The 72,089-nt window shown below is 43.5% G+C and overlaps 1 long non-coding RNA gene across 1 annotated transcript; it reads left to right on the top strand.

Moving 5' to 3' along the window:
* The first annotated feature begins 32,110 nt into the window (after nucleotides 1–32,110).
* Nucleotides 32,111–70,829, top strand: LOC129057683 (uncharacterized). Its single transcript, XR_008522394.2, has 3 exons — nucleotides 32,111–32,221; nucleotides 65,646–65,794; nucleotides 70,499–70,829. It is a non-coding gene; the product is annotated as an uncharacterized LOC129057683 (long non-coding RNA).
* The last annotated feature ends 1,260 nt before the right edge of the window (nucleotides 70,830–72,089 follow it).

Below are 72,089 nucleotides of genomic sequence, written 5' to 3'. Positions count from 1 at the left end.
TTGAGCCTGGGATGTTGGATGAGTTCTTCACGTGGATATTAAAATCTCTTAAGATGATGGTGGGTGCCAAAGTTCTCAATGGAGGTAAAGCATAGTCTGGAAAGAGGAATGTCAGAAGAGAAAAAGCCAAGGTGGAAAATAACGTCCTGGAAGCAACTGGGAGCAGGAAGCATATCTTCTCTGTCTTCTTGCCTTGGGTCCTGGGCATGTGGGACAATAAGCAGCCTCTCCTTGTGGAAGCAGGAGGTGGATGGTGCATTCAGCAGAAAGGCTGAGAAGCAGAGGGGGTTGTCTTCACGGGAACAAGGTCTCCAGGGTGTTCCAGGTGGGGGAAGGGCCTTGGGGAAGTGAGGTGGCTATCAGTGGCCCAAGGAACCAGCTGGGGGAGGCAGCCAGCAGGAAGGAGAAGATGTGGGATGGGGTGGATAGGATGTGTGGGAGGACTATGGATGAAGTAATGGGCCTCAGTGCTCCCATCTTTTTTTTTTTTAGTGCTCCCATCTTTGATGCTTATAGTTTTGGCAGCTGCTGAGCTCTCTCGGCCAGGTGGCATGACAGTCAGCCCAGAACCCATGGGTGGAAGCAGTTGCATCTGGTTTGAATAAGGGTTGGGTGTTGCATTCGTTTGCTAGGGCTGCCAATAACAAGGTACCACAGACTGAGGGGCTTCAGCAGGAGAAACTTGTTGTCTCACAGTTCTGGAGCTAGGAGTCAAATCAAGGTGCTTGTCAGGTCGCTTCGTTTTGAGGACCATGAGGGACAGATCTGTTCCAGGCCTCTCTTCTTGGCTCATAGATGGCCATCTTCTCCTTGTGTCTCCTCTCTCCTCCCCTCCCCTCCTTTTCCCTCCGCTTCTTTCCTCTCCTCCTCTTCTCTTTTATCTTCTTTTCTAGACAGTCTCACTCTGCCCCCCAGGCTGGAGTGCAGTGGTGCAATCACGGTTCACTGCACCCTCAACCTCCCTGGGCTCAGTTGATCCTCCCTCTTCAGCCTCTCTAGTGGGTGGGACTACAGGCACTTGTCACCATGCCAAGCTAATTTTTGTAATTTTTGTAGAGATGCAGTTTTGCCATGTTGCCCAGGCTAGTCTCCAGCTCCCAGGCTCATGCCTTGGCTTCCCACAGTGCTGGGATTACAGACATGAGCCACTGTGCCTGGGCCCTACTATGTCTTTTCATATCATTTCCCCTTTATATTAATACATGTCTGTCTCCCAATTTCCCGCTTTTATAAGGACAACAGTCAGATTAGATTTGGGCTCACCCTAGTGACCTCATTTTAACTTAATTACCTCTGTAAAGACCCTATCTCTCGGAATAACAGTACATTCTGAGCTGCTGGAGATAGGATTTCAACATATGAATTTTGGGGGAGGGGTGCACAATTCAGCCCATGGCAGGTGTCCTTGGGCAAGATACATAATCATTCTTAGCTCCAGCTGCCCTGGCTGTTAACTGGTGATCATAGCAGCCTTAATCCACTGCGTTGTTGTAAGGATGAAATAAGAACAGTGCCTGGCACATTTTAAGTGTTTGATACAAATTCTCATCATCATCATCATCGTCATCATCATTATCATCATCATCATCATCACCATCTGGACCTTCTCCCTGGGTTTGGAGACTAGGGAACAGCAAAGGCAGTGAGCTTCTCTATCATCCTCCTGAGCTCATCATCTCAGGTTGGGAGCTCACAGAGAGACCCAGGTCAGGTCTATAGGGAATAGCTGCAGGCAAAGCTAATTTTCTCCATCATTCTCATGCAGATGAAATTAGCTTTAAAATGAGCATCAGGTTCAGCTTGAAATCACAAAAGGACAATATACTGCCTGAGTGGGTAGCAAAAAGGAGAGGGGCAATCCTAACACTTTCTTTTACTTTTTATGGGGGGAGGAGAAAAGAGGGAGTGTTGGTTTTGTTATCTGTATGTAAATCACCGAGCTTTAGGTACTGCTGGTGGGGAAGGTTGTTTCTTTTGTCTTGTCACTCTGAACCATTGTCTTACTACCTGTGCCTCCAGGAGGTATTATGTAACCCACCCCAAACCAGAGGTCTGGCGTGATTTCAGAATTTGTGAGAAAGGCAGATTCTCTTGGCAGTATCTGGAGCCGACTTCTGTAGTGCTGTGAACCCTCTGGAAAAGGGTTTTGGAAACCTAGGAAGCCCAGAATCTTCCTGCAGATTGATAGGAATTCCTTATACTGATTGTTCTCAAATGGAGTCCCTTGAATCAGGTTGATATGAATTCTTTATACTAATTGTTCTCAAAATGTAGTCCTTGAATCAGCAACATCAGCATCAACGGTGGACTTGTTGGAAATAAAAATTCTTGGGCTCTACCTTAGACTTCGTGTTATGGTTTGAATGTATCTTCTCCAAAAATCAGGTGTTGAAACTTAACGGACAATGTGATGGTGTTAAGAGGTGGAGCCTTTAAGAGGTGATTAGGCCATGAGGGTCCTCCCTCATAGAGGACTTCATGCTGGTTCGCCCTTCCGCCTTCCACTGTGTGAGGACATAACATTCCTCCCCTCTGGAGGATGCAGCAACAAGGCACCATCTTGGAAACAGACAGCGTCTCTCATCTGGCAATTGAACTTGTTGGTGCCTTAATCTTGGACTTCTCAGCCTCCGGAACTGGGATGAAAGTAAGAGAAAGTAAGTTTCAGTTCTTTGCAAATCACTTAGTTTCAGGTATTTTAGTTAAAGCAACACAAAATGCACTAAGACACTCGCTGAACCAGAAAACTGGGTATAGGGCTTGGCTATGTGTTTGAAAAAGCTCATGCTAAGGTTTGAGAAGCGCCACAGTATATATGTTATACTCTCCCCACCCCCTTTGAGTACAAGCATTTAAGCATTTATAAATTTCATTCATAAATCTCATCTTGTTCACTAGAACATCATGAACCTAACATTGTGAGTGCTTCCTGGGCCTCTGAGTAAGAATGGTTCCTTTTGATCCTATATAGGGCTAGTCAGTCCTCTGCAGTGCCTCTGTAGCTGTGTGGCTATGCCAGGATGTATTCTGGGTCTTGGCTTGGGGTGGGGGGTTCAGGCATCTCAGAGCTAGTGTGGAATGGTGCAAAGCACTGGGTGGCGTTTGCTGGGCCCATTCTAGTCCTGCCTCTTTAGCTAACTAGCTGCATGACAACTTGAAAGCCAGGAACACAGTCAACGTATTTATTGGCATCTTGACTATAGAAAGCATCGTCATCAAGTTATGAATGACACAATCAGGGAGGAAGGGACAGAAATATGCTAGATGACAGAAATCAGAATAAACAAAAGTTTAATTTATAGGCTCAACATAGCAAGATGGAATTTTACTGGGATAAGTGTCAGGTCCTATACATAGTTCTGCTAATACCTAGCTATATCAGGAAGGGATGAAAGAGATGTGTCAAGAGAAATATTTGTGCAACATGTTTTTGGGTTTTTATTGTGATTAGATAAAATACCATAAAATTTACGATTTCCTATTTTTATTTTTTAAATAATTTTTATTTTATTGTTTATTTATTTATTTATTTATTTACTTACTTATTTTGAGATGGAGTCTCACTCTTGCCCAGGCTGGAGTGCAGTGGCATGATCTTGGCTCACTGCAAGCTCCGCCTCCTGGGTTCACACCATTCTCCTGCCTCAGCCTCCCAAGTAGCTGGGACTACAGGTGCTCTCCACCATGCCCAGCTAAGTTTTTGTATTTTTAGTAGAGACGGGGTTTCACCGCGTTAGCCAGGATGGTCTCGATCTGCTGACCTCGTGATCCGCCCACCTCGGCCTCCCAAAGTGCTGGGATTACAGGTGTGAGCCACCACACCCAGCCATTTATTTTTATTTTTTGAGACAGAGTCCCACTCTGTCACCCAGGCTGGAGTGCAGTGGCATGATCTTGGCTCACTGCAGCCTCCACTTCCCGTGTTCAAGCGATTCTCCTGCCTCAGCCTCTCAAGTAGCTGGGATTACAGGCTCCTACCACTACCCCCGAGTAATTTTTGTATTTTTAGTAGAGGTGGGGTTTTGCTATGTTGGCCAGGCTGGTCTTGAACTCCTGACCTCAAATGATCCAGCCACCTTGGCCTCCCAAAGTGCTGGGATTATGCCTGGCCCCATTTCCCATTTTTAAATGTACAATTCAATGGCATTAATTACACGACATTGTCGTGCAACATCAACACTATCTATTCTGAAATGCACGTATTTTAAAAGTAAGTCTAGGCCGGGCGCGGTGGCTCATGCCTGTAATCCCAGCACCTTGGGAGGCTGAGGTGGGCGGATCACAAGGTCAAGAGATCGGGACCATCCTGGCTGAGGCAGGATGCTGAGGCAGGAGAATCGCTTGAACCTGGCCAGGTGGAGGTTGCAGTGAGCCGAGATCGCGCCACTGCACTCTAGCCTGGCGACAGATTGAGACTCCATCTCAAAAAAAGAAAAGAAAAAAAAAAAGTGAGTCTACAGAAAGTTCAATGTGTACTAAACACTCATTCTACCTATTCATTTAATTAAGAATCATTTATTGGCTAGGAGTGGTGGGAGGCCGAGGCGGGTGGATCACAAGGTCAGGAGTTCAAGACCAGCCTGGCCAAGACGGTGAAACCCCGTCTTTACTAAAAATACAAAAATTAGCCAGGCGTGGTGGCAGGCACCTGTAATTCCAGCTACTCGGGAGGCTGAGGCAGGAGAATTGCTTGAATCCTGGGGGTGGGGAGGTTGCAGTGAGCAGAGATCATGCCACTGCATTCCAGCCTGGGTGACAGAGTAAGACTCCGTCTCAGAATCATTGAGCATCTTCCATACACTAGAGAGTAGGGTTGGTTGGCCGGGCGTGGTGGCTCACGCCTGTAATCCCAGCACTTTGGGAGGCTGAGGCGGGTGGATCACGAGGTCAGGAGTTCGAGACCAGCCTGGCCAACATGGTAAAACCCTGTCTCTGCTAAAAATATAAAAATTAGCTGGGCGTGGTGGTGCACACCTGTAGTCCCAGCTACTGGGGAGGCTGAGGCGGAAGAATCGCTTGAACCCAGGGGGCAGAAGTTGCAGTGAGCCAAGATTGCTCCACTGCACTCCAGCCTGGGCAACAAAGTGAGACTCCATCTCAAAAAAAAAAAAAAAAAAAAAAAAGAAAAGAGAGTAGGGTTGGTAAAATAGATTAAAAGAAAAAAGAATGCCATGAGGCTACCCAAACTGTTAGTAGAATCTTAGGTTTTATATACAGAACTATAGCATCTGGCAAATGGGAGTTGATAGAACTGCGGTATTCACTGATTGAGCAGTGTGTGGAGTCTTTAAGCACCGCATTTTAAAAGATGGCTGCGACTATACTGAATGGGGATGAGGCGTATGAGCAATGGAACCAGGGACATTTGGGTTAGAAAACAGAAACTCAGGGAAGGCGTCAGTGCAGTTTTTAGTTATCTCAAGGTTTCATCCCGTGGAAGAGAGAAAACTTGGTGCTTTGTTATGTTCAGTTCCTGGGGATATACGTTATGTAACAGGGGAATGGATTTCAGATCAATGCAAGGGAAGACCTATCAGTCTTCCCTGCTCAAGGCCCAGGAGACATTTAAGCTTTAAATATATATGTATATATATAGTAACAATTCATACTATGTAGTGTACGTGTGTATATATTGTGTATATATACATGGTGTGTGTATATATAGTGTATATAGAATGAATTGTATATGTTGCATATATATTGTATATATACATTCTATATATATATGACAATAAATTGTATGGTTTCCCCACCTGTGGGCCTGACAGGGCAGGGGTGAGGGTGGAGAGCTGTGTAATGTTGTATTAACCACACTTAGCCCTAAGAAGCAAACTGGTACATCTGTTTGTTTTAGAAGTGGGGAAATAGAATTAAAGCCACGGAGGCTAATCTTCATACTTGATTACTTTCTTTTTTATTGCTCTCTCCTCCCTCTCTGCCTCCCTGTTGTGGATTTGGGACCTTGAAGACTGTCTTTAAAACAGCCGCTACTTTCAGGCAGCTGCTGTCTTGGCTCCTCCTGCCTACTTAGGTCTTCCCTTCTCAGGGAGCAGGAGCCTGAGGTCCCACCAGCACCAGGGCTGGGCCACAGCCAGCTTAGCCATGGTGGAAAATACGGCCTTTTTAGGACATATATGCCTGAGCAATTTAAGAGAATACACATACACATACACATACACACACACACACGTTGTATTAGTCCATTCTCACACTGCTATAAAGAACTACCTGAGACTGGGTAATTTATAAAGAAAAGAGGTTTAATTGGCTCATGGTTTTGCAGGCTGTACAGGAAGCATGGCTGTGGAGGCCTCAGGAAACTTACAATGATGGCAGAAGGTGAAGGGAAAGCAGTTACGTCTTACATGGCTGGAACAGAAGGAAGAGAGAGAGGAGTAAGGTACCACACACTTTTAAACAACCACATCTCATGAGAACTCACTCACTATCATGAGAACAGCAAGGGGGAAGTCTACCTCCATGATCCAATCACCTCCCACCAGACCTCACCCCCAACACTGGAGATCATAATTCAACATGAGATTTGGGTGGGGGCACAAATCCAAACCATATCACACATAGTGTGAAGAGCAAACACTTTTGAAATTAGAGGAAAATGTGTAAGAATTTGTCAATCACTTGTCCCTATACAGTAATCCCAAGAAACTGAAAACGAGAGGACTTACCTTGAAATGACAGTTTCCACTTAAAAGCTCAAAGAACATTAAAAGCATCAATCAACAAACATTTATTGAACATTCTAGGTAATCCTTAAAATCCTTGCAGAGTGACTACCCAGGAGCTTTTATTCAAGTTCACTAAAAATACTCAAAGGGCTCTCTCCACCCTAGAATGCCTCTGGCCTGGAGGCTGCTTTCTATTTTTGCAGCATGAGTGGATTATCTGGGTTACTGTGGTGACCTTCTGTGGTCCCCACACAGCTCTCTTCCCACTGGTGTAACTGGGCCAAGGTGGCAGCCAATGCCTGGGCAAGGTGTGGGCAATAGGCCAGACTGGGATGCTCTGCAGAGCTCCTGGGCATTTGCCTGGTGGCTGGGGAGTAAGTTCAAAAAGGAGCAGGCAGTCATGAGTATGACTTCCACCTCTGACACCTATCTTTGGGAGCCACCCAGCTCACTCTGCAGCAGTGACCCAGGCATGGATAGTGTGACTGCCCTTCCCAGATTGAGTAACTAGATGGGGACAGGTAGTTCAAGCTGGCACCTTGCTCATACCTAAGGTAGTGTTATAGCTGGGTCATTTCCCGAAAGCTACTGGAAAGGATATTCTGTAAGAATTATGTTGTCTGGGCCTGGCACGGTGGCTCACGCCTGTAATCCCAGCACTTTGGGGGGCCGAGGCGGGCGGATCACGAGGTCAGGAGATCGAGACCATCCTGGCTAACACGGTGAAACCCCGTCTCTACTAAAAATACAAAAAATTAGCCGGGCGTGGTGGCGGGCACCTGTAGTCCCAGCTGCTAGGGAGGCTGAGGCAGGAGAATCACTTGAACCCGGGAGGCAGAGGTTGCAGTGAGCCGAGATCACACCACTGTACTCCAGCCTGGGTGACAGACTGAGAAAAAAAAAAAAAAGAAAGAAAGATAAAAAGAAATCCGGGCTCAATCAAGTAAGAATTTAGTTGCCTACAACATTGCTCCATTTCCTTTCCAGGTGATGGCAGCAGCGTGGGGCAGTGGGAAGGGCTGAGTCGGGAGTCAGGGCTCCTGGGTTCTACTTCTGGTTCTGCTGGTCACTAGCTCTGGCCCCCCATATGCGTTTTTTGACCTCTTGGGCTTCATTTCTCTGTTGATGGAAGAGACGCCCATCAGATGATTGCTGAAGGCCCATCCTGCTCTAAGCCCTGATGACACCTAAAGGAATGCTGCCTAATGTCCTGACACTCACAAGTTACAAATAGCACTCCAAACCTGAGGACACAGTAAGAGCTACATTCATGGGTTTAACTGGTCTCTAAGAGCCGTTTAAATACCTGGGTAACCAGTCCCCATTACCCGCTCCCCAGTTACACCCTCTGATGGTTCCATTCACTTCTTTTCAGAGACCCTGACTGAGAAAGTGGGGGGCTTCAGGATGAGAACACCCCGTCCCGTAAGGGAGACCCCTCTGCTGTCCCTGGGCTCCCAACACCACTGAGCCTGGCCATCAATATCATCAACATCAGGCCCTGCTTCTCTGGGGTGCTGCTTCTCCTGCAACCTCGGCGCACTGAGCGTGTGTCTGGAGGTTCTCTGGGCAGCCTCTGCAGCAGAGCTGGCCATGGCAGCCTCCCTTGGATTTGCATGTGCTCTTCCTGACCGGATTGGTGAGGATACAGGCCTGCCAGCCTCCACCAAGGCCAGTATTGGTGTTGACAGACCAACCTGCAGCCTCCTCTTTCTGGGTGGCGGAGCATAGGGTCCTCAGGCAAAATCCTCTCCTAGACACTCACCTGAACTCCCCAGTAGCCTGTGCCTTCCAGTTGGGGGGGTACTGGGGCTGCCATGGCCTCTTTATGCCCCCAGGGTATAGCCTCTGCTCAGATGCATTAGGCTAAGGCCCCAGCCCATTGCTTATGGGACCAGAGGCATCACACACAAGGGAAGCCGGCTGGGAGTGCGTATTAAGGCTATAGCCACAGCTGTGATGAATGGCCTGTAAAAGAGGCTCCAGCGTTGGGAGACAGTGGAGAGTAGGGGACTGTGGAGGGCACATGCCCAGCTGCAAAGGGACAGCCATGACTCGGCTCTGGCCAGAAAGTAAACACAATGGAGCCAGAGAGCTGATTTCTGAAGAGAAGCAATGATCTGGATTTTTTTTTTTTTTTTTTTTTAAGGTGGAATTCTTCTCTTGATCTTTAAATACTGGCAATGATTTCAAACTTTAGAAACTCCGCATGGGCCAATACTGTATCGGACAAACTGAACACATCTGTGAGTCCCATTTGCTGGAGGGCCTCTGTATCTAGCCTCCTTGGCAAGGGCTGCTCGAGCCAAGAGCTAGCTTCTTGTAGACAGACAGACAGACAGACAGACTCACGGATTGACAGATGCTTTTGGGTCTTGTTTCCCCTGGTTTCCCAGCAGAAAGCCATTGTTCCTCATGTGACCTGAGTCAGGGCTCTGGCTAAACCCTTGGAACTAGTGTGTGGACCAGATACTGGGTCCCTGAACTTGGACTAGATTGGAACTTGGCTAAAATGACAACTCTGCTCCACCACCCTCTTCCTTTTCTTTTGAGGCAGGATCTCACTCTGGTCCCCCAGGCTGGAGTGCAGTGCCACGATCATGGCTCACTGCAGCCTCGACTTCCTGGGTTCAGGTGATCTTCCCACCTCAGCCTCCCCAGTAGCTGGGACTACAGGTGAGCAGTACCATGCCCAGCTTATTTTTTTTTTTTCTTTTTTTTTTTTAGTAGAGACAGGATTTCACCCTGTTGCCCAGGCTGGTCTTGAGGCCACTCTTGGGCTTAAGTGATCCACTGCCTTGGCCTCCCAAAGTGCTGGAGTTACAGGTGTGAGCCACCGGTGCCTGGCCTGTCCTCTCTGTTTTCTTGGCCTTTGCTTTGAGTTCCTGCTGGTCCTCATGTAGCCTGTTTCCTACTTCCTCATGGCAACTGGATGTTGGTAACTGATAAAACTGAAGATTTTCCCTTTCTTGGCTGTTTGCTTTATAATGAAGGGTTCGGAAGCCCAGAAATCACTAAAGAAATTTATGGCTAGGGTGTAGCTTTCTGGGCTGGGCCTGCGCCAGGCTGGAGCTGCTGTCCATAGGCACTGCACTTGGTCCACTGTGTGCTTCACTGGCATAGAAGGGCCTGAACCTTGCCAGGCTTTCTCCCTCCTCCTGGATGGTAGCCGAGGGCAGACTTCATCTCTGGGGACCCAGGCTCACAATCTGCCGCCTTGCTAGGGAGGCAACCAAGGCCTGCTCTCAGATCTGGTTGAACTGCTCGAACCGCTCCTTCCTTCCACGCACCCTGAGGGGAGGCCCCTGGGATGCTGGTCAGCATGATTAAACTCACTCCCTCTCCTTGTTGGTCCAGGTGGCCACGGGCTTGTGCGGCTAGTGAACTCTGCGCTGTGAAAGATGCCCACGCTGCTGTCTCTGGCAGAGCTCACTTGGCTGGAGTGGGAGGGCAGTAGACAGGGCACGAAGGAGGAAAAGAGCAGGAAAGAAGGGCAAAAAGGGCAAAAACTTGCTTCTGTATTTCTCAGCTTCTGTGAAACTCACTTGGCTGGTATGAAAATTCAGAAGAAAATTTTCAGAGGAACTTTTCACAGGGTATATTTCATTTGCCATGAAAACACTCAGTTGAGTGTGTGCATGTGTGTGCTTGAGTTGCTGAGAGGAGATATTGTGTGGCTTATATTTTAGATTTCCTGAAAGGTATTTAGCCACACACTCATTATAGCATGTGGCAGCTTGAAGTTCAAGTTAGCTTGCTGTGTTGTTGGGGTTTTTGAACCAGTGGGGGAATTACTGTTACTCTGGGATTTTTTTGGGGGGCAATTTAAATACAGTCCTGCCAGGAGAAGCTCTGGGAAATTTCTCTTTTGCTCAGGGTGTCCTGGGGCTGTTTTGGTTTGTTTTTGGGGTGTGGTGCCCTCTCTTCTCAGCAAATCCTTACCAAAGGGCTCAGCATGACTTTTCTGATAAAGCTGGAGTCCCTGCGGGCCGCTTGCTCAGATGGATTTGGGCACCCCGGGGAAGGTGTTCTTTTGTTCTGCTGGCAGATGAGCGTGTTCAGGGCTGGTCTGGACATGTGATTCCGGCTGTGGTTTGGGGCTGAGGCTGTCTTAGCTGTGACTTCGGAAGAAGATCCTGAGCTTGTCGGGGTCTTGGCACAGGGTCCTGAAAGTCGTATATGGATCAAGACGTGGAAGAGAAGTGTGTTTGGGATTGGTGGGTGGGAGCTCTTCCTCACAGGGGCTCCTTTCTCGTTGGGCTTGCTCGGTTGTACTCACACTCTGGACTCCTGGTGAGGTCCTAAGTGGTTCATCTTCAACAAAAATGCCAGTTAAGATGCGGCAGAAAGATTTTAAAGGAGAGTCCTGGGGGCTGAGTTGACTAGGCACTGTGGTACCTTCTAGTTTCTTTCCATCTGTGCCTCTGGACAGCTGGGATCAACCCCATGTACATAGGGTCGGTGGTAGCCCAGGAATAGTGAGGGGGGTGCAGGAAAGGGGGTGCTAGACTTCACAGTTTAGCTGAATTTTAAATGTTAACTAATTTAGATTTGAATAGCCATATGTGTCTAGTGGCTATTAGAGAGCACAGTTCTAGAGGCTCCTCGTAGGTGGGGTTCCACGAACAGGAATGTGTGATAGCGTGTTGACTGTGAGTCATGCTTCCCAGGCAACATCATAACTTAACCCTACAGAGAGAAGGAGCCTCCGCCGGGCGCGGTGGCTCCCGCCTGTAATTCCAGCACTTTGGGAAGCCGAGGCGGGCGGATCACGAGATCAGGAGATCGAGACCATCCTGGCTAACACGGTGAAACCCCGTCTCTACTAAAAATACAAAAAAATTAGCCGGACGTGGTGGTGGTTGCCTGTGGTCCCAGCTACTCGGGAGGCTGAGGCAGGAGAATGGCGTGAACCCGGGAGGCGGAGCTTGCAGTGAGCCAAGATGGCGCCACTGCACTCCAGCCTGGGCAACAGAGCGAGACTATGTATCAAGAAAAAAACAAAACAAACAAAACAAAACAAAAAACAACAAAAAAAAGAGAGAGGGAGCCTCCCAGAAGGCTCTTAAAGAGTGGCTTTGGGGGTGGGATTTGCAGATACCCTGATGGGCATTTTTTTTCTTTCTTTTGGTGGTAGATGGGGACTTTCGGCAACCCCCAGGTCACGATTCTTCAGCACACAGCTCTCACATGGTGACATGTTCCTAGGATATGGGGATAACTCCTATGGAGTCATCCAATATTCTACAGAACTCTGGGACAGTCCTAGTGCAATATGTTTTGTCTTAGAATGAAGAGTTTGGGGGTTGGGAGTGGGAATGGAGATAAGAAGGGTTTTCCTTTTCATTTATAGCCTGCACTATGGCTTAAAATTTTGATTGCGTACCTGTGTAACTTTTATCTTAAAAAAATACATAAGTACATAAAATTATTATAGGCCTTTTCTCTCTCTCTCTCTCTTTTTTTTTTCCAGCTTTTATTTTAGACTCAAGGGTTACATGCATGGGTTTGTTACATGGGTAAGTTACATGGTCACAGATAATTTTGTCACCCAGGTAATCAGTATAATACTTGATAGGTAGTTCTTCAATCCTCACCATCCTTCCACCCTCCACCCTCAAATAGACCCTTGTGTCTATTGCTCCCTTTTTTTTTTTTTTTTTGAGATAGAGTTTCACTCTTGTTTCCCAGGCTGAAGAGTGCAATGGTGTGATCTCAGCTCACCGCAACCTCTACCTCCTGGGTTCAAGTGATTCTCCTGCCTCAGCCTCCCGAGTAGCTGGGATTACAGGCATGTGCCACCATGCCTGGCTAATTTTGTATTTTTAGTGGAGATGGGATTTCTCCATGTTGGTCAGGCTGGTCTCGAACTTCCGACCTCAGGTGATCTGCCTGCCTTGGCCTCCTGAAGTGCTGGGATTACAGGCATGAGCCACTGTGCCTGGCCTTATTGCTCCTTTCTTTGTGTCCATGTGTACTTGATGTTTAGCTCCCACTTGTATGTGAGAATATGTGGCATTTGGTTTTCTGTTCCTGTGTTAATTTGCTTAGGATAATGGCCTGCAGCTCCACCCATGTGCTGCAAAGGCCATGATCTCATTTTTAAAAAAATAGCTGTATAGCATTCCATGGTGTGTATGTACCACATTCTTTTAATCCAGCCTACCATTGATGGGCATTTATGTTGATTTTATGTCTTTGCTATTGTGAATAGTGCTGTAATGAACATACATGTACTTGTGTCTTTATGGTAGAACCATTTATATTCCTTTGGGTATATACCCAGTAATGAGATTGCTGGATCAAATGGTAGTTCTATTTTAAGTTCTTTGAGAAATCTCCAGACTGCTTTTCACAGTGGCTGAACTAATTTACATTCCCACCAGCAGTGTATAAGCATTCCTTTTTCTCTACAACCTTGCCAGCATCTGTTATTTTTTGACTTTTTACTAATAGCCATTCAACTGGTGTAAGATAGTATCTCGTTGTGGTTTTGATTTGCGTTTCTCTCATGATTAGTGATATTGAGCATTTTTTCTTATATGCTTGTTGGCTGCGTGAGTGTCTTTTTTATAAGTATCTGTTCATGTCCATTTTTTAATGGGGTTGATTTTTGCCTGTTTGAGTTCCTTATAGATTCTTGATATTAGACCTTTGTCAAATGTATAGTTTGCAAATATTTCTCCCATTCTATAGGTTGTCTGTTTACTCTGTTGACAGTTTATTTACTTATTTTTTTGAGACAGAGTTTTGCTCTTTCACCCAGGATGGAGTGAAATGGCGCGATCTCTGCTCACTGCAACCTCCACCTCCCGGGTTCAAGCGATTCTCCTGCCTCAGCCTCCCGAGTAGCTGGGATTACAGGCATCTGCCACCATGCCTGGCTAATTTTTGTATTTTTAGTAGAGACAGGGTTACACCATGTTGGCCAGGCTAGTCTCAAACTCCTGACCTCAGGTGATCCACCCTCCTCGGCCTCCCAAAGTGCTGGGATTACAGGTGTGAGCCACTGTGCCTGGTGATTTCTTTTCTTTTCTGGGATTACAGGTGTGAGCCACTGTGCCTGGTGATTTCTTTTTCTTTTCTTTTCTTTCTTTGTTTGTTTGTTTCTTTCTTTTTTCTTTCCTTCTTTCTTCTTTCCTTCTTTCTTTCTTTCTTTCTTTCTTTCTTTCTTTCTTTCTTTCTTTCTTTCTTTCTTTCTTTCTCTTTCTTTCCTTTCTTTCCCTCCTTCCCTCCTTTTTTTTCTTTTCTTTCTTTTTTCCTTTCTTTTCTCTCTCTCTCTCTCTCTCTCTCACTCTCTCCTATTGAGACGGAGTCTCGCTCTGTTGCCCAGGCTGGAGTGCAGTGGTGCGATCTGTGCTCACTGCAAACTTCGCCTCCCGGGTTCGAGCGATTCTCTTGCCTCAGCTTCCTGAGTAGCTCGGATTACAGGCAGGCACCCCATGCCTGGCCAATTTTTGTATTTTTAGTAGAGATGGGGTTTCACAATGTTGGTCAGGCTGGTCTTGAACTCCTGACCCTGTGATCCGCCCGCCTCGGCTTCCCAAAGTGCTGGGATTACAGGCATGAGCCACTGCGCCCAGCTGATAGTTTCTTTTGCTTTTCAGAGACTTTTTAGTTTAATTAGGTCCTATTTGTCAATTTTTTTTTTTTTTGTTACTGCTTTTGGAGTCTTCATAATGAAGTCTTTGCCTGGGTCAATGTCCAGAATGTTATTTCCTAGATTTTCTTCCTGGGTTTTTATAGTTTTAAGTTTTACATTTAAGTCTTTAATCCATCTTGAGTTGATTTTTGTATATGGTGTAAGGAAAGAGTCCAGTTTCAATCTTCTGCATATGGCTAGCCAGTTATCCCAGCACTATTTATTGAATAGAGAGACGTTTTCCTGTTCCTTGTTTTTGTCAGTTTTGTCAAAGATCAGATAGTTGTAGATGTGTGGCTTTATTTCTGTGTTCTCTAACTGTTCCATTGGTCTATGTGTGTTTTTGTATCAGTACCATGCGGTTTTGGTTACTGTATCCTTATAGCATAGTTTAAAGTGAGGTAGTGTGATGCCTCCAGCTATGTTCATTTTGCTTAGGATTGTTTTGGCTATTCAGGCCCTTTTTTGGTTCCAAATTAATTTTAGAATGTTTCTTTTTCTAATTCTGTGAAAAATGTCATTGGTAGTTTGATAGGAATATCATTGAATCTGTAGATAGCTTTGGACAATGTGTCTATTTTAACAATATTTATTCTTCCTATTCATGAACATGGAATGTTTTTCCATTTGTTTGTGTTATCTCTGAGTTTTTTCAGCAGTGTTTTATAATTCTCCCTGTAGAGATCTTTCACCTCTCTGGTTAACTATATTCCAGGTACTTTATTTTTGTGTGTGGCTGTTGTGAATGGGATTACAGTCTTGATTTGGCTCTCAGCTTGGATGCTATTGGTGTATAGAAGAAGTGCTACTGATTTATGTACATTAATTTTGTATCCTGAAACTTTGCTGAAATTGTTTATCAGATCAAGGAACCTTTGGGCAGAGACTACGGGGTTTTCAAGGTATAGAATAGAATTGTCTGGGCCACGTGCAGTGGCTCATGCCTGTAATCCCAGCACTTTGGAAGGCCGAGGCAGGTGGATCACCTGAGGTTAGCAGTTCAAGACCAGCCTGGCTAACATGGTGAAACTCCATCTCTACTAAAAATAGAAAAATATTAGCCAGGTGTGGTGGTGCGCCCCTATAATCCCAGCTACTTGGGAGGCCGAGGCAGGAGAATTGCTTGAACCCGGGAGGCGGAGGTTGCAGTGAGCCGAGATCACACCATTGAACAACCTGGGCAACAAAAGTAAAACTCTGTCTCTTTTAAAAAAAAGAAAAAAGAAAAGAAAAAAATCATATTGTCTGCAAAGAGAGAGAGTTTTTCTTTCTTCTTCTTTTCCTATTTGGATTAGGCCTTTTTTTTTTTTTTTTTGAGACAGAGTCTTGCTCTCTTACCCAGGCTGGTGTGCAGTGGTGTGATCTTGGCTCACTGCAACCTCCGCCTCCTGGGTTCAAGCGATTGTCCTGCCTCAGCCACCTGAGTAGCTGGGATTACAGGCACCCGCCACCACGCCTGGCTAATTTTTGTATTTTTAATAGAGACGGGATTTCTTCATGTTGGTCAGGCTGGTCTCGAACTCCTGACCTCAGGTGATCAGCCCGCCTTGGCCTTCCAAAGTGCTGGGATTACAGGCGTGAGGCACCGCGCCTGGCCGAGAGGTATGATTTTTGCAAAAAAAGAAAAAAAAAATTCAAATAAGAACATGTCCTGGCTAAAAAAAACTAAAGAAATAAAGAATAAAAATAATTTTTATAAGTTTTTTTTTTTTTTTTTTTTTTTTAAAGCAACCAATTTGCTCCATAGTTACTATGTGAGAGATCTTTAGAATTGTGGATGGCTGGGAAACTACTCATTTGCCACTCATCAAGTAGATTGGTTTTGCTTTTGATTTCTTGAAAAATGTATCTGCCCTCCCCCCAGCCCCGCCCCGCAAATTCGTATGTTGAAGCCCTTAATGGCCCAGAACTTCAGAATGTGACTGTAGATTGTGTTTGGAGATAGGGCCTTTAAAGAAGTCATTAAGTTAAAACAGAGTTTTTAGGGTGGGCCCTAATTCAGTATTACTGGTATCTTTATAAGAAGTGGGGATTAGGACCCAGCCAACACGGGCTGAAGGACAGCCGTGTGAGGACACAGTGAAAAGGTGGCTATCTGCAAGACCGGGCATGGTGGCTCACACCTGGAATCCCAGCACTTTGGGAGGCCGAGGTGGGAGGATTGCTTGAGCCCAGGAGTTTGAGACCAGCCTGTGCAACGTGGTGAAACCCTGTCTCTACAAAACAATACAAAAAATTAGCCAGGCATGGTGGCATGCACCTGTAATCTCAGCTACTCAGGAGGCTGAGGTAGGAGAATTGCTTGAATCCAGGAGGTGGAGGTTGCAGTGAGCTGAGATCCAGCCACTGCACTCCAATCTAAAAAAAAGAGAAAAGAAAAAGATGGCCATTTGCAAACCAAGAAGAGAGGCCTCAAGAGAAAACAACTCTCCACCAAAAACATTTTGGGCTTCTGTTAAGCCCCCAAGTTTGTTATGGCAGCCCTAGCAAACTAATACATTTGGGTTTTGCGTGACTTGCTTCATTCAGGCCAAAGATAAATTGAGGAATATATATATATTTTTTTATTGGACATTTGCTTGGATCCAAAATATTGCAAAATCAAGTCTGTTTATCTAGCAGGAGCTTAGCCATTGACTACTTGAAGACTGTTTCTCTTCAAACCTTTGGGGACAGCGACATCTAGTGGTAGTTTCTTTTATATACCCTTTTCAGTTCTCTTCTGGCTGTACATTAGAATCACTTGAGGGGATGGGAAAAACAAAACAAAACAAAAGGCCAGGCGCGGTGGCTCAAGCCTGTAATCCTAGCACTTTGGGAGGCCGAAGCGGATGGATTGCCTGAGCTTAGGAGATCGAGACTAGCCTGGGCAACACAGTGAAACCCTGTCTCTACTAAAAACAAAACAAAAAATTAGCCGGGCGTGCGCCTGTAATCCTAGCTACTCGGGAGGCTGAGGCAGGAGAATCGCTTGAACTAGGGAGGCGGAGGTTGCAGTGAGCCAGGATCGCGCCACTGCACTCCAGCCTGGGTGACAGAGCGAGACACCGTCTCAAAAAAAAAAAGAAGACAATGCCTAGGCTTTACCTAGCCAATTATGCCAGAATCTCTGGGAATGGGACCCAGTCATCAGTATTTAAAAGGGCTTTCTACATTAGTCCAAAGTGTACCCAAGGTTGAGAAGCACAGATTCTTAATGAAAGCAGCTCTGGATTGTAAAAATATGAGCTCATATTATGTTGCCATTTCTCACAATATGAAAAAGTTTGTTAACTTCTGCACTTATTTATTGTCCCTCTGCCTCCAAAGAAGGTAAAATACATGAGGGAGGGAGCACGTTCTGGTTAGCTTTTGGATGCCAAGAGCCTGGAACAGTGCTGCACAGTCTGGGCTCATAATAGCTTTCGTGAAATGAATGAATGAAAAATAGAGCATGGGGCCAGGCACCCGGTGGCTCACGCCTGTAATCCCAGCACTTTGGGAGGCCGAGGTGGGAGGATCACCTGAGGTCAGGAGTTCGAGACCAGCCTGGCCAATGTGGTTAAACCACATCTCTACTAAAAATACAAAAATTAGTTGGGCATGGCGGTAGGCGCCCGTAATCCCAGCTACTTGGGAGGCTGAGGCAGGAGAATCGCTTGAACCCGGGAGGCAGAGGTTGTAGTGAGCCAAGATCGTGCCATTGCACTCAGCCTGGGCGACAGAGCGAAAAACTCTGTCTCAAAAAAAAAAAAAAAAAAAAAGAAAAAGAAAAATGAAGCATGCTGTCAGGTTGTATTAATCTGGAATATGACTGTCATGTGAAACAGCAGTCTCACTGTGAAGTTCAGGACATGTTATATTTGGTTCAATTGAAAGTAACTTATGGAATCTTATAGGATTCCAAATGTCTGAAACAGATGTTTCTTGGTCTGTCATACAACTTTGGTTGACTTCTTGGCATCTTTATCCCTCTGATCCTAGGAGAAGATTTTCTGAGTTTCAATATAGCAGCAGGTTCTCAATGTCTACTAAGTGTTCTAGTTAAAAAGAAATGTTAAACTATTAGCTTTTCTTCTGTGCTTTTCTCCCCATTGTCTTGAGGCTTAGAAAGTTCTATATTATTACAAAACCAGTGAAATATACACTTACAACATTTCTAGTTTTAAAACTACTTCTTTTTTATATTTTATGGCCTAAAATAACTGGGATTAAATTTTCTGCATATGGTGCATAGTGAGTATTGAACTTTCTATTATTTTCTTAATCCTGAGAGTCCATCTTCCCCACGTGACTTGCGGATACTCCATGACTTTCCTCATTTGTGATGCACACTTTTTCCCGCAGTAAGTCTTTTTATATACTAATGTGAGAGGTGTTAGAATGCGACTTTTCCTGGCAAGGTGTGTGGAAGACAATTCCTTATCTGCAGACTCTCAAGGGAAATCTCTGGGGAACTGCTCCCTGACTCTTGGACATCCTTAAAAACAGAGAGGAGAGAAAGAAAAAGAACAAGACTTGGTGAAGAGGTTTCTTTGGAGAGAGTTGTTGCTGTGCTCTGGGCCCCCAACTTCCCTTTTCAGGGAGGAGAGGGAAGTGCTCATTCTAACTCCAGGCTTGAGACCGCTGGGGGAACTTCAAAAAGTGGTTTCCACAGGAAAGACATGGAGCAGCCAGCTTGGGCGACAGAATGAGACTTCATCTCAACAACAACAACAACAACAACAACAACAACAAAAAAAAGTGTGTGCCAAATATTATATTGACAGGACATCCTTATTTTGAAGTCAAGACTATGTTTGGGATTTACAGTGACCTAAGAATTGTCTCTGACCTAGAAGTGGGCCAAAAAAAAAAAAAACCAAAAAAAAAACAAAACTGATGACATTTTCATCTGAGGAACAGGCTGATATCTTTGTAAGTAAAAATGAAAGGGTTGAGAGATAGAGCAAATGAGCTGTTTTGGTCACTATAATCAGGCGTCTTGCTTATTCAATGTACTGATTGCATTAGGACTGCTTTCAGGGCTCCTCTCATCATCAGGGTTCCCTCTCCAAATGCTCTAGATGTGGTCTGTCTTAATAGTTGAATGGTTGAATAGTTGAATGGTTGAACAGTTGAATGGTTGAAAATAACAGAGCCCTCCTTAAAGCAGATTAAACAGAAAAGAGAATTTACTGTAAGGTTACATAGGTGGCTATAAGAGTAGGCATTCAATTTTTTGTTTTGTTTTTGTTTTTGTTTTTGTTTTTAGATGGAGTCTCACTCTGTTGTCCAGGCTGGAGTGCAGTGGTGCAATCTCGGCTTGCTGCAACATCTGCCTCCTGGGTTCAAGCGATTCTCCTACCTTAGCCTCCTGAGTAGCTGGGATTACAGGCGCCTGCCACAATGCCCGGCTAATTTTTGTAATTTTAGTAGGACAGGGTTTTACCATGTTGGCCAAGCTGGTCTTGAACTCCTGACCTCGGCTGATCCACCCACCTCAGCCTCCCAAAATGTTGGGATTACAGGCGTGAGCCACCACGCCTGGACTAATACGAGTTAGAAATAAATGAACTAATTCAGGGATAGACACTTAATGTGAACTCAAGCCAGGCAGTAAGGAGCTTTCCCCTGACAACAGTGATTGAGATAGGAAAGGGGACAGGTTTTAGGTTAGCACAATTAGTACGAAGTCAGGCCTTTGCTCAGTGACTGGGGGAGAAGAAACTGTTTGTCTGGTCAGTATACATAGCTGTGAGGTCTGGAGCTGTAGCAACCACTTGGTATCTTGAACAAAGCTAGATTTGAGATGATACTGACACAGGAGAGAAGGCAATTGATGAAAGAAATGCAGAGCCAGAGCCCTGATCCAGCCACTCCTGAACCTGTCACTACATTAAACTTCTCAGGTACAGCAGTGGTTCCCAGCTGGGGGCAATTTAGCTCCTGAAGGGATATTTGGCAATATCTGGAGACATTTTTGGTTGCTACAACTGGGTGGGTGCTCCTGGGACCCAGTGGATAGAGGCCGAGGATGCTGCTAAATCCCCTATAGTATGTAAGAGAGCACTCTTTCCTTTGCAGCATAGAATTATCTGGCCCAAAATGTCTATATTGCTGAGGTTGAGAGACTCTGACCTAGAGATTTGATTAGATCTAAGTTCTTTTTTGGACAAGGATGCTTTGTAGGCACTGTGTACTTGCTTTTACATCACAACAGGCTTGTTCTCTTGGCTTTTCTGGATTTCTGTACCTGCCATTGCTCCCCTCTCTCAGTGCCTGGTGAGCCCCTCCCTAGCCTCTCTCACAAGCCTAGGGGGCTGCCTTCTCCTTGTAATCTCTCCACACCCTGGCTCTTCTCACTATGGCATTTGCTAGGCATTTTGGGGCTCATCGGTGTGTGTTTGGCCCCCATTGGGCTGGAGATGCTGGGAAGGCAGGGACTCAGTCTGTCTTCTCTCGTGCATTCAGGACACTGGGACTGGTAAATCCTGATATGTAAATAAATCAATGACAAATGAATGACTCATAACTCGGATATTTGAGTTGGTCAGAGGCAATGTCTCTCTCTGGGCAGGAACTGAATCAACACAGTGGAATTTTCTTTTTCTTTCTTTTTTTTTTTTGAGACAGAGTTTCGCTCTTGTTGCCCAGGCTGGAGTGCAATGTTGTGATCTCAGCTCACGGCAACCTCCACCTTCCGGGTTCAAGAGATTCTCCTGCCTCAGCCTCCCGAGTAGCTGGCATTACAGGCATCCACCACCATGCCCAGCTAATTTTTGTATTTTTAGAAGAGATGGGGTTTCACCATGTTGGCCATGCTGGTCTCAAATTCCTGACCTCAGGTGATCCACCCACCTCGGCCTCCCAGAGTGCTGGGATTACAGGCGTGAACCACTGTGCCCGGCCAACACAGTGGTATTTTCACAAGTCCGTTCACCTTTCAGCAGCAAAATGATGTAGCAAGATCACCCATCATATATACAACGGAATATTATTCAGCCTTAAGAAGGAAATCCCGTCATAGGCTACAAGGATGTAGGTTCAAGGGATTCTCCTACCTCAGCCTCCCTAGTAGCTGGGATTCCAGGCGCCTGCCACAATGCCCGGCTAATTTTTGTAATTTTAGTAGAGACGGATGAATGTGGAGGACACTATGCTAAGTGAAACCAGCCAGTTGCAGCAGACAAATGCTGCATTAAGTCCTCTTATATGAGGTATCCAAAACAGTCAGAGTCTTAGAAACAGAAAGTAGAGGTAGAGTGGTGGTTGCCCGGGGCTGAAGGGAGGAGGAAAAGAAGAGATGTTGTTCATTGGGTGTAGAATTTCAGTTTTGCGAGATAAAAAAGTTCTAGAGATCTGCCGCACAGCAATGTACATAATTAACATTAATGTACTGCATACTGAAAAGTGGTTAAATGGGCTAGGTGTGGTGGCTCATGCCTGTAATCCCAGCACTTTCAGAGGTCAAGACAGGCAGATTGCTTGAGGTCAGGAGTTCGACACCAGACTGGCCAACATGGAGAAACCCCATCTCTACTAAAAAATACAAAAATTATCTGGGCGTGGTGCGCGCCTGTAATCCTGGCTACTCAGGAGGCTGGGGTAGGAGAACCACTTGAACCCAGGAGGCAGAGGTTGCAGTGAGCCGAAATTGTACCACTGCACTCTAGCCTGGGCGACAGAGCAAGACTCCATCTCAAAAAAAAAAAAATTTTTTTTAAGATGGTAAATCTGTTTTTTTTTCTTTTTTTCTTTTTTTTTTTTTTTTTTGATACGGAGTTTCACTCCGTCGCCCAGGCTGGAGTGCAGTGGTGCAATCTCGGCTCACTGCAACCTCTGCCTCCCGGGGTCAAGCAATTCTCTGCCTCAGCCTCCTGAGTAGCTGGGATTACAGGCACCCACCATCATGCCCGGCTAATTTTTTGTATTTTTAGTAGAGATGGGGTTTCACCATCTTGGCCAGGCTGATCTTGAACTCCTGACCTCATGATCCACCCTCCTCAGCCTCCCAAAGTGCTGGGATTACAGGTGTGTGTGTGTGTTTTTGAGACAGGGTCTCACTCTGTCAGCCAGGCTGGAGTGCAGTGGCATCATCATGGCTCACTGCAACCCCCGCCTCCTGGGCTCAAGCAATCCTCTCACCTCAGCCTCCTGAGTAACTGGGACTATGGGCACATCACCACACCTACCTAATTTTTGCATTTTTTGTAGAGACGGGGTTTCATCATGTTGGCCATGCTGGTGGTCTCAAACACCTGAGCTCAAGTGATCCACACGCCTCAGTCTCCCAAAGTGTGTGAGCCACCATGCCCACCTGGCCTAAGATGGTAAATCTTATGTCCTGTGTTTTTTAAAACCATAATTAATAAAAGGTATTTGGTGAGAATTAAAAAAAAAAATTACCTGCTGGGCAAGGTGGCTCACACCTGAAATCGCAGCTCTTAGGGAGACAGAGGCAGGAGGATAGCCTGAGCCCAGTAGTTCGAGACCTGCCTGGGCAATATAGCGAGACCCTGTTCTTGAAATCAATCAATCAATAAAAAATAAATCGGCTGGGCGTGGTGGCTCACGCCTGTAATCCCAGCACTTTGGGAGGCTGAGGCAGGTGGATCACATGAGCTCAGGAGTTTGAGACCAGCCTGACTAACATGGTGAAACCTTGTCTCTACTAAAAATACAAAAATTAGCTGGGTGTGTTGGCAGGCGCCTGTAATCCTAGCTACTCGGGAGGCTGAGGCACGAGAATTGCTTGAACCCAGGAGGCAGGGGTTGCAGTGAGCTGAGATCGTGCCACTGCACTCCAGCCTGGATGACAGAGTGAAACTTTGTCTCAAATAAAAATAAATAAATAAATAAATAAATAAATCACCCATGGGGGCTATACCTTGATTGGATTTAGGAGGCAGGGCTCAGGTGGCTTCTCTCATTGTTTTGTGCTGGTTTATGAGATTTCACCTACTTGTTTCAGAGGTGACCTTGATATCCAATTGCAGGGCACCCCACTGAGTCTCTCATGCTGTTTTGAGCCTCTGCCCCAGCCCTGACCATGGTGTGTGCTTCTCTCTGTCACTCAGCCACATTGACCCAGGAGGAGGGGTGGATGCCCAGACCCTGGGTCACACCAGATCCAGAGCCGTGGTCCTCAGGCAGCAGGAGACTCCTAAACAGAAGGGGCTCAAGTTCTCCCTAGTGGTGGAAACAGTTGAGGTGGCCTTTTCCACACTCTGCATCGGAGCCTCCTGCTTTTTAATTTTGAGATACCCCAAGGCATGCTTCTGCCCCTTTGCACAGAGTATCTCGGTGCATTCTTCCAATTCTTGGTCTGAGGCACCGGCAAATGGCTCGCTCCAGCTCTGCAGGGGTTTTCACACCTGGTTTGTGGCTCCTCCAGCCTTCTCCACTCCCCTCTGAGTCTGCCTTTTTCCTGGGCTTGCCAATCAGTTAGCACCTCTGCTGAACAACAGGCCTGGAGCAGAAGGGGCCCTTCTCCCCACTGTCTTAGGGAACCAGGCTGGAGAACAAAGGAAGATAGGATGCCCGTCCTCCTTCTCCGCCTCCATCCCTGCCTCCCTGCCTCCTTTTTTTTCTCCACAGGATTCTTTCCTCTTCTGAGAAGCAGCCTCAGAGCTGGCTGTAGAACATTCAGAAACAATCAGGAAGAATAACTGTCTCCCTCTCTCCGACTTCCTGCTCCCCACTCCCCATACCTGTGTTGGGTATGTGTTTTGCTAGCAATGTTTAATGTCACGTGCCTGCACTTTCCCCTAATCCTAATTTCATGTTACTTTTATAACATAGGTAAATTAGCCTTGGAGATGGGATTATAGGCTTGAGGGGGAAAAAAAAGGTTTCAAAATTGTGAGATTAAGATGTGTTTATTGTAAGAATAATTAGAAAATAGAGAAAAGGGAAAGGAAGAGCAATAAGAACTGACCATTAAAATGTGCCACCTACAGATAGTCTGAGCTCAGCCGCCTGGGTTTACCAGAAAGCAGAGCTTGAGAGGAAGCTGGGGTGAGGGACAGGAGACTGAGGTAGGGCAGGGGAGTTTCAGAAGAAGGATATATATTTGATTTGGCGTTTGACCAACGCTGTAGGCAACTTGTTGATCTCTCAAGAGCCCTGTGCCACTTGAAATACATATTGGGACCTTTCATGAGGAGAAGAGAGGGGAAAGCACTTATCCACTTTATTTTTTTCTTTTTTTTGAGGTGGAGTCTTACTCTGTCACCCAGGCTGGAGTGCAATGCTGCAATCTGGGTTCACTGCAACCTCCGGCTTACAGGTTCAAGCGATTCTCCTGTCTCAGCCTCTGGAGTAGCTGGGACTACAGGTGTGCGCCACCACACCCAGCTAATTTTTGTATTTTTAGTAGAGACAGGGTTTCACCATATTGGTCAGGCTGGTCTTGAACCCTTGACCTCAGGTGATCCACCTACCTCGGCCTCCCAAAGTGCCGGGATTACAGGTGTGAGCCATGGCACCCGGCCAGCACTTACTCACTTTCATTCCTTCATTCAAACATTTGCCTATGGGAGGTCACCTCATCTGCATTTTTGGGTCATGCATGCATGAACATTGAGTAAGTGTGTCACAGAGAAAACAGACTGGGGAGACCACTGTGGACCTGAGTTTGGTGCTGTAGGAACTGGTCTGAGTGGACTAAGAGACAGGTGAGATTCAGAGGTGGTACACAGTGGGCGTTGTAGATCATACTTGTAATCCCAGTTGTGTGGGAGGATGAGGCAGGAGGATCGCTTGAGCCTGGGAGGTCGAGGCTGCAGTGAGCCATGATCCCACCACTACATTCCAGCCAAGGTGACAGAACGAGACCTTGTCTCAAAAACAAACAGCTGGGTACAGTGGTTCATGCCTATAATCCCAGCATTTTGGGAGGCTGAAGTAAGTGGAAGGATTGCTTGAGCCTAGGAGATCAAAGCTAGCCTGGGCAACATAGGGAGACTTTGTCTCTATAGAAAGTTAAACAAATTTAGCCAAGCATGGTGGGGCATGCCTGTAGTCCCAGCTACTTAGGAGGCTAAGGCTGGAGGATTGCGTGAGCCAGGAATTTGAGGCTGCAGTGAGCCATTTTGTGCTACTGCACTCCAGCCTGGGCAACAGAGCGAGACCCTGCCTTAACAAAGAAAAAAGTGATGTGCAAGAGGTTACATTTTGTTATACAAAAATAGCCACATGTCCAGCAGTTACTATAAGCTAGACCCAGTACCAAGTGCTTCACATGGATTATCTCATTTCAGACTCCAGTAACCCTAGGAGGAATACTGTTATTATCCCCATTTTCGACATTAGAAAAGTGTGGTTCAGAAAGGCTAAGTTTACCCAGATGACCCAGTTAAAAAGGGTAGATCCAGGATGCACACCCAAGCTTTCTGAATCGGGTCCATTCTTTCCCCTTTTAATGATTGGTGCACATTTATCATTTGGGTTTGCCCAGCCTCCATTCTGGCTTCTTGTTGGTTTGACTGAGTGACTCTCTTTCTGTCTCTCTGTTTAGCCTTCTGTGGTGTCAGTTGCATTTTAAATTGGCGAACAACCCCCACAGAGTCACATGCTTACCTGCTCAGGTCCAGAGGGATGGCTATAGAGAGACGTTTCCCCCAGAATTTCAAGTCATCATCTGATTGGCCCGGCCCAGATGGCCTGCTCATTCGTGAGCCAATGGCTGTCATGAGGGGAACAGAATAGGCCAATAGGCTTAGGTCAGTTATCACTCTGGTGGGATCCACTTTCCATAAATAGTAAGTGGAGGGGCAACGGATACATATTAATTTGGGTTTCGTAGGAAGAGGGGAGTGGGGGGAGGGATGGTGGGTAGTTTATCCTTTGGCCATTTGGACAGCTTGTTTTCAAACTTTATTTTAAGCAATCCGTGCAAGAAAGGCAGGAACAGTTAGAAGGCACGTTGAAGAGGAGGCCGCTAACCCAGGCTCTCTGCTGGTTCTCCCTTGTTGAACATCCTGCTTTATGACCTTCCCTAAGCCTGGTTCTCTGGTCTGTCTAATCTAAAAACAGCTTTCTCACCCTTGCTGCTTCTTTTAATAAATTCTTCTTTGCCTCAATTTGCCAAGTAAGGTTGTATTGATGTTCACCCAGAACCCTGACTGCTGCATGTTGGATTTCTGAGGAGACACAGTAAGTTAGATCCTACTTCCCCATCTGTGTCCAAAGCAGGGAAATCTGGCCAAGCGCACAAATAGAGACCAGGACACCTTCTTTATTACCGAAGAAGGAAAAGCTGGAGGTCTGACTTAGTGTGGGAGCAACACAGGGCTGCAGATCGAACCCCAGAATGAGACAGATGTAGCCAGTTAGGCACAGATAGCACAGTACTGGGTGTGATCCTGACCCGGAGGAACAGCAGGGAACAGCAGGGACAGCAGCCAGATCGCTCCCGGGAGTAAGTAAGGAGTGGGAAGTGAGCCCGGGATGCCTTGTTTATTCTTCCCACACTTACCACCAGGTAAGCCATTTCTCCTGCCCGATGTGGAGTGAATTAAAGGCGATGGAGAGAAACCAGGAGAGTTTTTGGAACATCCTTTCTCAGGGAAACGAGTGGTGAGGATGTATTCTCTCCTAACAGGATGCAGCATCTCCCATTTCCTCCCTCCATCCCTTTTTTCCTCTCTCTCCCTTTTTTTCTTTCTCTATCTAATCAGTCTTACCAAAATAAATTTATACTGTATATCCTGTTTGTACCTCCTTTTCTCATCTAACAACATGCCATAAATATTTCTCTACCTCTCTCTCTCTGTGTATATATATGTATATATACATATATATACACACATATATATACATATATACATATACACACACACACACACACACACACTACTTTAAGTAGTCATGTGGTATTCCATTGCTTGGTTTATTATAATTTTTTTTTTTTTTTGGAGATGGAGTCTCGCTCTGTTGCCCAGGCTGGAGTGCAATGGCATGATCTTGGGTCACTGCAAGCTCTGCCTCCCGGGTTCAAACAATTCTCCTGCCTTAGCCTCCTGAGAAGCTGGGATTACAAGCATGTGCCACCACACCCAGCTAATTTTTTTTTTATTTTTTTTTTAGTAGAGACGGGGTTTCACCATGTTGGCCAGGCTGATCTCCAACTGCTGACCTCAAGAGATCTGCCCATCTCGGCCTCCCAAAGTGCTGGGATTACAGGCATGAGCCACCATGCCTGGCCCATAATTTGTTAAATAATCTCTAGTTTTGAATATGTAGGAACTTCCCAGTTTTTCACCATTATAAACGCTGTTCTTCTCTTTGCCCACATTCCCAATGATTTCCTTAGAATATACATAGCAGTGAGATGACTAGTGCTAGAAGTGATTTTTATTTTTTATTATTTTTAAAATTTTAGAAACAGGGTTTCCCTCTGTTGGCCAGACTGCATTGCAGTGGCATAATCATAGTTCACTGCGGCTTCGAACTCCTGGCCTCAAGTGATCCTCCTGCCTCAGCTTCCTGAGTAGCTAGAACTACAGGTGTAAGCTATTGTACCCAGCGCTAGAAGTGATTAGTGAGTCAAAGGAATTTTTTTTTTAATTTTCCTTTTGAAATCTTCAGCAAAAAGGAATTTTAAGGTTTCAAGATGTATTTTCCATTTTTTTGTGGCAGAAGCATTGTGTTAAATTATGTGTGTGTGTGTGTGTGTATATATATATATATATTTTTTTTTTTTTTGAGACAGAGTCTCACTCTGTCATCCAGGCTGGAGTGCAGTGGCATGATCTCAGCTCACTGCAACCTCTGCCTCCTGGGTTCAAGTGATTCTCCCATCTCGTCCGCCCGAGTAGCTGGGATTACAGGTGTGCGCCACCATGCCTGGCTAATTTTTGTATTTTTAGTAGAGACAGGGTTTCACCATGTTGCCCAGGCTGGTCTCAAACTCTTGACCTCAGGTGATCTACCCACCTCGGCCTCCCAAAGTGCTGGGATTACAGGCATGAGCCACTGCACCCGGCCTAAATTACATTTTTACTGGTGGTGTGTGAGAAGGTTTCTGCCCATTTTATTTTTATTTTATTTATCTTGATCTGATTTAACTTTATTTTTTTCTGAAAAACCACTCCTTTCTATTTAGAGAAGGTCTGACCTACATAGTTAGGTAGAAAATGGATGATGAAAACAGCCCAGGATAAAAACCAAACAAGTAGGCCGGGCACGGTGGCTCAAGCCTGTAATCCCAGCATTTTGGGAGGCCGAGGTGGGCGGATCACGAGGTCAGGAGATTGAGACCATCCTGGCTAACACAGTGAAACCCCGTCTCTACTAAAAATACAAAAAATTAGCCGGGTGTGGTGGCGGGTGCCTGTAGTCCCATCTACTTGGGAGGCTGAGGCAGGAGAATGGCGTGAATCCGGGAGGTGGAGCTTGCAGTGAGCTGAGATCGTGCCACTGCACTCCAGCCTGGGCAACAGAGCAAGACTACGTCTCAAAAAAACAATCCAAACAAGTATGGAAGGGCTCCTTAAACAATACAAAGAACAGGTTTTGTAGTTCCTCCTTTTTTTTTTTTTTTTTTTTTTTTTACAGAAAGCAGAGATTGCAACTAAAGGGAATTTCTTCTCATTTTATTTTATTTCATTTTTTTTTGAGACATAGTCTGGCTCTGTTGCCCATGCATGAGCGTGGCATGATCTTGGCTCACTGCAATCTCTGGCTCTGGGTTTAAACAATTCCCATGTCTCAGCCTCCCGAGTAGCTGGGATTACAGGTGTGCACCACCACGCCTGGCTGATTTTTGTATTTTTAGTAGAGACGGGGTTTTGCTATGTTGGCCAGGCTGGTCTCGAACTCCTGACCTCAAGTGATCCACCCACCTCGGCTTCCCAAAGTGTTGGGATTACAGACGTGAGCCACCACGCCTGGCCAAATTTCTGCTCATTTAAAAAGTCTTATTTGATGGGAAAAACATTGTTTTAATGTGCACCTTTTGGTTAAATAAAGTTGGATATTACTTTATATTTATACATTTATCATATATTTTCCTCCTTTTGTCTTATTTGCTTACGTTTTTAGTGGTGTGCCTTTTTCCTGTTGAGTAAAGAGGTCTTTGTTAGGACATCAACCTATTTTTGTCAAGTATGTTGCAGTTATTTATCTCATTTGTGGTTTATATTTTAATATTATTCAATATCTTTGACCTACAAAATTAAAAAAAATTTTAATGATCATTCCTATTAATTTTATTGTTCATGGTTCTTATCTTTGATATTGTGTCTGCAGGGTTTTTCATTTTTTTTTTTTTTTGAGACAGAATCTCGCTCTGTCGCTCAGACTGGAGTGCAGTGGTGCGATCTCGGCTCATGGCAAGCTCTGCCTCCTGGGTTCACGCCATTCTCCTGCCTCAGCCTCCCTAGTAGCTGGGACTACAGGCACCCGCCAACACATCCGGCTAATCTTTTGTATTTTTAGTAGAGATGGGGTTTCACCGTGTTAGCCAGGATGGTCTCTATCTCCTGACCTTGTGATCCGCCCTCTTTGGCCTCCCAAAGTGCTGGGATTACAGTCGTGAGCCACCGCACCCGGCCAGGGTCTTTCATTTTTTTAAAGAGACTATCAGATCTCTGTGAAAGTCTAAGTGTGGGGCAATATGCTTTTTCTAAATACTCTGTACCTTTGCTCACCAAATGACTTTTTTTTTTTTTTTTTTTTGTGAGACACAGTCTCACTCTGTCACCTAGGAGTGCAGTGACATGATCTCAGCTCACTGCAACCTCTGCCTCCCAGGTTCAAGCGATTCTCCTGTCTCAGCCTCCTGAGCAGCTGGGATTAGCTGAGTGCATGCTACCATGCCCAGCTAATTTTTTTTTTTTTTTTTTTTTTGTATTTTTAGTAGAGACGAGGTTTCACCATGTTGGCCAGGCTGGTCTCGAACTTCTGACCTCAGGTGATCTGCCCGCCTTGGCCTCCCAAAGTGTTGGGATTACAGGCATGAGCCAGGGTGCCTAGCCCAAATAATTTCTGTTTCAGAAACATTTTTATTTTCCTTTGGCTGTGTAAAAGAATCCTTGAAATTTTTAAGCTAGCACTGAACATATAAACACTACTTGCGTAATTCTCCATATCTCTGATTTAAAGTTGATTATCCACTTAGGACGTGATAAGAAGTTTAAATGTTAATTCTCCAATGAGGTATTAACTAAAGATCCTGTGCTCAGACAGTTTATAAGTTCGTTTGTTCAACTGCGTAAAACAGTAGATTCCATGATCGCTGCTCAGGGGAGAATTCCGTGGTCAGATCCCAGGCTGGGATTTGCAAAGGCTATATCATCAACCTATTTTCTCCTTTTCCTAACAGTTATCAGCACTAACCACACAGAGATTAATTGGCACCAGGCAGTGGAAAGAGGGCAGTGGACACTTTGTTGAGGTTGATGGTTTCACAGATCTGTCACTGTTAACTCCAGTGACCCTCCAAATTAGTTTACTGCATTGTCACTGGGGCCTTCAAGCCAGGCCTTTTGAAATGTCCTTGGGATTTTGTGAGCCGTCCTTTAGTTTCTGTTATGTCTACAGGTTTCAGGGATATTTACTAAATCCAGAATATCCTGTATCAGTGCCTCTGTCCTCCTCATTAAGTCCAAGAGAAGCCATCAGACATAGTCCTGGTGTACTTGAACCCTGAAGCTTCCCAAAGGCAGGGGATGGATTCCAAGAGGCCAGGAATCCTTTTTATCTTTTTTCTTTTTTTTTTTTTTTTTTTTGAGATGGAGTCTTGCTCTGTCGCTCAGGCTGGAGTGCAGTGGCGCCATCTGAGCTCACTGCAAGCTCTGCCTCCCGGGTTCACGCCATTCTCCTGCCTCAGCCTGCTAAGTAGCTGGGACTACAGACACCCGCCACCATGCCTGGCTAATTTTTTGTATTTTTAGTAGAGACGGGGTTTCACCGTGTTAGCCAGGATGATCTCGATCTTCTGACCTTGTGATCTGCCCGCGTTGGCCTCCCAAAGTGCTGGGATTACAGGCGTGAGCCACCGCACCCGGCAGGACTCTTTTTTTTCTTTTGGGGGTTCTCCAAATAACTGGCTCAGAAAGTTACTGTGGGTGGTCTACTTTTATATAAAGCTTCCTGCAAGCTTCCTTGGAGGAAGTCCCCATTTATTTGTATATTTATTTTTAAGGGAGTTGTGCTTTTTCCAGGTCTTGATATAATGTACTTTACATCTTACATAAAAGACCCCTCTCTCGCATAGTCACTCCCAGGCTTGGCTTAGGGAAATCTGGACTTTTTCTGTTAATTGCTTAATAAAAAGAATAGCTCCACTGGTAAGTGAATGAAAGCCACAAAAACTGAAGACTGGGAGAGAGTCTTTAAGGGGATCTGAGGCAACTCTGAGAGGAGCGGGTGGGGTGGACACCTGCAAGAACCATGAGGCTTGATGTCCATGTAGAGGCTAAAGTCAGACTTAGGGTTTGGGGAGCTGAGATGTACAGTCTCCAGAGATCTGCGTGTGTGTGTGTGCACGTGTGAGTGCAAGTGTCTTTTGGGTGAGTGAGAGGTGTGTGTCTAGAGTATTCAGTGTATTAGGTTCCTGTTGCTGCTGTAACAAATGACCATAAACGTAGTGGCTTAAAGCAACACAAATTTATTAAAGTTTTATTTTATTTTTTTTTAGAGACAAGGTCTTGCTCTGTCACCCAGGCTGAAGTACAGTGGTGCAGTCATAGCTCACTGCAGCCTCAAACTCCTGGGCTCAAGGGATCCTCCCACCACAGCCTCCTGAGTAGACAGGACTACAGGTGCGAACAACTACGTCAAGCTAATTACAAAAATTTTTTTTTTGTAGGATGGAGTCTGGCCATGTTGCCCAGTCTAGTGTCAAACTCCTGGCCTCAAGGGATCCTCCTCCCTTGGCCATCTAAAGCCCTGGGACTTCAGGCATGAGCCACTGCCCCAGCCACAGGTTTGTTCTCTTACAATTCTGGAGGTTAAAAATCCTAAAATTAAGGTGTCAGTGGGGCTGTATTTTTTCCAGAGGCTCTAGGGAAGAATCTGCTTCCTAGACTTTTCCAGCTTTTTTTTTTTTTTTTTTTTTTTTTTTTTTTTTTTTTAAGGGACGGAGTCTCTCTCTGTCGCCCAGGCTGGAGTGTAGTGGCGTGATCTTGTCTCACTGCAAGCTCCGCCTCCTGGGTTTACGCCATTCTCCTGCCTCAGCCTCCCGAGTAGCTGGGACAACAGGTGCCCGCCACCATGCCTGGCTAATTTTTGTATTTTTAGTAGAGACGGGGTTTCACCTTGTTAGCCAGGATGGTCTCCATCTCCTGACCTCGTGATCCGCCTGCCTTGGCCTCCCAAAGTGCTGGGATTATAGGCGTGAGCCACTGCGCCCGGCAACTTTTCCAGCTTTTAGAGGCTGCCTGTGTTCCTTGGCTTGTAGCCCCTTCTATCTTCAAAGCAGCAGAGTGGCATCTTCAGGGCTCTCTCTCACCCTCTAGCCTTGTATCTCCTTTGACTCTGGTGCTCCTGCTGTCCTCTCATAAGGACACCTGTGACTACACTGGGACCCTGGAATAATCCAGGGTCATCTCTCTATCTCAGAATCCTAAACTTAATCACATCTGCAAAGTCCATTTTGCTATGTAAGGTTATATAATCACAGGGTTTGGGGGTTAGGGTTTGGGCATCTTTGGGAAGCCATTATTCTGACTTCAACATTCAGTATGACAGATCTACCTTCACTTTACTGCAAAGATCCTCAGAGAGAAATGAGGATGATGATGGCAGTGGTTCATAGTACCTTATATTAGATAATGATATACCATTTACAAAAGTCTTAGGATTCGTTTCAAGCCCACTCAAGTGTAGTTGGATGACACTGGGACTTTGAGTCAAGAGCCCTGATTTCATCATTTACTAGCTGTATAATCTTCAGGCTATTTACTTAACCTCTTGAGGCTCAGTATTCCCATCTATAAATTGGGAAAATGTGATCAGTGAGAAGAACTGGCTAGATGATGGCTAAACTGAGAATCTTTGAATGTTTTGCGTGATAGTTTTCTTTGGGGAAGTGCTGTCTAACTCTTTGCAGCCTGGGATGAATTTATAAATGTGGCCAGACTTTTTTGTTTTTCACTCACCATTTGTGTTAGTTCAGATCATCTGAGATGCAGACACCAAAATGGAATTAGACACACACAAGATTTATTGGGGAAAATGTGGTGGAAATGGGGAGAGAATGAAGGAGGCTGAGAGAGTCATCAGACCACATACAGGTCTGACATCTGTGGAGGAGAGAGCCAGGGTGGAGCTGGGACTTTCTGGAAGAGGTTTTGGGTGAGGTGGGCTGGCATCATATTTTTTATGGAGGGCCTTGGATAAGGTGCAGCAGAGGGTTCTTGGCAGAGGAGTAACTCAATCCCAGTTGGCTTTTAGGAGGGTTATCCTAGGATAGAGTAGGGTGCATTAGAATGGGAAAGCACATAGCCAGCGGCACTCATCCTGGGCTGCTGCAACATTCCTTAGGTGGGTAGTGCTAAGGCTCTGGATCAGGTTAGTGGCAATGAGAATGGAAAGGAAAGAACAGTCATGTGCAATTATCCATCCCGAAGAGATAAATGTCTCCCATTCCTCTCTGCCAAATAGAACCATTGGAATGTGTTAAATCAGTTGTTATTGCTAAGGGGTCAGTAGATGTTTACCATGATGTTAAATGATTACTGTGAAGAATGGTGTTCATTTTGCATCTATTGACCCCATCCCAACGTGGGCCGATCTGATAGCTTCATTCTCAGTCCATTCCTCTTCTCTTTACTTTCTTTCCTCTTAGACCTAAGAACTCAATGGAATTTACGCTAGGAATAGGAATGATCAGGGCAAGGCATCTCTCATTCTTTGATAGAAGATAACCCATCAAACATGAGTTTTGTTGATTTGCAGCCATTTCAATTTATCATAACAGCTGAAGTTACTGATGCTTCATTAAAACAAAGAGAGGGAGGGGTGGAGGGAATGTAAGTTTTTTTTTCCCCCACTGAGATGGAGTCTTGCTCTGTTACCCAGGCTGGAGTGCAGTGGCGCGATCTCGGTCCACTGCAACCTCTGCCTTTCGGGTTCAAGCGATTCTCTTGCCTCAGCCTCTTGAGTAGTTGGGACTACAGGTGTGTGCCACGAAGCCCAGCTATTTTTTTTTTTTTTTAAACATTTTTAGTAGAGATGGGGTTTTGCCGTGTGGGCCAGGCTGGTCTCAAATTCCTGATCTCAGGTGATCTGCTCCCTTAGTCTCCCAAAGTGCTGGGATTACAGGTGTGATCCACCTCACCTGGCCCAAAAATGTAGGTTTAAAAGATCATCCCTTTTGCCACGGATTTGACCTAAGAATGTTTGACCTTGAATGTACTTGTTTGTAAGTGTCATTAGGCAGCCATAGATTCCGAAGCAGGTTAGAGTGGGAACAGGAGAATGGCTTGAGTGACCTGATAGAAGGAAGTTCAATTGAGCATGCAGAACAGGCACGAAAACTTATGGCGCCATACAGTAGAAGGCAAGGGAGTCTTGATGGGTGGATAGAATGGCGCAGTAGGGCGCAGCAGAGAGCAGCTGGATGTCCAGGCAGGTCGACTGCTTCATGACTTCCAGCTGCTGGGCTGGGTTTAGAAATGGAATTCTAGTCTTTGGGCTGGAAAAACAAGGCAAGGTCTTAATCCTAGAGAGAATTTACATTACCAATAGAGGTTCAGAAAGAGCGAACAAGACATGGGCCAGGAGCTGAGGTTCAAGATCATAGCTATAAGAGGAATGCTGGTGAGTGTCCACTATGTTGGCCTCTTCAGTTTCTCGTGTCCAAGATTAAGCTTAGACTAGGGTACTGAGGCAGGGCTGGCCTATTAGATGGCAGACCAAGGGCCCCAGTGGGAAGGAAGAGGCCAGGAGCCAGGGTCACCCAGGTGATGGATTTTCATAACATTGAAGGCAACATAGGTGTAGATCTCAAACTTAAGTAAGAGTCAGAACCACCTGGAAAGCTTGTTAAAACACAGAGCCCAGGGGCCCATCCCCAGAGTTTTAGATATAATAGGGCTGGGCTGGGGTCTAAGAATCTGCATCTCTAACATGTTTTCATGTGATGCCGATGCTATGATGCCAAGCCCACACTTTGACTACTGCGTTTCTCCATATTTATTGTATATTTTAATAGCCTGGGGTTTTTTTTAAACTACTGATGCCTGCGTCCTACCCTCAGAGATTCTTTTTTAAAATTTCCATTTATTTATTAGAGACTGGGTTATGAGACTGGCTAATTTTTGTAGTTTTGGTAGAGATGGGGTTTTGCCATGTTGCCCAGGCTGGTCTCAAACTCCTGGGCTCCACCCAATTCGGCCTCCCAAAGTGCTGGGATTACAGGTGTGAGCCACTGCGCCTGGCCCCCTCAGAGATTCTTATTTAGTTGGTCTGAGGTTCCCAGGTGATTTCAGACTTTAAAACCACTGCGTTAGATCCTGATAGACTCTGACCACACTGCTTTTTTTAAAAAAAAAACAACAAAATTTATTCTAAAATTTACATATAGTAAGAGTTAATTCCTTTGGTATTCAATTCAATGAGTTCTTGACAAATGCATAGAGTCATATAACCCTGATCATAATCACGACATGGGCCAGGAGCTGAGGTTCAGGGTCATAGCTAACAATGGGAATGCTGGTGATGGTTCTGTCACCCCCGAAACCTCATGCTGTCCCTTTGAAGTCAATTCCTCTCCCATTCTTTACCCAAGGCAACCTCTGATCTGTTCTTTGACACTATGATTTTTGCCTTTTCCAGGATGTTGAAATCTAAATGGCATCATACAGTATATTGCCTTTTGGGTCTGGCTTTTTTTTTTTTTTTTTTCTTTTGAGAAGGAGTCTTGCTCCGTCACCTAGGCTGGAGTGCAGTGGTGCCATCTCAGCTCCCTGCAACCTCCGCCTCCCAGATACAAGCTATTCTCCTGTCTCAGCCTCCCAGGTAGCTGGGACTACAGGCGCCTGCCACCACGCCTGGCTAATTTTTATATTTTTAGCAGAGATGGGGTTTCACCTTGTTGGTCAGGCTGGTCTCGAACTCCTGACCTCAGGTGATCCACCCGCCTCAGCCTCCCAAAGTGCTGGGATTATAGGCATGAGCCACTGCGCCTAGCTGAGTCTGGCTTCTTTAGCTTAGGTTAATGGATTTTAGATTATCAGTAGTCTGTTCTTTTTTATTGTTGAGTAGTAGTCCATCATGTGCATATATCATAATTTGTTGAATATACCAGCTAAAGGATATTTGGGTTGTTTATAGTTTCAGTTATTATAAGCTTCTGTGAACATTCATGTAAAGATTTTTGTGTCACCACAAGCCTTCATTTTTCTAGGATAAACACCTATGAATGGGACTGTTGAGTCATATAGTAAGTATATATTTGATTTTATAAGGAAATGCCAAACTCTCTTCCAAAATGGCTGTGCCATTTTGCATTCCTGCCAGCAATGTATGAAAGTTCTAGTTGCTCCATATCCTTCCCAGTACTTGGCACTCTCATATTTTGGTGGGAGGAGCATTCTAATAGGTGTGTAATTCCTCACTGTGGTTTTAATATTTGCATTTTCCTATTGACTGATGTTGAGCACGTTTTCATGTGCTTATTTGGTATCCAGTTATCTTCTTTGGTATATATTTGCTTTTCTGTCAGGTTTTGTTTCATGTATTTTGAGACTGTTGTTAGGTATATACACATTTAGAATTGTTATGTCTTCTCAGTGAATTGGCCCTCTTATCATTATGTCATGTCTCTTTATCTCTGTGAATTTCCTGTTTTGAAGTTGAGTTTTTCTGATACTAGGGTAGCCACTCCAGCTATTTATTTATTTATATATTTGTTTGTTTGTTGATACAGGGTCTTACTCTGTCACTCAGGCTGGAGTGCAGTATCATAATCATAGCTCACTGTAACCTTGAACTCCTGAGCTCAAGCAATCCTTCCACCTCAGTAGCCTCCTGAGTATCTGGAACTACTGGCATATGCCACTATGCCTGGCTAATTTTTTTTATTTTTTTTATTTTTTTTTTTTATGTAAAGATAGGGTCTCACTGTGTTTCCCAGCCTGGTCCCAAACTCTTGGCCTCAAGCAATCACCATGTTTTGGCCTCCCAAAGTGCTGGAATTGTAGGAAAGAGGCACTACATCCGGCCTTAGCTTTTAAAATTAATAGTTGCATTGCATGGCATGTATTTTTCATAATTTTATCCTTAACCCATCTATATAGTTATATTTAAATTTTTTTTCATAGATAGCATATGCTGTTTTTTTAAAAAATCTAATCTGAAAATCTTTATCTCTGAATTGGCGTATTTAAACCATTTATATTTTATGTGATTGACTTAGTGTTTAGCCTTTTCTTTTTCTGTTTATCTTCTTAGCTATTTGTTCCTTTTACCCTCACCACCTTAACATCACAGTTGCCATAGGTATTGTATCTATGCATATTGAATACCCTACTAAACACTGTTCTAATTTTTGTAAATAGTCATAAATATTTCAATGAATTTAAGAGGAAAAAGTAGTCCATTATGTTTACCCAGACATTTATTATTTTATTGCTTTTATTTGTGTAGTCAATAATAATATAAATTTTTATTAAAAAGAACCAAGTGGAAATTTTTGATCTGAAAGATACAATATATGGAGTTAAAAAATTCACTTCATGAACTCAATAGAGAATGGAGATGTCATAGAAAGGAGTCAGTATACTTTTAGATAAATCCGTGGAAATGAACCAGTCTGAAGAATGGAGAGAAAACAAGACTGACAAAAAAGAACAAAGTCTCAGATACTTGCAAAGCAATATCTTCTGGTATCACTTTTCTTCAGCTTTCTCTGTTTCTCTAGCATTTCTTTCAGAGCAAGTCTGCTGGCAATGAATTATATTAGTTTTCCTTAATCCAAAAATGTCTTTATTTTCTTCCATTCTTGAAGGATATTATTGCTGACTATAGAATTATCTGTTGACAGTTCTTTTCTTTCAGTACTTTAAAGATGTTCCACTGCTTTTGGGGAGAAATCTGCAGATGTTTGTTCCCTAGATATAATCTGTTATTTTTCTCTGGCTGCTTTCAAGACGTTTTCTTTATTTTTATTTTTTCCAGCACTTTTATCAGGATGTGTTGGGTGTTTTTATTTGAGTTAATCCTGTTTGGGATTCATCCGAGCATAAATTTGTAATTTATGTCTTTCACCAAATTTGGAAAAATTTCAGCCATTATTTATTCAGTTTTTTTCTGTATTAATCTTTTTCTCCTCTTCTGGGACTCATATGTAGAGAATACTAAGCTTCTTTACATTATCTTGTAGGTTCCTGAGACTTTGTTCTTTTTTCAATCTTGTTTTCTATTCTTTTTTTTTTTGAGATGGAGTTTCGCTCTTGTTGCCCAGGCTGGAGTACAATGGCGTGATCTTGGCTCACTGCAACCTCCGCCTCCCGGGTTCAAGCAATTCTATTGCCTCAGCCTCCCGAGTAGCTGGGATCACAGGCATGCACCACCACGCCCAGCTAATTTTGTATTTTTAGTAGAGACGGGGTTTCTCCATGTTGGTCAGGCTGGTCTCAAACTCCTGACCTCAGGTGCTCCGCCTGCCTCAGCCCTCCCAAAATTTTGGGATTACAGGCATGAGCTACCGTGCCCGGCCCTCTCTATTCTTTAGACTAGATAATTTTCATTGATTTATCTAAAAGTTTACTGACTCTTTTCTGTTTTTTTTTTGTTTTGTTTTGTTTTTTGAGACAGTCATGCTCTCTTGCCCAGGCTGGAGTGCAGCGGCACCATCTTGGCTCACTGCAACCTCTGCCTTCCAGGTTCAAGCAATTCTCATGCCCCAGCCAGCCCAGTAGCTGGGACTACAGGGGTGCACCACCACGTCCAGCTAATTTTTCTAATTTTAGTAGAGACGGGCTTTTGCCATGTTGGCCAGGCTGGTCTTGAACTCCTGTCCTCAAGAGATCCTCCTGCTTCAGCTTCCCAAAGTGTTGGGATTACAGGCCAACTGACCTGGCCAACTGACTCTTTTCTATGTCATTTCCATTCTCTATTGAGCTCATTCAGTGAATTATTTATTTATTTATTGAATTTATTTTTTATTTTTGTTTTTTGAAGGGGAAAGTTCAGTGAATTTTTAAACTTTCTGTATTGTATTTTTCAGATCAAAAATTTCCACTTGGTTCTTTTTAGAAAAGTTTATATTTCTCTGCTAAGAATATCTTTTTATTCATTCCAATAGTATTTACTTTTACAGTATGATTATGTAGCATGGTTATAGTAGCTGTTTTAAAGTCATTATGTTGTAGTTCCAACACCTGAGTCATCTTGGGAATGGCATCTGTTGACTGTCTTTTTCCTTGAGATTTGATCAGATTTTCCTGTTTTTATCATGTCGAGCAATTTTGGATTGTATCCTGGATATTTTGAGTATTATGTTTCATGACTCTGAGTCCTGTTGAAATCCTCTGGAGAATGTTGATTACTTTTCTTTGCTTTTGGGCAGATAACCAACCCCATTAGGTTCAGACTGGGAGTTCTGGCCCACATTCTGTGGGCAGTGAATCCAATATCAGTTCAGTTTTCCACAGATTTGTTATGCTGTTGGGTCTTCTGTGAACATGTGCCACTTAGGGATTAGTCTGGGGCTTGGCTGGCTCTCAAAGTCTTTGACATACTTCTTTGGGTCTGTTTCACATATGTGCACCTCAGACTTGTATTGGTGCAGACATAGAATTAGGGGATCCCTTCCTCCAACTCTCTGTTCTCTATGATTGTCCCCAGACTCTTCAACTTTCTAGAGCCTTCTCTTCCTATTTTTCTGGCCAGAAAGATGGATTTCTCTCAGTGTTAACCCATTTCCCCCATTCTCTCACATAATTCTGCACAACTGGGGCTGCCCTCAAGTTCAAAGTAGTGAGAGAAAAGAGAGAACAAATAACAGGGATTCCCTCCACACTTGTTGGAGCACAGGGACCCCCTTTTCCTGTGGCCAGAAAGACAGGCTTTTCTCTTGGGGTTTTAGATGTCTGTGTAGTGGTGGCAGTGCAGCTCAAAAACTGGGACTGGCCTTAGGTCAGGGCTGGACAGAAAAATAAATAAATAAATAAACAAACAAATAAATAAATGGTTATTTCCCCCATACTCTCAGGCCCAGAGAGTGTCCCAGTCATCTGGTCAGAAAATGGGGATTTCTCTTGGAGTTTTGCTGTTTATGCCTGCTTCACAGTTCCATAATTTGGTCCCCTTTGGGTTAATGCAGGAAGATAAAGAAGGAAACTCATTGTTGTACCAAAAACTCTACAAGTTTTGATTTTCCTCTCTGAGCTGTCTGCCGTTGTTTACCTTTCAGAGTCCTCGGGTAGTTGCTTTTTGTGCTCCATGAGAATTTTGAATTGTAATTAGTGGGAAGGATAGGCTATGATGCAGTTTACTCCATCTTGGCTGGCACTAGACGTCACCATGCTTCTTTGGTCTAATGATCCGTTCCCTCTGCTTTCTTCTCTTTAATCCAAGTAGAAAGGGGCTCCTCCTTTAAAGTTATGGCTATTTTAATTTACCTTAGACGGTTGGGCTCTTCCAGTGTCGTCCCCTCTTCTCCTCTCTTCATAGCTTCCCTTTTTGAGAAAGCTCTTTGTTTGACTCCTCTTGGGCCTGGGCAGTAAATTTTGTGCTACACAAAATTCTCTGCTGTGTTTCTGCCACAGACTCTGTGACTCAAAGCTGTGCATAGGTCCTCAGATTCTTTTCCTGTTGGTCTGTCTAAGGCAGCTACTATAAATGCGTATATATGCACGTGCACCCGTGCATGCAGTGCCTTGATCTCAATGTCTAGGTCTCTTAACAGTAAACTCCCAAATCATCTAGGTCTAAAGGGACTCAGAGGGTACTAGAGATCTTTTCTGAAACCCTTCTAGTTCTTGAGGTGGGTGGGTATGCAGGAGTGGCCCGAGTATGACCTTCTGATATCTAGTTTTGTGGAATGCGTCACATAGAGTTTTATCTCTTATTTTGGCACTGTCATTGCTTGTAGAATACCTTTTTGGTCTGCTTTGCCTACCTCTCTTTGTGTGTGGATCCTAATCTTTCCAGAGAGTGTGGAGTTTTAATTGCAAAAAGGATGTGAATGCTTTAGAATCCAGGTGGATGGAGGTACTCTGAGTATATTCTACTGTGGAATGACTGTTTGAATCCATAAGCAACTGGATCTCCATTAGCAGTCTCTTTCAGTCCAGGAGTCCTCATGAATTGGGACAGAGAACTAAGTGTGGCACCGTCACAAACTCAGAGAGGAAATATTTCAACTCCCTCTTTGGCCTTTACTGGTAGCTCTGCCATTGGGTACTCTCCCTAAGGAAGGAGGCATTTCTGTTCAGGAAGGAGGAAGCAGGTATGGAAGAATTTCCCTTTTTATTATTCCTGAGCCTTTAGCTCGCTGGTCACAGGCCTAGGCAAATGACAACTTTCTGAAGCACCTGTTTTCTAGCCGTTTGTATGCTCCCCACTGCCATGGAGGCCAGCATGGATGTGAATAGATGTAGAAAATTCTACAAACTCTATTTAGTAAGTAACCAAGTAGAATAGTTGTTTAAACAAAAATCAGTGCCTAGGGATATTGATATATGCCATATTTTGCCCAGTGCGAGTGTATTAATCTTCTAGTTGAAGGAGTGAATTGGTATTATCCTGATATGATGTCATACTCAGAGTTTCCTGCCTCTATTTTCCATTTGGAATGAAATCAAGAAGATTAGGATGTGAGCATGATCCTTCTTTTGTTCTGCATCTTATGAAAGACAAACCCCTTGTGTTTTGGGGTGATGTCATTTTCTTTATGAGAAAAGAGTATGAGATTAGTGCTTGTCCCCCACCTTTAAGTCTGGTTTTTGATTTAATTATCATGTAGAAGTAATTCTTTAGTAGGATGTTCTATCATAGCTTTAATGCCATTTCTGATTTTGCCTATGTGGACAGGGCCTGAGTTTCCTCCAAGTGTTCAATTAGGATGACTTACGAGAACAGAGTGGGGGAAATGACATCGGATGACATACCAAAGCCATTTATACTATCAAATAATGATGTCTCTTTTCTAGAAACACATAATTATACTTGGAATTCATGATAATATTCTACAGTATTTCAAAATCCACAAACAGATAAAATATCAGAGGAAAGAAAATGCTTTTGATATGTCAGAATTCATTTATTTTCCAACTCATTGTGCTTTGCCTTACGGTACGTGAATGGGCACTTATCAAAGCATAAGAAGGTTATTATTCAAATATTCCATTCTTAATATTTGTCCAAATTCAGTTTAATATGCCCTATTAACATGAAGACTGTTGAGAAAGGATACCAAATAGGCTTCAGGAGGAGATCAGAAAACTAAATTAGGCTTTGTCCCTAAATATTAAAAAAATTATTTAAGTTATAGAAGTAATCCATGAAGAGCTACTTGATATAAAAAAGCACATTACCTTCTTAAATACCTAATAGCATGGGGTCAACAATTCCTTTCCTGTAAATTTGGGAATCTATCATTTTATGGCCAATATTCTTAATATAGCATTTTTGATAAATAACATAATTTTGTAACTGCCCATTAAAATATGTGATTTATTATTTAGAATTCTCCTTAAAATATTTTGCATTTTGGTTTGCTCTCTTTAGTAAGAGGAAGATTTGTTATGCAATCTTCTAAAGTGTAACACTTATTTTCTGCCCATTAACTTGTCTGTGTTTATGCTTTGCCTTGTTGAATCATTCACTGTGGTGTTTTATGGTTATTTCCATGTGTCTTAGCTCCCCAGCTAAATTGTAAGCTCCTTGAATAGTCTAAGTCTTTATCCTGTGTTTCTTGCCTTCTATATCACTTGAAGGATATTACACACTATAGATATTCAGTAAATTCTTTTCCTTATAAGCACAAATTGGCATTAGATTAGTTCAAATCTGCTACCCAGGAATGAAGCCCAAATGTTGCTTTTGGTGGGTGATAGGGGTCATATAAATCTTTGCTATCTCCTGGTTCACTTGTGGTTTGACTAATTCTTAGGAAAGAATAAAAAGTTCTGGATAATCAAAAGTGGTAATTTGTTGAATTTCATTTTATGAAGATTTTATTTGGAGAAGAAACAAAATCAGAGTATTTAGATTTGAAAGAGGGGTGAAAGACAAAGTTGCTATCTTTAAAAATGCTTTTCTCACCTCTCCTATTCTGATAATCTTAGGCACATAAAATCATCTATGCAGGATGGTTTTTACCATTTTCTCCTCTTCTGATGATAGGCACTGTTTATGAAGGTGAAATAGAAAGCAGACTGGTTGGAGACACCATTAGGGTAGTTTTTCCATAGCGTGGACATGTCTCAGTTATTCCCAGGCCTTCATCTATTCATTCTTTCAGCAAGGATGTATTGATCACCGATTGCATGTCAGGCATTGCGCAGCCCTAGAAATACAGTGAGGGCAAGACAAACATGACCTTGCCCTCAGAGACTTGTATTATTGCACTCTGGTAAGTCCTAAATATACTTCTTTGTAGAGAGGATCGTGAACTGCTTTAAGTCTGGTGGTATCAGAGGAAAAATTAGACATCTTCAGGTTGATTCCACAGAGCAGTTTTTCCTTTTTCACTTGACTTACATAGAATTAAGTCAGGTTATATAAATAAATGTAAAATCAAGTTGGATTTTCCATTGTAAGGAGAAAAATGCTTTCATATTACTTAAAATGCATTTCAATAAATATAGAAAATTACATACAAATGGCTGGGCGCAGTGGCTCATGCCTGTAATCCCAGCACTTTGGGAGGCTTAGGCGTGCGGATCACCTGAGGTCGGGAGTTCGAGACCAGCCTGACCAATATGGAGAAACCCTGTCTCTACTAAAAATACAAAATTAGCCGGGCATGGTGGCACATTCCTGTAATTCCAGCTACTCAGGAGGCTGAGGCAGGAGAATCGCTTGAACCCGGGAGGCGGAGGTTGCGGTGAGCCGAGATTGCGCCATTGCACTCCAGCCTGGAAAACAAGAGTGAAACTCCGTCTCAAAAGAAAAAAAAATTTACATACAAATTATATACCCCATATGAGAGTTTCTTGTGAGGAATTATAGTCCCCTACAACTACCAAGTCCCCTACAAAAAACAATTTACCTTACCTCTGCTTTTTTTGGTAGAAATTGACACTGGGTTGAGGGTGTCCTATGGAATGAATGAGTAAAACTGAGACATTCGACTTGTTAGAAGGAAACATGACCATGATTTCAAGGATGATCCAATGTAGCTTGGCGGCAGCCCCTGATAGCTCTCCTGCTATGTGTTTTTTTGTGGTAGCAGGGATGGAGAAAACAATGAAGATGAAATTTCCAGGAAATAACCCAATCAGGTGTTGCTTAATGGAGTCTACTGTCATTAAAATCCAATTCGATTCATTTGGAGAGTGAAATATCACAATTGTAACTGTACCATAATGGCTTTTGGAAGATGGAATTTGTATAATCTGGGTTAATCCCTTGATCACCAATTCAAATAAAAATAGATAAAACATGAGGAGGTTGGCAGGGGTGAAGGACTGGGAATAGCAACAGTGTTGCCAGAAGGTGTCTTTCCTGCCAAGGGGAATTGGCATAGGGAACCGTCTCTGAGCCCAAGTTCTGGAAGCCACAAGCTGATGGAGACAGAAGACAGATTGCCTAGGTCCAGCTGGGGAGTGGAGCCCTGCTGGCTCAGCCAGATCACAAGTGAATTGCCCCTCTGACCTGCACACGTGCTCTGTGTGCCGAAATTTGCATTTCTTTCCATTTAGAATTTTGCTTTCTATTAGCCCACAAGAAGTTTAGTGGCTGTCATGAACACATTTTGTTGTGTTTTCCTTTGGAAATGTAGCTGTTAGGAAATCATTCAACGAGTTCTGGGTTTATACCTAGAAATGGTGCCCTGGAAGTCTGGAAGAGTTCGATGCTACCACAAGGTTCAACCAGACGTGCAGGGCATAACTTGTACATGCAGGCTGGGTCAGCCGTATTGAGTGGATTGCAGGAGGAAACCTTAACTATGAGCTGCTACCTTGGACTTGAAATACTTTGACAATCAACAATTAGTGAGAATTGGGATAAGATTTGTTTCTCCTTGGCAAATTCTTCTAACATACTACAAGCAAAATGGGATTTCAAAGGCATAAATTGCTCAGTGATGACAAACTTTTAGTTACCTCACATACAAAAGATTGGCATGGTATTTATGATTTTTAATGTAGTCATTAAAAAAGACTCCACAAGAATCTCTACTAAGCTGTGCTTGATTTGCCTGTACATTGGGTAGGATGCCTTTTGAATGCAAGTTATAGAAAGCACAGGTCAGAATGGTTTAGGCCATTCTGGATAATTTGTCATCTTGCATAGGGTAAGTTGCAGGTTGGTTCCAAAATCAACATCCCAAGATACACAAGTGTCTCCCATTCTTTCCATTTTGCCCTTCTCAATGAGCTTGGTGCTTTCTCCTTGTGCCAAGATAGCAGCCAGATTTCTGACATCAAAACAGGTATGACCTTGTCCAGCAGAAGAAAATTCTCCCTATATGTTGCTTTTTATTATTATGGAAAGATTTCTCAGAAACCCCTTCACTGACCTGTCACATCTCATTGGCCAGCACTAGATCACAATTGCTTCCTAAATCAGTCAGTAGGGAGGTGAATGGGCTCACACTGACTACTTAGAGCTATAGATGAATCAGCTCCTGGGTCAGGTGGGCAAGAGGTGGATCCCTGACCAAAATCTCACACACATGTACATACATGCATGCCTATCCAATAATAGCCAACTGCTGAAGTGTGTGCACTCCACAGGCAGATGCTGATGCCAAGTTTGGGGTGCCAAATGTTATTAGGGTTCAATTCCTTTGAAGGGAAGGGAGAGGAAGCGGGGTTGGGTAGCGGAAGGAGTTGAACTGCAAGGTAGGCCTGAAAAAGTCTGGGCCATTTCTTGGCTTTGCAGGGTTCTGGGGCAAGTATTGCCTGCTTGTATCCTGCATTGGGTCGAAATGACCAGGACTTTATACCTAGGAGATGACTCATCAGATGTGGGCTGCTGGGAGAGGCAGCTCTCTGCAGCTGAGGCAGATTTGGAAGGCTACATTCCCTATAGCTGGGCGGAAGGTCCTGCCCTGCTGGGGGATCAGGGTCATATACCCCCATGTATGTCATGCCAACCGTGTCTGTCACAGCCCAGTGTGCATAACTACATGAGTGTGAAAAATGTATAACTGCATTTATTTAAAAGGATTTTATAGTCTCTTCTGGCCACTAGTCCAAACTCTCTCTTTCTCTATTCCCAGCCTTAATTTTTCCAGAGCAGCAGGGTTTTACTGTATTATGTTCATGTATGGATTGTAGGTGGTTAGAGCTCAATCAGCTCTTGGAGCTCACCTAGTCAATAAGAGCATTAGTTAAGGAAGCCAGGGTCCAAATGAGTTCTGGACCTCAACTTGAAATCTTTCATGTAGTAGGTATTCAATGAATACTTGTTAAATTGAATTAATCAAGGACACAGACTCAGGATTAGAACCTTGCTCTCCCAGCTTCTAGTCCAGTGTTCTATGAACCTTGCTGTCTCTGTGTGTGTGTGTGTGTGTGTGTGTGTGTGTGTGAGAGAGACAAAGACAGAGAGTAAACTTGGGACTATCAAACAATTCTGGTGGTTTTGGTCCAGTGGTCTGGGATTTTACATTATCATGCATACTAGTAGGAAAACTCAGACAAATCAGAATTATTTCACTGGATAAACTAGAGGCAGATGTATCTGGCATTCACATTGGTTTTATTTTATGGACTAAATTGAGGGAACCAACTCAAACTTGGGTGGGGCAGTAGATACTCAGCCCAGCCAAATATTGCCATGGGTCAATGCAGGCCCAAGATAGCCTGCATCCTCTGCTTCCTCAAGAGAAGCTGGAAATCTGAATTTTTAGGTGATATCTACAAAATTTTTAATGTTGACTCAAAAATTTAAAATTGTCATGTTGGCCAACTCAAACATGCTAGTTTGAAAACTCTAATCCAGTGGCTCTAAACCAGGGGTGGTTTTGTTCCCCAGGAGACATTTGGTAATGTCTGGAGATATTTTTGGCTGTCACCAGGGGAGCCGGAATGCTACTGGCATCTAGAGGCCAGGGATGCTGCTAAACACCCTACAATGCACAGGGCAGTCAATTGTGATGAGGCTGAGAAACCTTGCTTTAGTCATATGTTAAAGTCAAAAACAGAAACTGCCTCTTTTTCACTGGGACCTCCTGTGTGAAAAGTGGCAGTTGGGGCCTGCCCCAAAACAGGAAAACTAAATTTCAGAGCTTCAAAAATCAACACTTTTAAAAATGGTTGTTGAGTTCCAAATGGCCAAAAAGCATATGAAAAGATGCTCAACATCACTAACTATCAGAGAAATGCAAATCAAGACCACAACTGAGGCATTACCCAACCATTACAGTGGCTACTATAAACAACAACAAAAACAGTAAGTGTTGAAAGGGATGTGGAGAAGTTGGAACCTGGGAATTGTTGGAGGATGTAGAATGGTGCCACTGCTATGGGAAACAGTATCATGGTTCCTCAAAAAAATTGAAACTAGGACTACCTTATGATCCAGAATCTCACTTCTGGGCCTATATCCAAAAGAATTAAAAGCAGGGTCTTGAAAAGGTATTTGCACACTCGTGTTCACAGCAGTGTTATTTGCAAGAACCAAGAGGTAGAAGCAACCTACATATTCATCAGTGGATGAATGGATAAACAAAATGTGGCATTTACATACAATGGAATATTATTCAGCCTTAAAAGGGAGAGGAATTCTGACATTTGGTGCAGCGTGGATGAACCTTGAAGACATTATGCTCTGTGAAACAAGCCAGACACAAAAGGAAAAACATTGTATGATTCTACTCACATGAGATATCTAAATTAGTCAAATCGTAGATAATAGGAAGTAGAAGGGTGGTTGCCAAGAGCTGGGGGAAGGGGCAAAAGAGAGTTATTTATAGTTATAGAGTTTCAGTTCTGCAAGATGAAAAAGTTCTGGAGATGTATCTCACAGCAATGTGAATATATTTAGTACTACTGAACTGTACACTGAAAAATGGTTAAGATGGTACACTTTATGTTATGTGGTTTTATTTTTACCACAATTAAAAAAATAGGTTACTGAGATGAAAAATAGTTCACCAACAAATTCTAATCTCATTGTATGAGTTATGCCAAGGTATTTTGAAAAACAAACACAAAAATAGAAAGTGTCATTTGTAGAGAACAAAATCACAGTTTTCCATGCATTTGAGGAGAGAAATAGCTAAACCACCAGAACTGTGACTGAGTGATAAGTGACTAAAATGATATGCATTGCATCAGGGCTTCAATCCTCCTACACCCCCAGGGCTCAGTGTCCTCATGTGATCAGATCACTAAGGACTCACCAAGGTTCACAGCTGGTGGGATAAGAGCTGGTGAGGTGGGGCCAGGCATGGTGGCTAATGCCTGTGATCCCAGCACTTTTGGGAGGCTGAGGTGGGCGCATCACCTGAGGTCGGGAGTTTGAGACCAGCCTGACCAACATGGAGAAACTCCGTCTCTACTCAAAATACAAAATTAGCCGGGTGTGGTGGTGCGTTCCTGTAATCCCAGCTACTCAGGAGGCTGAGGCAGGAGAATCACTTAAGCCCGAGAGACAGAGGTTGTGGTGAGCAGAGACGGTGCCACTGCACACTCCAGCCTGGGCAACAAGAGCGAAATTCTGTCTCAAAAAAAAAAAAAAAAAAAAAAAAAAAAGCTGATGGGGTGGGTCCCCTCCTATGGTAAGGGAAACCATCACTGCTGAAAATTTTTCCCTGCTCTACCAATTATGACACTATGCTGAGGCTTCCAGAAGTTGCCTTTTGATGTAAAAACTGAAATTTTAGAATTCCAAAATTTATCTCTCAAAAAAGTCTCTGCTATGTGTCTACAATACACATTCTGAAATCAATTACATTTTTCATCCTGGACTATCTAGGCCTGCTTAGAAGGCAATGGTCTGTTGCCCAAAGTGAGGGGAGAGGAAAGGGGATGAGGAGGGTGGAGGGGAGAGGAGGATCTGATGCCATCCTGCCGCTCACATTGCCTCTTGCACTCCATTGCAGGCTTCTCGCAGGCAGGCTCTATGTCTTCATCTTATACACCAGGGCTAGGCTGGCACAATAGCAGCTACTAAAAAAGTGTTTGAATCAAGGAATGAGTAAACACGGGGGTGACTTGACCTCTTTGTGTCTTCCTACCTTTAAAATAGGATTAGCAATTCCTGGGGGTGACCTCAGGCAACTCTGCGAGCCAAGCCAGGTTTCCTCCATTCCCCGTGTCTTCCCTAGGGGTGGACCATTTCCCTTCCCTACTAAACACTGCCCTCTGAAAAGCCTTCCTGCCTGCTTTGCCCCACATTACACACTGGTTGATGGGGTTCTCTTTCCAGAGGGTATTTGTTTCTTGAGCCTCATCTGTCTTGTGAAGTGGAAGGGTAGTTTTTTGTTAAGGGGATTTTCAGGTGCAGTTTGTTGGGAGAGGTTCTCTGAGGCAGTCGGTCCCTTCCTGGGCCCCCGGGTCTGCTGGGTACATAATCTGCTCTGCTTACACTGAAGGCTGGCCCTGGAATCCCTGCCCCACCTGCATCACCAGGCTGTCAGGGGGATAAAGCGGGATGATGGATGGAGGAGGACTTTGAAAAGTTAAAAGCTCCTCACAAGTGCGAGTTGTTATTGTTGTTAATCCACAGCTGTCGGGGAGGTGCTCCTCTTGAAAAGAGTCCCATCTCTAAGGAGACTGGGGGCAATTTGGAAAGAGATGGCGTTTATGGGTTTCTTGCTTTAAAACAAAACAAAACAAAACAAAAAACATCCCCCCCAGTGTATACCGTGAGTGAACAGGATGAAGAGTTATTCTTAAAATCAGAATGGATAAGGATTCCCTCTGACCCCCCACCTCCCATCCTACTCTAAAGCCTCTAAAAACTGCAAACTTTGTTTTGGCAGGTTCACTGCCAAATGACAGAAAGCCAATAGCCTTAATTTTTCTCTCTGTTCCCACATCTCCTCTCTACCCTCCCTTCCCCCTTCCATTATTTTAGAACAAGTCTCGGCTTGGAGCTGATCTTTAACTTCTGGAAACTGAATTGGTTCTGTGTGTATTTGGCTTGGCTGAGTGAGGGGAGAAGGGCTTGCTTTTGCAGGAAGAGGAGAGGGGTGCACGCTGGGGGAAGTCTGGGAGCTGGGAGGAGATGGGAGGCCGAAGTCCAAGTTTGCACCCTCTCTTCCTAGCCCTGCTTCTGCGTGGGGCTTACAGCATTGTCAGCCAGTCCTGGGGGTGGTGAGAGTGTGTAGGAAGGCAGGAGGGAGGGTTTGAGGTGGTCAGGTCCTGGGTCTGATTATTATTCTCACTGCTATTCAAATTTTGCTAAATGCAGGCCAATTGCTGAAAAATAAATCATGAAGGGGCGAGGGGTGGCTAGTGGGTGTTTATGGGGGTGATTTGTTGTCCTATAGGGAGGTGACAGTTTCCACTGCTCTTCTGAAGTGGAAGGGGGACGTCCCTGGCTGCCTTTCCATCCTTGCTGGCTATTTTCATTTTTTTCTTGGGGGAGGCTTGAACGTGTTCAAGTATTAACTAGAGGCCACGGATTGGCCCGGATTCCTGCGACTGGGTTGGGCGGCACAGGAAGACCTGTGAGCTGGGGAGTTGAAATTCCATCCTCTGCCCTCACCAATGGCTGGCAAATTGAGCCCTTCTGTTTCCTGAGAACAGCCCTGAGTGTGAAGGGCCTCTCTAAAAGCGGCCCACGGGTTGTGGCCAGGAAACAGGGCTTTGTTTCTGTGTGGGGTATAGGAGAAACGATTTTCTGTACTCTGGGATCTTCAAGAGCTTCACCAAACATTTCCAGTTGTTCCTTCCTCTCTCGCTCCTCCTGTCTAAATCCAACTCAAACTCCAGGGCACTGTTCAAATCCCACCTCCTTCTTTGTTTCTAGAGCAGTCATCTCTTCACTGCATGAGTGCCCAGAACCCTGTTTATGCTCATCACAGGAGCAGGCACTTGATTACCTGAAATTATATATATGTTAGCACTTGGGAATTTATTTATCTTGCCAGTTTATGATGTATGTCTTAAGACTTGCTCTCCGTCTGTATGTCTTATGTTCTTCTTGAGATTATTAACTTCTTTAGGACAAACAATATAGCCTAGTCCTTTGATATACTTTTAAATTCTAAACTTTGTAAACATTTTCCTTTTGAGACAGAGTCTGGCTCTGTTGCCCAGGCTGGAGTGCAATGGTGCCATCAGAATTTACTGCAACCTCGACCTCCTGGGCTCAAGTGATCCTCGTGACTCACTCAGCTTCCTAAGTAGCTGGGACTACAGGTGCACACCACCTTGCCTGGCCCTTTGTAAGCATTTTAAAACCCATTACTTTTTTTCTTTTCTTTCTTTCTTTCTTTCTTTTTTTTTTTGTTTTGCTCTGTTGCCCAGGCTGGAGTGCAGTGGCACAATCTTGGATCACTACAACCTCCGCCTCCTGGGTTCAAGTGATTCTCCTGCCTCAGCCTCCCGAGTAGCTGGGATTATAGGTGCATGCCACCACGTCTGGCTAATTCTTATATTTGTAGTAGAGACAGGGTTCACCATGTTGGCCAGGCTGGTCTTGAACTCCTGACCTCAAGTGATCGGCCTGACTTGGCCTCCCAAAGTGCTGGGATTACAGACGTGAGCCACCGTAACTGGCCCCCATTAGTATTTTTTGTGTGTGAGTATAATTTATATGAAATGAGGAGGGCAGACATTGGAAGGGAGGATGCACCCTCAGGCGTAGATGAGGTTCTAGCCTCGTCTATACCACAGGGATGTGCCTTACTTCCTCCTCCTGCATTAGGCATCAAAACTAGATCATCACACTCTCCTTAGTCTGATGACTCTTTCCATCAGAGCCACTATAGATCAATCAATCAGAGCAGGCTCTTGTTCTGAGGCATTCATGGAGAGCATGTGGGCTCTTGCGCAATTCCTACCCTCCATTTGTCTATCTTCCCTGAGCTGGCCAAAGTAGGCAAGATGTAGTCCACACAGGAGTCAGAAGGCAGGAGGGTGTCTTGGGCATAGGAGGCAGTCCCTTAAAATTCTGCCACGCTGTGGGAGCTGGATAGTCATGCTTGCATGCTGGTCATGAGGGGAGGTGATCAAGTGGCACTTTGAAGTTCCATAGGTGCTTCAGGACAGAACACTGGAATACGCAGGTGTCTAGGTCTCACATTCTTGTTTCCTGGTCCAGGTGTGACAGTCGATAAGCAGACTTTACATTTTGGTGTTTTCCTGCATAGAGGGTACAATCAGTGATGGAGTTAGTTTTCTCTCCCCCATTCATGCCTGCTTCTTTAAGATTTTAATATTAAGAATTGTTTTATGAAATTAATGTTAAAATGCTACAATGTTCTCTTCCCTGCGGGTGCAACAGACAGGGCGGTGTTCCTGGGATTCCTTCTGAGTGCCCACCATCCAGCCTCACTTCCCTTTGCCTTCACACTGGCCCCAGTGGCCTTCTTTGGAGGATGCACTTGGGCCCCTGGAGCTGCTTGGGGAAAGGTACAGAGAGCCAGAAGTGCCTGGGGGTTTACATTCGCCCTGAGGTGGCCAGCAGCAGAGAACCGAATATGGGAGTGACAAAGGTCAGTGGCCTTGCTTCAGTGTGGGCCCATTTGTGCTCTGGAATCTGGCAGAGGCTGGGCCAGAATCTCACCTGTGCTTGGCTTTTTCCCCATTTCTGTTCTGTTCCCCTCATCCCCTTTCTGTTTTCTCCTGGGAGCACTTTATTGATACATAACTGCCAAGTGAATTGTAGTCTCTAGATCTGATTCTGGGGGACCTGTTGTAAGATGGGGGTGGCAGAAGGTGGGGGGATGTCATGAGAGTGCAGATCATAGATAATCCTAATCACAGCTGAAGTAAAGCTGCCCTGTGGGCACAGGATCCCTGCATAGAGGCGCATGGGATGACTGGAGTGCCCATTTACCCAGTAGGGCCTGGTGAGTAATAGCATGGGGCTGGGCTGCCTGTGTTCTCCAGAGGAGGACTAAGACGGGGGCTGAGAATCTGAGTGGGCCACAGTCATTTATGCAGCTCAGGCTAAACCACTTCTGGATGCTGGAGAGTTGGTTGTAGTTGATCTTTTTGGTTTCTAAGATTGGAAGTTGGCATCACCCATGAGATAGTCATGATGACCTCCAAGGACAGGGAGATTTTGAGTGTGGCCTGACCCCTGCTCTGCCGGTCTCCCCAGTGCCAAGGTAAAGGGATTCATTTGGCGTTTCTTTCCCTTATGGAAAAGCCCAATTCACTGCTTTTCACTGTGGTTGCAGTGTGGAAGTACTCCTTCTGGGTGAATTAAAAGGAAACAGAAGCAAACATTTTCCAGAAATTCTAAGTTGAAATGAAAAACCTATTGGCTTTGGCTAAGCAGTTTATTTTCTCTTTCTTTCTCCCCGCTCCTTCTACCACCCTTTTTGGATTTTTTTTTTTTTAACACTATCATATGAGTCAGAATAGGTGTATCACTTTTAATTATTGTTGATTACCATTCGTGTTGGAACAGCTACCTTGTAACGCCATCTCCTATCAGGAAATAAATGCCGACTTAGTGACCTGCGTGAGATAGCTAGCGACCCATCCCACTGGGGAGATGGCGGGCAGCCGCCTGGCGCTTGTTGAATTAAGAAGTGTGACTACAGTAATTAGCAGCAAGTATCCACCACAGGATAGAGCAGATTCAGGGCAGAGCTCAGTAGTCATACAGGTTGACCTTGGTGTGGGAGAAATGAGGGATTTGGGATTGGGGCCTGGAGGGTTGGGGCAGGGGTCACGAGAAAGAAGGTCAGTAGCAGAAACCAATTTGACATCTCTGAGCTTTTGTAATAGGATTTACCCCAGGCTTGTAGACCTGGGAATTGTCGCCTATGCAAAAGCTTGTGGCCAATTCGGCAGCCCTGGAGTGTGTATTTGGGAATGGAAGGGTTAAGTCTTGACTGCTTTGCCTCTAGTATGTGCTTAATGGAACACAAACAAAAAGGAAGAGACATAGTGTTAAAATAGAACTGGGGCGCAGATTGAAATGATACGTGATTACTAGCAGTTGTACAATTTATGGGAAAAATGTGCATGCAGGTCTTTTAGGAAGTGTAAATAAAACAGATGGATTTATGGAAGGGGGAAGTATGCTTTACACACCCAGCTCCTAGATCAACAAATGTTGCCCTCCAGGTAAATTTTTGAAAAATGTTCTAAGCTTGTATTAGTCACACCCATTTATTTTTGGCATAATTTGTGCACTCTTTGGAAGTTGGCAAGAGCAGGAATGTTGGGGCCAACATTTGGTCTTGCTTCAGGAGTTTCTATGAATATGAATGCCTGAAGTTTACATAGGCTTATGCCGTCTCTATAGCAACGTGTGTTTGTTGTGAAAATCTAGCCTTTTAAAGTCAAAAATCCATATGTTAACCTCAAATTCAACACGCTATCTAATTCTGGAGTTTAAAAAATCCTTTTAGGACTGTTGCACTTTTAATATTGGATTGGATTGGAGGGTGAGTTCATGGGTGTCCCTGGACACACACACACACAAACACGCTTGCACACAAGGTCTGTGCAAGGCGGACCTCTTGCTTATGGAAGTTAACCTTCATGTGCCTCCAAATGGAGCCGGATGAGAGGAGCTTCAGATGATCGTGGAGCAGCCCAGGGGAATCTGAGAGTCACGTTTGAAGCACCAAAGGAGAAAATGACTTGGTAGATTGTGCATTTTCCACTGGGTGTTTGGAACTTGGGGAAAACCTTGGGAGGACCATCAGGCTGGCTCTGGTCTTCCCCAACCTAGAGAACAGACAGGAGGCTGTGGGGAAACTGGCAAGAATGAGGCCGCAGAGCCCAAGGCACGGAAACTTATCTGTGCAGCTCAGTACCTGTCAGATTTTCATATGGTTGGAATTGTTCTTGCCCTTAATGGGGTTCTTGGTTGAATTCCAGTGAGATAACAGTTGTAGGTGGGAACCTGAATATATTTACTGCTCTCTTCAGGGGAAAGAGCTGGCTTTTTGCAAAATTATGATGTCCTGTGCCCATAGTCTTTGGGTTCTGGTGTCCTGCATTTTTTGGGGATGCTCTTTCCCGAGACCCAGTGCTTCCTAAGATCCTCATGCTCTCCCCTCCCTGAACTGGCTCTCAGAATAGCATAGGCTCAACTCTTTTAGACTGATGTTTAAGAGGAAGAGAAGGAAGAGAAGTGGGCTTGGAACAAAGATTGTGTTTCCCATTAGAATCCGGGGCCTACCTCTTAATAATGGCCATTGAACAACTTGCAGATACTCTTAAATCCTCAATTTAAGAAAACATAAAGAAAACAACACCAGCTCAAATGAGATAATGGATGTGACAGAGCTTTGTAAATTCTCAGCTCCTATTCAAATGCGAGTTTATTATTACAATCACTTTAATAAGGGATGGCAAATAGTGTTCTACTCAGATCCCAGCTTTGCTCAGTGGGTTGTAGCTGCTTGCAGTGTTGTGCTGAGAAAGATTCTGAGATTCTTTCACAAGGAAGTGCTGAGATTGACTAGTGATGTCTGTCATGGGCACCAGAAGCCTGGAAGGGTCCTATCCAGTGTCAAGCGTTGGCACTTCGAGATCCATTTGCTTTTTAAGAGGGATAGAGAGTATGAAAAAGGGAGATAAATCTTTAACAGTAAAATTTTAGATATCAGTGTGTGGCGAAGGCATTGTTTTGAGGAAGTGAGCCTCTTAATGCCCAGAATCAAGCTTGTGTATAGTTCTGACTCTGTCATTGGAAGACAATTCTCATATTATTTCCCAAGGCTGTTTACCTGGTTGTCTGGTTACGGAGGTGCTAATAATTGGGACATGTGTTTCTTTTTCCCTTTCTGTTGTCCCATTAATCACACTGTCTCTTTCATACATTTTGACCTTTGATAAGATTCAGCTTAGCACTTGGCTCATTGTTGTTCTCTGTTGATCACAACATGTACAGATTCTATATGTACAAATGTTTTAGCCATAGGTACAGATTCATCTGTGAAACTGTAAATTGCTTGAGGAAAGGGATTATGTCCCACATTTTCTCTCCCCTTGGTTCCTAGTCTAGTGTAGGACATATAATAATTTGCTAAGCAAATTCTGAATTGCTCAGTAATTTTTTTTCTGATTATATATTAATTTTGGAAAACTTGAAAAAAATAAATAAGTAAATAAAAAAAGATGTTAAAACATTAGTACTAGAAGTAATTAACATGAACATTTTGGTAAGTTTCCTGCCAGCATTTTATTACATGTACATATTTACATATAAATTTTAAAATAATTTAGAGCATACTTTATAATTACATGATCTGGATTTTCCTTTTATGCTACATTATGACTACTTCTCTGGATCTTTAAAAGAGTCTTGGCAAATATTAAAATACTTGAATTTTAATTTTAAAACTTCAGCTATTTTTTATTAGTTTGTGATTTCAACAGTAATGCATGTTATTGTAAAAAAAAAAAGTTGAAGATATGAAAAGTAAATATCCTCTCTCCTCTTCTCTCCTTTTTTTCACTCAGTTGATGTAACTCCTTTTTAGCAATTTCTTATATTTCTATTCAGACATTAGTTTTGCATGTATAGGCACAGAAAACGTGGGTTCATATTATTCATACAGCTTTGCGACATTTTTGCACGTATTATATCTTGGACATCTTTTATGTTACTACATACAAATCCACCTTATTCTTTTAAACTACTGCTAGGTATTCCATTCTAGGAAAATCTCATCTTTAACCAAACTTCTATTGATAGCTATTTAAGTGGTTTCGCTTTTTTATATATATTTTTTGAGACAGGGTCTCACTTTCTTGCCCAGGCTGGAGTGCAATGGTGTCCTCACAGCTCACTGCAGTCTCAACTTCCTGGGCTCAAGTGATCCTTCCGCCTCAGCCTCCTGAGTAGCTGGGACTATAGGCTCATGCTACCATGCCTGGCTAATTAAAAAAAAAAAAATCTATATATCTATATGTATTTGTAGAGACAGGGCTTCACTATTCTGTCCAGGCTGGTTTCAAGCTCCTGGCCTCAAGCAATCCTTCCTTGGCCCCACAATGTGTTGAGATTATAGGCATAAACCACATGCCCAGGCCTTTTTTTTTTTTCCCTCTTATAAACAATGCTGCATCAGGCATCTTTGTGCATATATTTCTGTGCGCATCTTTGCACATATGTTTTAGTGTACAAGTGTTTATGTAGCATTAATGCCTGAAATGGAAATTCTGGGCTAAAGGGAGGGTTCACATGTAAAGTATTAAAAGATACGGGCAAGTTGCTCTCCAAAAATGTTTATGCATTTACATTCTCATCAGCTATGCATAATCTTTCTGGTTTTCCATACTCTTATCAATAATGGGGACAAAAAATGAAAAACCACACACATAAAACCAAACAAACAATAATCTCACTGTTTTTAAATTTACATGTCATTCATTATAAGTGAGTCTGTGCATTTATTCCCACATTTAGCCACTCGTATTTTTTATTCTATAAACTGCAGTTCACATACTTTGTATATTTTTGTATCATGTTATTTATAAGTTTCTAATTGATACATTATATGTCTTTAGATATTAAGAAAATTATTTGTTGTATGTAATAGAAGTAGTTCCACAATTTTTTTTTTGTCTTTCTCTGACCTGTTATGGTGTTTTTACAGCAGTTAAAAATGTTTATGTATTCAAGCTTGTTAGTTTTTTTCTCAATTATTTTATTTCATGTTAAGAAGAATCTAATTTATTCCAAGATAATTTAGACCATTCCCCTGTCTTTCCTTTACCAGTTTAAAAAATGTTATTATTTTCATGTTATAAGAGCATGTTATTTTCATGTTTAAATTAAACAAAAATGTAATATAGGGCACTGGCATAAACTTCTCCCCAAACATTTAGCTAGTTATCTTACACCGTTTGTTGAATAATCTATATTTTCTCTTCTGATCTGAAATGCTACTTTTATCATATACTAAATTCTTATATATGATTTGGCTTCCTTTGAACCTTCTACTCTTTCTAGTCCTACATTTGTACCTTATTGTTTAAATTACTGTAGTTTTAATGTATTTTTATAACAGTGAGGGCTAGACTATACTTGTTAATCTTCTTTTTAAAACACATTTCTTGGCTATTTTCACATGGCCTATTTTCCCAGACGACTGTGGAATCATTTTGTTAAATTTCTACTTTCCCAACAAAACAAACAAAACTGTTTTTGAGATTTTGATTGGGATTATGTTGAATTTATAGACTAAGATGGAGAGAATTGACATCTTTACACTACTGAGACTTCCTATCCAAGAATACAGTTTTTATTTCATTTTATTCATATCTTATTTTGTGTTTCTCAGTAAGCATAACTTTCAAAGGCTTTACAATACTTTGCCTATGGATTTACTATAATTTACATGATTCTTCCCTTATTGCTGAATCAGTTCCCATCTCTTTCTAGATTAAACGATGTGACAGGGAGCATTAGTATGCTTTGCTCTTTGAACACGTTTTGCCAATTTCCTTAGAATACATTTCCAGCGGATCAAAGGATCTAGGCATTTTAAAGGCTTTTGGTAGCTATTGAGAGATGGCTTTTTAGAGAGGCTCAAATAATTGACCCTCCTACTGGTAGTGTCAGAGTACCTGTCTGGCTGAAGTCTCACCAGCATTTTGAGTATTAGTATTAATAGTATCTTTGCTAAGTTGGTGTGAATGAGTTAAGTGGTGGGTGAGACACAGCATTGGATGGCTGCCTCTGCCTATCTGTGAATAGATTTTTAGAAATGTTCTCCTTTGCTACATGCTTTTCTCCACAGAATACTCAGGGGGCAGTTTTCACTCTTCACTAAGATTAGCTTTGAGCCAACTTTGAGGACATTTACTTTAGCAACTTCTTATGTCTTTTGGAAATTTCATTTGTCCACTGATATCTAGGAATGAAGGGTAAATTTTGAGAGGCATATTTCCATTTTGTCGTGATAGACTTGTCTAAGAGTAGTCAAGACAGATGAGACCCCCCCACCCCCATCTTCCCCAACACACATACACACAAGTGGCTGAGACTCTGCAAATTTCAGCTGAGCAACTTGGGGTTGACTTGGGCCAAGGTTGAGAGAAGGTGTTCAAATTTCATGCTCCAAATAGGTCTCTGGAACAGAAGAGTTCTTCTTGCTTTCCAGCTGCAAATGTCATTTGGCTTTCCCAAGCTTAGGACCCAGAAGTGTTCTTTTGTGAGAAGCAAATGCCAAATTTACTAGGAAGGCCTTAGATGGACAACCAGACAATCATACTGGTAATGCCTCTTTGCTTTGGGGTTACTATCGCTCCTGTTTACTTTGGCAGGCTTTGAGCATGGGAATCAGACATTTAAAATGCTCTCCTTTCCATCCAAAAACCCCCTTTGCTGCCACAACCTTGCTGTAGAACCCTCTCCATCAAGATTTTTTGGTGGGGTGGGTCATGCTTTTATAGGGCTGTTTCTTTCAGGGTAAGCCTATTAAGCTTCTAGGATGTTTTAATTGGGGCAGTGTAATTGTAGGGTGCCACAAAGGCCCTGGAAAGGGGTACTTTATAAATCAGATTATTATGCTTAGTTGTGTTAATGGACTTTTATATACCCTAAATCCTTCATATAGCAATGAGATAATAGCCCTTAAGGCCATAGTTACTATTTTGGGTAGCGCTTACTTGTATAACTGGATCATTTTATTGTGAAGCTGTTTTCAGTTAGAGAGTACATAAAACCCTTTGAAAGACAGAATTTCAATTTTGTGGTTGCTGTCTTCTATAGCTTAAATGGTAAAATCATTACATACACACACACACACACACACACACACACACACACACACACACACACACACACACACACACACACACACACATATATATATATGAAAGCTTTGAACCAGTTAACATTGTGCTCCTGAAGCAGGACTTCTTAATAATGGGGAACTGCAAAACCTTTGAGGAATTTGACCAAATGTCCAACCTTTCTCCTGACCAGTAATAATGTTAACTTTTGGGAGACAGATTCTCTCTGGTTTTGTTTTATTTGTTTCTCAGTGGTTGCAGGGGCCTAGGGAAGGTTAGGAAGCTGTGTTCTAGTGATAGTCAGTGATACAGAGGACAGAGGACACAGGTTATATGGCTACAACGGAGAGTCTGAATGCACTGGTTGCCTTGACAAGGATTTTCAAGTGCATTTCCATTCCTAGGCTTGAGACTGATGGACAGAGCACCCAACTGGCTTGACAGGAAGTCCCCTGTCCTCTGGGAGCCTGGCTACTTTGTTTGGAGGTTCATAGTAAGCAAATTGGACAGATTGTGGGTAGCTCGCTGTGCTACTTTGTGATGTGTAGATATGGCTGGAATTAGATAAGACTGAACATTGTATGACATAGGGGCATGGATCGTTTCCACGACAGAGAGGATCCAATGCAGTGGGGACATCCCAAATTGACTGCAAATGCCTTCCCCGCCCCTGCCATTGGCTCACTTTCCCCGGATCCTTTTCCCTTTATTTACAGCTAGAGGGCTTCCTAAGTTTCAAGAGCACACACCTGCTTGGTTCCTAGGGTGGCGACCGGGACTATTTGGAAGAAGCTACTCTGAGGGTGGAAACTTTGTCCCAGACACCCCAGAGGACCAAATAATCAGATTATGGGAAAAATTCTCACATTCCTACTAGGTACTTTTGAAACTCACCTGGTGTCTACGATTTCCTTTCCTCTGTTCTCCTTTGCTCCCTGTTCTTCTTTCTGGTGTCAAATCTGTTAGTCTGAAGGATGAGCCATCAATGGCAACTTCCACGGCACCATTCAGGCTGCTTCCAGTATCCCTTCTTTCCCTGTGTAAGCCCTGCCAGAATCCATCTCACCTTTGCTCTGACCTTTCTCTTGTATGTGATGCTGGGCCCCTCATCTCTCTTCTTCCTTCGTACAGGTCCACATCAGTCTTATTTCATCTTTGAAACCTTTCTCGCCACTCCAGATGTTGGTAGACATGAATTGTACCTGTTGTTTGGGGTTTATACTACCCTGCCGCCCCACCTAGGGTATTCATAAAGCAAAGAGGCAGTATACATGGTGGTTAAGAGTTTGGCCCCTGGAGTCTTCACCTGGCTTGAGTCCTGGCTCTGACCCTTGCTGATGTGTGGCCCTGACATGACAGTTCACCCCCTGAGCCTCAGTTTCTCATGGAAGACTAGAGCATACCTCATTAGGTAGTCATGAGGCTTAAACACAGTTCAAAGCCATTGAAAGCTCTTTTCGTGGTGGTGGGTAGTAAGCACTCAAGAAGTGTTAGCTGCTGTCGTTGCTGTTATTATTATAATTATTTTGATAGATCATCATGTCCCATCGTAAGGTCTTTGACATCTTCCCAGTATCTACCAGACCTGTGCCTACAGGTAATAAGCTGTCTCAGGGGAGGAAGAGGATGGCATAAGCCTCATCTCCTCCCCATGCTGACCCTTTGGCTCCCAGGACAGGATGTTTGGCAGCACAGAGGTGCTGTTGGTAAATGTCCTGCCAAGGCTGTTGGTAAATAAACACTACCATGTTCTTTAGGAAGCCAATAAGGTGATCTGCAGTTTTCTGTGCAGAGGGTTGGGGCGGGGGTGGGAGGAGGTGAGTGTGGCAGGTGACATGAGGCTTTGCAGAAGTGGGAAGAATAACTGGGAGCCACTTCTCCTTTGTCTATCCTATAAACTTGCTGTTTCTGGAGGAAAGGAGTTTAGAGGAATGAGGACTGTGTTGGAGTCAGATTTGGGCCAGGGTTTCAGGTCCTAGTTCCGTCACTTGCCAGCTATGTAAGACTGGGTACCTCACAATCTTTGGGGCTGCAGTCTCCACATCTGTAAAGCTGGGATGATGTACTTCTCAGGGATGCTGGAGGAATCCAGACAGCTAGTCCCTGTGTAAGTGCTGTGTGAAAAACTACAAAAATATTAGTTGTCATAATCAGACACACTCTGTATTAATAGCTTTGATTTCACTATTGCACCTTACTTGTTCCCCCTTCTTTGTCCTTCTGTCCTGTTCTTCCCCTCCTATTTATTTGTCCTGTATTTCTATTTCCCTCTTTGGCTGCAATGGCAGATTTTTATTTAGTCTACAAGAAAACAGCAGAGGGGAGTAGAGTTCCAGGTTTCTGGCTAGGACCTCTGCTTTCACAAATTTTTTTTTTTCTTTAGAGACAGGGTCTCACTTTGTCACCTGGGCTGGAGTGGCGCAATCATAGCTCACTGCAGCCTTCAACTCCTGGGCTCAAGCAATCCTCCTGCCTCAGTCTCCCAAGTAGCTGGGACTATAAGCATGTGCCAGCATGCCCAGCTAATTTTTAATTTTTAATTTTTTTTTGTGGCTAACAGGTCTCAGTATATTGCCCACGCTGATCTTGCACTCCTGGGCTCAAGAGATCCTCCCACCTTGGCTTCCCAATGCTCTGCCCTCGCATTGAACCACTTTCCTCTTCAGCTTTCAGATGGGCTTAGTGCTGAGGCCGAAGCTGGGATGCTCCAAATCCCTGCTCAGAGTTCCTTCTCTGTTCATGTGCACTCTTGTCTCCACAGCTGGAGACTAAACTTGTTTAGGGCAAATATTATGGTTTGTATTACTTTCTACAAAGGCAGGTACACAGTAGGCAATCTGTAATTGTTACTCAGTGGTGCTGCTTTTTGGGAAGGGATAAGAAAAATGGGACAAATACTCTTGCAGCCTATGGATCAGTACCTCTCAGAGGGCACACTTGAGCAGTGGCCCAAAGGGACACAGGTTCAGGCTCCTGGCCTGAAAGAGTATAGGGTTGAGAGCTGGTCCCCAGGATGGGGTGGTGGGTGAGGTTCTGTTCATCCACATGCCCTGGGCTGAGGGTTATTCTTGTTTCCTAGCCAGCAGAGGAGAGTTTGGGCAGGCTCATGGTTCTGTGGGTTAGCTTGTTTGAAATATGCCTCCAGCTGGTGCATGGTGCCGTGTACCTGTAGTCCCAGCTACTTGGGAGGCTGAGGTGGGAGGATAGCTTGAGCCCCAGGAGTTCAAATCCAGCATGGGCAACATAGTGAGATCCCATCTCTTAAAAAAAAAAAAAAGAAATAAGTAAAGAAATGACAACCCCATGATAACAGAACAACATGGTGTTATGGTCCTGGGGAACTTCATTTCTTGTGTGTGGAAAACCGACCAACTGGACCTCTATCCTGTGGCTTAAAAGTGTGGAAACTTAGACAGTTGCTGAACAGGGCCTTAGATATATTCAGACAGCAGAGGAGAGCTGTTTAACCAGAACAGAAGCCCATGTGGTTGATTCATTCGTTTATCCATAAGTCACTTCTCAGCTAGTTGAGTATGCCCTCGTTCGTGGACTCAGGGTGACATAGGGTAGGGCATCCCAGAAACTGTCACAATTCCTTGGGAACTTATAGTCCATGAGGAAGACAGATACATTATGAATAGTTACCCAAATGTATATAATTATGGTAAGTAACATAAAGGCAAAGTGTGGAGGGGTCATAACTTGCAGGGAGACCTGACCTAGTTTGGAGGGTCAGGAAAGGATTCTCCCTCCACATGACACTCAAGAGATCCAAAAGATGAACAGGGGAAGGGTGTTCAGACAGCCCTGATGCCAGCTAGTGCAAAGACTCTTTGGTAATTAGAAGAGCACACCTCTTTAAGCTAGTTTAATTGCTGAATCATTGTAGTAACTCTGCATCTGTGACGCCAGTGAGGCAAACGGTGTCCCTTGGAGTCATGCAGTGCATGGCTGGTGCAGTGCAAGGGAGGCTCTGGCTTCAGGAAGAGGAATGGCCCTGGGGTGAGCAGGAGCTCGGGCTATTAGAGGAAAACTCTGTGCAACCAGCTGAATGCAGGCAAGCCAGGGGAAAAGAGAGAATGAGGAGTGGGAAGAGGTGGGCCGGGGTTGAGACACGTAGCACATGGAAGTCCCTGTTAAGGATTTGAAGGATTTTAAGTCATTGAAGGGTTTTAAGCAAAGAAACAACTTGGTCGTTTTTATATGTTAAAAAGCTTACTCTGGTTGCTGGTTTAAGAATGGTTCAGAAGGCCAAAGTGGATGTGGAAAGACCAGATAGGAGGATTTTATAGTCCTGTGCTTGTGGGTAGGAGTGCAAAGATTAGAGAAATATTTGGGAGGTGGAATGGATAGAATTTAGGGATGGATGATGTGTATGTGGGAGGCATGAAGGGGAAGGAGGAGTCAACCTTTAAAGGCTGTCTTGAGAATCAGGAGCTGGCTAAGATGATTGCAAGGAACATTCAGAGAGAGAGAGAGAGAGGACAGTGTCCTGGATGCCAAGGAAGGGGTTGTCTCTAGAAGGAGGGATCAGTGGGTCACTGTGTCAAAAGCCATAGACAGATCAGTGAGAGGCAACTTGGACTTGGCAAAGTCAGGCTTGGTGGATACATAAGTGTGAGAGTCAGGCTGGAACAGGCTGAGGAGTGGACGGGAGATGAGGAAGAGGAGAGAGTCAATGCAGGCAACTCATGAGATGTTTTTGAAGGAAAGAAGTAACAGTGGGTGGTAGCTAATGGGAAATGTGGGTCTGGGGAGTCAGGTAGGGAGGATAACGTGGGAGAGAGTAGGATGGAAGGATTTAGTGGAGACAGAGAAATAGAGAGATACAGGGCACAGAGAGGGTAACTGATAATGACAGGTTCTGGAGAAGGCAGGAAAGGGTGGGAGCCACTTATTTAAGGCAAGATTGGCTGTGGATAGAGAGTAGGGGTATCTCCATGGAAACAGCAGTGAAGGCGGAGAGGATGAAGTAGATGCAGGTGGGTCTCTCAGTTTGGTGGTGGGAAGCTGGTAGAGTTTCTTTCATGTGGGTTCTGTTGACTCTCTGGAGTAAGAGGCAAGATTGTCTGCTGAGAGGCTGAAGATGAAATTTATGTGATGGACCAGCACCAGATGAAGCCTGAGAAGTTTGCCGAAAGAACAAAGGAGTGAGTGGAATCACTAACATCCACATAACATTGTATAATTTACAAATCACCCACACATACTTTATTTCATTTAAACCTTATTTCAAACACATGTGTTGGTTGATATTATCCTCTATCTTTAAGATGAAAATAAGGTCCAAGTTGGGTTCAAATTATTCTGGGACCCATGCCCCCCAGAAGGATGTTGAGGAGCCCATTCTGCACTCCACCCTAACCAGCTTAGTGGGTTTTGTGTTTTCAGGTCCGCGCTGCATGGGAATCCCCTTCCTACATTCGAGAAACTTCCCGCCATGTGATTCTTAGGGTGAGCAGAGCTAGCCTTTCAGCACAGAAGCCTAGAAGGCCAATCAATACCTGACCTCCTGAGCCCCCCAGGTGTCTAGGATGTAGGTAAGCGCTGGTGCTCCGACAATTGCACGACCCTGCGTGAGGCTCTGAATTGAGAGCTGGTGAGGCCAAGAAATGGGGATGGTCCCACTAGGGTGGTGGCAGCAGCAGCAATGGCAGTGACATTGGGTTTCCAGGGACTGTGCCACCAATGAAGGCACTTGCAGTGGTGACACAGGCTCAGGTGAACTCTTCAAAATGTGCCTGTAGGGAATCTGGGGCTGTGGTTCCAGGACTCGGCTTTCTTTTGTGCCTGCCCATTATCTGAACCTCTTTCTCCAGGCATTCTGGAGTCTGTGAGCTGCCCTTAGTGAAGTCTTTTTTTGCTCAATTCAGGCAGATCCATTTCTATTGTTTGTGGCCAACAACCCTGACTAGTACACCTGCTTAAACCAAGAGCAATGATAGACTGGATTAAGAAAATGTGGCACATATACACCATGGAATACTATGCAGCCATAAAAAATGATGAGTTCACGTCCTTTGTAGGGACATGGATGAAATTGGAAATCATCATTCTCAGTAAACTATCGCAAGAACAAAAAACCAAACACCGCATATTCTCACTCATAGGTGGGAATTGAACAATGAGAACACATGGACACAGGAAGGGGAACATCACACTCTGGGGACTGTTGTGGGGTGGGGGGAGGGGGGAGGGATAGCGTTGGGAGATATACCTAATGCTAGATGACGAGTTGGTGGGTGCAGCGCACCAGCATGGCACATGTATACATATGTAACTTACCTGCACATTGCGCACATGTACCATAAAACCTAAAGTATAATAATAATAATAATAATAATAATAAAAGAAAAAAAAAAAAAAAAAAAAAAAAAACCAAGAGCATTGTTATATCTGCAAGAAGAGCCTGCAGCTCACCATAGTGTATTTAAGTTCTCAACATCCAAGTTATGTAGAAGACTCCAAGTTGAGGAGTGGGCATTCACACTTGTTCTTGTTGCTCAGGAAAATTAACCTCATTCAGACTGAGGAGAACAGAAATACTTTGAGAAATCTCACAAAATAGGTGGGTACCTTATTCACATGCTAGGGGTTTTCATGTTACTGGAGGAGTTTGGGCGTAGAGTGATCCTTGTGTCCAGAGCTTTGGAGCCAGTCAGCAATCAATATTGAGCCATTGGGTTGACTTTGCTACCTAGAATTCAGAGACAGTCCTCAGTTTCTTAGATATGGCTTCAGTCTCAAAAGTCAGGGTTGGCCAGGCATGGTGGCTCATGCCTGTAATCCCAGCACTTTGGGAGGCTGAGGCAGGCAGATCATGAGGTCAGGGGTTCGAGACCAGCCTGGCCAATATGGTGAATCCCTGTCTCTATTAAAAATACAAAAATTAGCTGGGTGTGGTGGGGTGTGCCTGTAATCCCAGCTACTCAGGAGGCTGAGGCAGGAGAACTGCTTGAACCCGGGAGGCGGAGGTTGCAGTGAGATTACGCCATTGCCCTCCAGCCTGGGTGACACAGTGAGACTCCATCTCAAAAAAAAAAAAAAAAAAAAAAAAAAAAAAAGTCAGGGTGGCATTTATTTGCTGTTGATACAAAGGTTGCCAAAAAAGTTCATTCTGGCTTCTGGAGGGCTACCTAAAGAGTGAGTGATTGATTGGTAAGATCTGCCACTGGTACAAAGATGGGGCTTGTGCTCATCCCCATTTAGATTCAGATCTTGGAGGCAGAAGCTCCTGAAGGGCACATCAAGGTTAGCCCTACCTTCACATAGACTTACAGGTTTCCCTTGGGCAGATGAAGTAGCCAAGACTTACGTTGCCTCTTTGGAGCCCTCAGTCCAAGCCAAGATTGAGTATAGGCCTTGAATTTTCATTCATTTCCTAGCATGAAATCCCTGTGATTTGAGGGGATCTGACAAACTGTTCTCTGTTACCTCTGTTGTTACTCTACAAAATATTCTTTTTAAAAGACATTTATAAATCAACAATTATAGTTATTTTAAGACACCAGGGTTAGAAACTGATAACTCAAACAAAAGTGAGCAGAGGCATAGATAATTTGACTAATATAATAACAAGCTTATGCTATTAGAATTATGTAGAACACTATGCACAGCAATAGACAATACATTTTCTTTTGGAGCACGCAAAAAACATTTGTAAAAACTGGCCACATACCAGGCTGCAAAGGAAGCCTCAATAAATTCTGAGGAATGATAATTATGCAGATTATGTTTTTTGAACATACACTAGAAGACTAAAAGTTACCTAGAAAAATCCCATCTGAATAAAATTAAAAAATGAAAAATCTCATATGTCTGGAAATCAAATAATATTACTAAGAAACTCTTCAATTAAAAGGGAGGCTTGTTAAATTCCTAATGAGTATAAGAGAAAATAGTAAAAATAAATAATAATTAACACTAAATGGCAATAAGAATCCTTCCTATCCAAATAAGCAGGACATAGCTAAAACGGTTGTCAGAGAAGAATCTATTGCTTTAAATCTACTTTTTTGGGAATAAAAAAGTTAATATCAAGTGAGTTAAGAATTCTACCCAAAAGGTTTGAAAAGAATAACAGAACAAATCAAAGTACACAAGAAGGAAAGAAATAATAAATATAAGGACAAGAATCAGTGAAGAATGAACAAATAAATACAAGCAATAGACAAACTAGACAAACACAACTTTTTGGAAATATAAACAGCAGGAACTATCTTATTAATAATTCATAGTTAATGAAAATGTGAATCCATAAACACTAATCAGCAAAAATATTAATAAACAAGATACCGATGGAAAAGGGAGAAACAGCTATATGATACAGCTGCTAAGATAACTAAATTATGAATAACTTCATCCTGCTAAATTTGGAAATCTTATATGAAATGAAAATATTTAGAGAACATGATTAAATGCCTATATTGGTAAAAGAAGAAATAGAAAACTTAAATAAACCAATAGGCACCAGAACAAAGACCTCCACTCCAAAAAGGCACTTGGCCCAGACAGTTTTACAGTAAAATTCTAGCAATCTCAAGTTAGAAAATAGAGAAATAACAAAAACTACCACTCATTTTTGAGCTGAACATAACATTTGTTCCACAATTAGATAAGGATAACAATAGAAAATTACTGACCTCTTTTGCTTATGATTCCAGATACAAAAACCCTAAAAAAATTGTTGTAGCTTATTAAATGTTAATATTAAAAGTATTAATTTATTGTCATTTGGTAAGTTTGTTCAGAAGTAAAAGGATGGTTTAACATAATATAATTCACTACATTAATACACAAAAAGAAAAATCACATAATTATCTCAGTAAATGTAGAAAATATTTAATAAAGTTAAATACCTATTTACATTGAAAAACCTAGAGCACAAATCATACTTAATGGAGAAAGATGTATTACATTTTAAGACTAGTAGTAAGACAAGGATACCCACTACCCTCCACTATTGTTAGCGTAACACTGGACTTTCTAGACAACTGTAAATGAAGAACAAAAAGAGATGGGAATTAGAGGGAAAGGAATGAAACTATCATTATTTGCAGATAATGTGATAATCTGCATAGCAAAAACAACAGATCATACTATTAGAGTTAAGCAAGGTTGCCAGATGCAAGATCATCTTATGTATTGCAACAGAATTTCTCAATACCAGCAAAAACTGATTAGAAAATATAATTAAAAGATAATATTCATGGAAGCAACAAAAACTATTAAATATTTAGGAAATAAACAAGATCTCTATAGGTAAAATATTAAAAATTAAAAGCTATAAAAAGCATGAATAAATGGAGTAATTTTTACATATTTTAGTCAGATGACAATATAAAGTTGTGTTAATTCTCCCTCAATTTTTTTTTTGAGACTGAGTCTTGCTCTATCGCCCGGGCTGGAGTCCAGTGGCATGACCTTGGCTCACTGCAACCTCCTCCTCCTGGGTTCAAGCGATTCTTGTGCCTCAGCCGCCTGAGTAGCTGGGATTACAGATGTGCACTGCCATGCCTGGCTAATTTTTCTATTTTTAGCAGAGATGGGGTATCACCATGTTGGCCAAGCTGGTCTCAAACTTCTGACCTCAAGTGATCTGCCTGCCTTGGCCTCCCAAAGTGCTGGGATTACAAGTGTGAGCCACCGTGCCCGGCCACAATTCTCCCCAAATTAACCTATAATGTCAAGGCAATCTTAACAAAATTCCAGTAGGATTTTTTTAAGGAGCTTGATGATGTATTTTAGAAGTTGTATGGAAGATTAAGAGGTTCATGAATAACAACTTTGAGAAAGGAAAACACAGAGAGGAAACTTGCCCTATCAGATGTTAGGACATATTGTATCAAGATACTAAGACATAGCCTTATTGTGGCAAAATACAAATAGAACAGAGTAACAGAGTAGAGCACTCAGTTGACAGACATCTGTGTGCAAGGAATTTAACAAATGATAAAGATGATCTACTAAGGGAATTGGATCCTGTGGCAGATTCCATTCCCAAAGAGGATTGCAGCATTATCTCCCTCCCACGTGTGCTTCTTTACAAAGTGACTTTGAGTCCTTCCTGTTAGAAGTGAAATGTATGTTTCCTTGCCTTGATTCTGGGCAGGTTTGTGATGACAGTGGAAGTCATGCTAAATGATTTCTGAAGCTATATATAAAGCTAATATAGCATGAGCAAGTGATGTTAAGGTTTTATAAAGTCATACAGCCTTTGAATTTTTCTTTGTCTTGGAACTCAGCCATCATAATGTGAAGAAGACGAAGCAGGCTGTGAAGAGGCGCTAGTAGAAAGGAACTCAGGTGCCCTTGCCCTCAGTCCCAGCTGAACTCTCAGCTGACAGCCATTACCAACTTGCCAGCCACAGGAGTGAGCCAGCTTGAGAGTGGATATTTCAGTCCCAGTGGAGCCATCTCAGTTGACACTCCATGGTAAAAAGATGAACCATCCTTGCTGATCCTTGCCAGTGCTACAGATACATGAGCAAAATAAATGTTTTTGTTGTTTTAAGCCACTATATCTTGGAGTGTTTTGTTATACTGGTGTGTTAAACAGGCCTCTATGTCACACCATATACCATATTTATATATTGGCTCTAAATGTTAAAGATAATACATACAGTTTGTGGAATATTATATAATAGACTATCTTTGTAACATAGGAGTGGGGAAGGATTTCTAAAGCAAAATCCCAAATACACAAATCATGTGCCCAAAATGGATGACTTTGATTAAATAGGAGGTAAGCAATTTTGCCCAATGAGAAATTGATAAAATGAACAGAAAGATAATTGTTTGGGAGACTATAGTTGTAAATATCAACAGTCTAATATTTGGAATTTACAAGGAACTGTTGCAAATCAACAAGAAAAAAACAGCAGCCCCTATGAAAAAGCAATCAAAGACTAAAAACTTACAGTTTACAAGGAAGCTCATATGATTAAAAAGCATATGAAGAAAGTATGCAAACTCACAAATGAGTAGAAAAACAAAAATAAGAATATCAAGATTTTATGTTACACCTAGCAGAGTGGCAGAACTTGGAGAGTAGAGGATATTAGTTTCCTAGGGTTGCCATAGCAAAGTACCAAACACTAGGTGGCTTAAAGTACAGGAACTTATTTTCTTACAGTTTTGGAGGCTAGAAATTCAAAATCGAGGTGTCAGCAGGGTTGGGGTCTTTTAAGAGGTATGGGAGAGAATCTGTTCCAGGCTTCTCTCCTAGCTTATGGTGGTTTGCTGACAATCTTTGGCCTTCCTTGGCTTGTAGATGCCTCAGCCCAGTCTCTGCCTTCATCTTCACATGATGTTCTCCTGTGTCTGTCCATATGGTCTTCCCTCTATATATGACTGTCTTTGCATCCAAATATTTTCCTTTCTACAAGGACACCAGTCATGTTGGATTAGGACCCTCCCTAATGACCTCAACTTGACTGCATTTTCAAACATGATCACATTCTGAGCTACTGGGAATTATGACTTTAACATATCTTTCTTGGGGGACATATTTCAATCCATAACACTGAGTATTGTGCGACATTGGTGGGGATGTGGGCCTTCGAAACCCTCAGGCTATGCTGGTGGGAGGGAGAATGGGAGCAGCCTGGCAGTACTCAGTGAAGCCAAGTATACTCACACCACGTGACGCAGCTTTCCTGATCCTGGAAATACATGCTGGAGAATTTCCCATATAGTTTTTTGTTTTGTTTTGTTTTTGTTTTTGTTTTTTGGTATTTTTAGTAGAGACGGGGTTTGTCCAGGCTGGTCTCAATCTCCTGAGCTCAAGTGATCCGCCTGCCCTGGCCTCCCAAAGTGCTGGGATTACAGCTGTGA

This window comes from Pongo abelii, chromosome 12 (assembly GCF_028885655.2).
Source record: "Pongo abelii isolate AG06213 chromosome 12, NHGRI_mPonAbe1-v2.0_pri, whole genome shotgun sequence".
In the NCBI taxonomy this organism is placed as follows: domain Eukaryota; kingdom Metazoa; phylum Chordata; class Mammalia; order Primates; family Hominidae; genus Pongo; species Pongo abelii.
Note: the sequence above shows the minus strand (reverse complement) of the source record. Positions and strands in the feature narration are given on the sequence as shown.